The sequence below is a fragment of the Polypterus senegalus genome, chromosome 4 (genome assembly GCF_016835505.1).
Source record: "Polypterus senegalus isolate Bchr_013 chromosome 4, ASM1683550v1, whole genome shotgun sequence".
NCBI lineage: Eukaryota > Metazoa > Chordata > Cladistia > Polypteriformes > Polypteridae > Polypterus > Polypterus senegalus.
The window spans coordinates 30,208,678-30,280,766 of NC_053157.1; the positions used below are offsets into that span (position 1 = coordinate 30,208,678).

General features: G+C 38.1%; 1 protein-coding gene across 1 annotated transcript; it reads right to left on the reverse strand.

Annotated features, from left to right (window-relative positions):
• Nucleotides 1-8,207: 8,207 nt before the first annotated feature.
• On the reverse strand, nucleotides 8,208-37,166 carry LOC120527233 (RNA-binding E3 ubiquitin-protein ligase MEX3C). Its single transcript, XM_039750408.1, has 2 exons — nucleotides 36,411-37,166; nucleotides 8,208-9,609 (listed from the first exon to the last, which is right to left on the reverse strand). Exons 1-2 carry the CDS (start codon nucleotides 36,964-36,966, stop codon nucleotides 8,360-8,362), a joined length of 1,806 nt encoding a protein of 601 aa, XP_039606342.1. The 5' UTR covers nucleotides 36,967-37,166; the 3' UTR covers nucleotides 8,208-8,359.
• Between the last annotated feature and the right edge of the window lie 34,923 nt (nucleotides 37,167-72,089).

Here is a 72,089-nt window from a genome sequence, read left to right on the forward strand (position 1 = left end):
TAGTCCCACCTTTACTACAGGTGCCGGTCATAAAATTAGAATATCGTGACAAAGTTGATTTATTTCAGTAATTCCATTCAAAAAGTGAAACTTGTATATTAGATTCATTCATTACACACAGACTGATGTATTTCAAATGTTTATTTCTTTTAATTTTGATGATTATAACTGACAACTAATGAAAGTCCCAAATTCAGTATTTCATAAAATTAGAATATCAATTAAGACCAATGCAAAAAAAGGATTTTTAAAAATGTTGGCCAACTGAAAGGTATGAACATGAAAAGTATGAGTATGTACAGCACTCAATATTTAGTTGGGGCTCCTTTGGCCTGGATTACTGCAGCAAAGCAGCGTGGCATGGAGTCCATCAGTCTGTGGCACTGCTCAGGTGTTATGAAAGCCCATGTTGCTCTGATAGTGGCCTTCAGCTCTTCTGAATTGTTGGGTCTGGCGTATTGCATCTTCCTCTTCACAATACCCCATAGATTTTCTATGGGGTTAAGGTCAGGCGAGTTTGCTGGCCAATCAAGAACAGGGATACCATGGTCCTTAAACCAGGTACTGGTAGCTTTGGCACTTTGTGCAGGTGCCAGGTCCTGTTGGAAAATGAAATCTGCATCTCCATAAAGTTCGTCAGCAGCAGGAAGTGCTCTAAAACTTCCTGGTAGACGGCTGCGTTGACCTTGGACCTCAGAAAACACAATGGACCAACACCAGCAGATGACATGGCACCCCAAACCATCACTGACTGTGGAAACTTTACACTGGACCTCAAGCAACGTGGATTCTGTGCCTCTCCTCTCTTCCTCCAGACTCTGGGACCTTGATTTCCAAAGGAAATGCAAAATTTACTTTCATCAGAGAACATAACTTTGGACCACTCAGCAGCAGTTTTGTCTTTAGCCCAGGCGAGACGCTTCTGACGCTGTCTCTTGTTCAAGAGTGGCTTGACACAAGGAATGCGACAGCTGAAACCCATGTCTTGCATACGTCTGTCTGTGGTGGTTCTTGAAGCACTGACTCCAGCTGCAGTCCACTCTTTGTGAATCTCCCCACAGTTTTGAATGGGTTTTGTTTCACAATCCTCTCCAGGGTGTGGTTATCCCTATTGCTTGTACACTTTTTCTACCACATCTTGTCCTTTCCTTCGCCTCTCTATTAATGTGCTTGGACACAGAGCTCTGTGAACAGCCAGCCTCTTTAGCAATGACCTTTGTGTCTTGCCCTCCTTGTGCAAGGTGTCAATGGTCATCTTTTGGACAACTGTCAAGTCAGCAGTCTTCCCCATGATTGTGTAGCCTACAGAACTAGACTGAGAGACCATTTAAAGGCTTTTGCAGGTGTTTTGAGTTAATTAGCTGATTAGAGTGTGGCACCAGGTGTCTTCAATATTGAACCTTTTCACAATATTCTAATTTTACGAAATACTGAATTTGGGACTTTCATTAGTTGTCAGTTATAATCATCAAAATTAAAAGAAATAAACATTTGAAATACATCAGTCTGTGTGTAATGAATAAATCTAATATACAAGTTTCACTTTTTGAATGGAATTACTGAAATAAATCAACTTTGTCATGATATTCTAATTTTATGACCGGCACCTGTATGTTTTACTAGCTGCATGTGCTCTTTGGGACAAAAACCAATGTGAAGACTCCCTAGCAGTTTTACTATATTCATGAAGTTGGAGGGGCGGCACGGTGGCGCAGTAGTAGCGCTGCTGCCTCGCAGTTAGGAGACCCGGGTTCGCTTCCCGGGTCCTCCCTGCGTGGAGTTTGCATGTTCTCCCTGTGTCTGCGTGGGTTTCCTCCCACAATCCAAAGACATGCAGGTTAGGTGGATTGGCGATTCTACGTTGGCCCTAGTGTGTGCTTGGTGTGTGGGTGTGTTTGTATGTGTCCTGCGGTGGGTTGGCACCCTGCCCAGGATTGGTTCCTGCCTTGTGCCCTGTGTTGGCTGGGATTGGCTCCAGCAGACCCCCGTGACCCTGTATTCGGATTCAGCGGGTTAGAAAATGGATGGATGGTTGGTTGAAGTTGGAGAGGCGTCAGCTCACTCTTAAGAATTACCCAGTGCGGAGGACGTGGACCCACCTGTGCCTGCTGCCCTACCGGTGAAACCACATCTTAGCCACATCACTAGCATGTAAGTCGTATTAATCTATTTCTTGAGAAAATACCTCCAGATAGACAAAGTTTTCAGTGAACTTAAAGCTTTTGCCCTCCATTGCCATTGCTGTTCTGCTTCGTCATCTACTCTTTGTCTTTTATTTCCGGGCCCGGCGTGGTTGAATCTCTTGGCACAAAGACTGGTCTCGTGAGATGTGAAAGTCTCTCTCTTCAAAAGATTGTATCACGTCTCGTCTCCTTCTAAGATTTTTTTTTTTTATTTATAATAAAGAGACAAGTTCATCTAGGAACTGGAACTTAATTCAGAAATATGGCTAAGAATAACCACCACCGACCGTTTACATGACGTCTGTTACCACGCGAGGTCTCTTTCAACTGAGCAGTGCCTTATGTAATAAATATGGATAATATCCCAGTGACTGGCACAGCTTGAAAAAAACAAATGGAGTTTATGCTTTGATTGCACAAGGCACTAGTGAGCCCTAATGTGGCATATTGTGATTACATCTCGTCTTTTATGTACCTGCTACGCCAAGACCTTGTCAGTTTTAGAAACGAGGGCGATATTAAGTCCATGTGTCAAGTGTTAGTAGCTAGCAGCTAAAGGCCATATCACATTTCACAAGTTTTCAGTTTCAAACTTCATTTACAGTTTACTTTGAGAGTCAGAGGTAGTCGTGTATTCTGATTTTGTTGAGATGAGTTGCAGACGCGTAGATCGGTGGCCACAGGTACGTCAAATGGATGGAAATGTCAAACTGTGCTGAAAGTCATTATGTACTCATCGGTCATGTCTTCTAAGTACAGGTCACATAATCTGGCAGACTTGATAACGGTAGTTGCTGATTTTTTTGACTCAATGCACCACGAAAGCAGCAACAAGCCATGGAATTAAAGGACGAGTTTAATGAACGACAAGAATCAGAGCCTCATTAAGTAACTGGTTGGAGTGAAATTGGTTGGAGTTTGAGGTCCTGACTTAGCTGGTCTTCTGTTGGCTCCCTCACTTCACATTTCATTTGTGTTTGGGTGCCATTTAAGGAAAGAAATGAAGCACCTCAGAGGAACGATGAAGAAATTCTGGGGAACAAATCTTTAAAAAGCAATGATAATTAAAATGAATTCACAAGAAGTTAATTAGCAGCACAAACAGGACACTTATTTAAAAAAGGGGTAGAATGAAAACCTGCAGCCACGGTGGTCCTCTAGGACTGGAGTTGGTGACCCCTGGGATAGATGACTGGAAACTTCAACTGGAGATTATGCAGTAATGTTATTCTCTTCATAATCTTAGAACATCTCTGTGAGGAATCTCATCGGTTACTTTACTCCAAAAATTGTGTGCTTAGCAAGAACACAGACGGAAGTTATACTTTTTAGATGCATTTTTCACAAAATGTGTGGAAGATATTCTTCATAAGACAATAATAGATACAGAGAACATGCTGTCAATTAGTGTAGTAGACCACAGAGCTTTCAGATCTTCCAAAATTACTACAGAACTGCATCAGAGATTTTCAGTTGCATACTTCATTTCTGTGTTAGCAAATCCTGGAGTGTCTCACCATGCACTTGAAGCATCCAGCCATGTTGTGTGACGTCCCCAGCAACTCAGAGACTTGAGTCCGATTCTGACTCAAGTCAAGGGGTGGGCTCCTCAGTGTGTGAGCTGAAAACCAGCGTGTGCTCAGGAAGTAGAACACCACATGCAATATACGGAAAAAAGGAAAATGAACGCTCCGAGTTAAACATACAGAACATCGGCTCCTCTGTCAGAGGTCTCATGTTTGTTGTATTACAGAATAGGGGAAAAAAAATAATGAATGTACAATTCACATAATGCAGTGAGGAGTCATAGGGAATGTACAGTGTTATGAGAAAGTATTTGCCCCTTCCGGATTTCTCTTTTTTTTGTATGTTTGTCACACTTTAATATTGAAATTTGATGATCTGAAACCTTTGACAAAGATAACCCAAATAAACACAAAAATGCAGTTTAAGTGATGATTTATTAAGGGAAAAAAAAAACTATCCAAACCTACATGGTCCTATGTGAAAAAGTAATTGCCCCTACCCCTTGTTAAATCATTGGTAAGCTAGCGACAGCCAGGCGTGATTACTGCCAGACCTGTTGAATCAAGAGATCACTCGAGTAGAACCTGTCAGACAAAGTGAAGTAGGCCAAAAGATCCCAAAAAGGAAGCCATCATGCCACGATCTAAAGAAATTCAGGAAAAGATGAGAAACAAAGTAATTGTCATCTGTTAGTCTGGAAAAGTTACAAAGCCATGTCTAAAGCTTTGGGACTTCAGCAAAGCACACGGAGAGCCATTCTCCTACAAATGGAGAAAACATGGAACAGCGGTGAACCTTCCCAGGAGTGGCCAGCCTACAAAAATTACCCTCAAGAGTGCAGCGACAACACATCCAGGAGGTCACAAAAGAACCCAGAACAACATCTAAAGAACTGCAGGGCTCACTTGCCTGTTATGGCCCGTGTTCATGACTAAACCATAAGAGCGAGACTGGGCAAAAATGACATGCATGGCATGAGTTCCAAGGCAAAAACCACTGCTCACCACAAAAAGAACATAAAGACTTGTCTCACTTTTGCCAAAAAACATCTTGATGATCCCTAAGATTTTTGGGAAAATATTCTGCGGACTGACAAGGTGTGGAAGGTGTGCGTCCCGTTACATCTGGTGTAAAAGTAAAACAGCATTTCACAAAAAGAACATCACACCAACAGTCAAACTTGGTGGTGGTAGTGTGGTGGTCTGCGGCTGCTTTCCTGCTTCAAGACCTGGACGACTTGCTACAACTGACGGAAGCATGAATTCTCTGATCTCTACCAAAAAATCCTGCAGGAGAATGTCTGGCCATCAGTTTGTGACCTCAAGCTGAAGTGCACTTGGGTTCTGCAGCAGGACAATGATCCAAATCACACCAGCAAGTCCACCTCTGAATGACTTAAAAGAAACAAATTGAAGCTTCTGGAGTGGCCTAGTCAAAGTCCGGACTTGAATTCAATGGAGATGCTGCGGCATGACCTTAAAAAAGCGGCTCACGTTGGGAAACCCTCCAAAGTGGCTGAATTGAAACCAGCGGGCCAGAATTCCTCCACAGCGATGTGAAGGACTCGTTGCCAGTTCTTGCAAACACTGAATTGCAGTTATTGCTGCCAAGGGTGGCACAACCAGTTATTAGGTTTAGAGGGCAACTACTTTTTCACCAAGGGACATGTAGGCTTGGACAGTTTTATAGTTTTTCCTTAATAAATAAAATGATCACTTAAAAACTGCATTTTGTGTTTACTTGTGTTATCTTTAATATTTAAATTTGTTTGATGATCTGAAACATTTAAGTGTGACAACATGAAAAAAAATAAATCAGGAAGGGGACAAATACTTTTTCATAGCACTAATGGTTTTGGACCTCAGAAACAGAAGAGAAGCTCGTCCGACTAACGTGTCATGTTTTACGTACCACATCAGCGCACAAAGCGGAGGACATTGTGGTTCTACTCACCATACCTCTTAACCCTTTGTACATTTAAAAAAAAAAAAAAGACTCTCCAGCTTACAGAGATAAAAAAAAAATGAATTCATAAACTTTCAATTTCAGGAAATCGAAAGAATTTTGCTTTAAAGTGCAGCTCTGCTGTCCGACATATCAGAGACATTTCCTACTCTCGAGTTTCAGTCACAAACATAACAAACGTCACTGGCATAGAGAGTTTAAAATGCAAGGTGGGGTATTACTTAATGAAAAGGGGGCTTGGGAGCCATCACAGCGCACACTTGCCTTCTTTGGATGCTTCACAGCAATGCATTAAGAACACAGAAATGGGCAAAATGGTCAACGCCACCTCAACCCAGTCGATCCCAAACCAAAGACAAAGCAACTTTTCTTTTTTAAAGGAAACCGTCTTTATTAAGTAACTTTTAATATCAGAAAAATAAAACTCTTATAATTCTCTTTACAGCAAATATATAATATCAGTGCTTTGGCCATATAAGTTAAAGGCCCTTTATCATAAAATATAGGTTTTTTTTTAACTTTATACTCAATATATTGAATTTATAATCCCTATGATTTCCCTACATATACATAACAAAAGTGTAGTAAAATTAGCAAATACTAAACTATTGGTACAGTTTCGCCATTCTTAAGTTTCTGGTTTACACAGATAGTACACGCACCCAATGTGTTAAATTCCTTGGCTTATTAGTTGCTGTGTACAATGCAATACAATATAAAATACATGCTGTGTGAACATTCGTTCGTATCTACGAGACGGCAGCTAGGATTTCAATACTGACATACTATACTACAAGCAGTTAGCATTAAAGTTATGCATTACATCATAATACGCCATCAAGGCAAGTCTCATACTGGAAATAAAAATAAAAACTGTTATTTGTAAACTTTATATATTTATACGAAATGTAACTTCAAGTGGAAATAAAAATAAACTTTTTCTATATATTTATCAGTTTAATACACACAAAAATATTAATGTTAACTTTGATCAGTTCAATGCAAACCAGTGTTAGGTGGTGTGTTTCCTTGCCCTCCCCGCCAATGCGCGATTCAACATTTCAGGGCAAGACGACACGGGGTCCCCAACTAGTTCGGATTTGTAAGAGGTGATCATGAAGTGTACCTTGTTGAGAAGAGTACTGTAAACAACGCTAGCAGCGGACCCTGGGGGTGGGGGTGGGGGTAGGGGGCTTGCCTGAATGCATTTTCTTTGGACGGGGAGTTTTGACTGATCTTTCTTTCTTTTTTTTTTTTCTTCCGTCTCAGAAGCCCCCCAACTCAATCACTGCAGGTTCACTCGAGAATGACTCGAGATCTGGACCTGCAACATCCTTCAGTGGAGACATTCTGAAATGTAGCCCGTTTTGAAAAGGCGCTCGTAAACTTCCCGTTTCCTACGCATCAGGCTCTTTCTGGAAAGCGGTGGACTTCACGATCCTAAATAAATCAAAAAAAAAAAATGTAACAGGAAAGTACATCCTGCTACTGCTACCATAGTATATTTAAAAAAAAAAAAACAAGTGGACAGGACTGGCCACCTTAAACGAGCACACACACACACAAAAAAAAAAAAATACATACAACACAAACAAAGGTAGGAAGACAAGACTAAAGATGGTTGTCTTGTCACATGAAAAGGTACAACTATGACCAAGGGGAACTGTGCCCTTCTGGTTTTCTGCTCTGTGAAGAGACAGACCTTGGGCTTCAACTGGGTAGGACAAATTAATGGAATGTTTCGATTTCCCCTCGACTTATGTGATCATCAAATAAAATCTCTACAGCCCCGTTTCTTCGTGCAGTAAAGTCCACCTGCTGGTGGCAGAAAGTAGTCAGGAGACAATGTGTGGCTGTAAAACAAAAGATGAGCACAGATTCTGCCACTTGTGTCTAAAGGTTGTAGAAGATCATCAAATATGGTGATTATTTTGTTAACCCCACCCCCTTATTCACAAAATGCTTTTAAAGAAAAAAAAAAAAAATAGTGTTACTGCGGATTTAGGCACAAGTTGTTGTAAACTGCTATGCTATTATGTATCATGGCAGCAATCCAAGAGGCAGTTATGGTATGGCTTTTTAAGACAAAATATTCAATATTGGTATGTAGGTCATAGTTTATACAAAAAAAGTGTGCAAATGCTCCGAAAATTAAACAAATATATTACTATAGTTTGGTAAATATTAAATCTGACAAATAACGGAGGTTTTACAAAAACACTTTCATTTAAAGTATCAGTTTCTATGGTGGATGAAAGAACAAAAAGAATGCAGATCCAGGTTCAAAGTAGTGAGTAACTCAGACACCAGAGATGTGCTGTTGCGGGTAATTCAGGCAGAGATGCCACGCCAGCAACAAATTCTGAATTTAAAACAAAAGTTTGTCTGAAATCAGAAGAAAACCTGACTTATTTGGAACTTGGTTTTTGTTCTGTGTGTCTTACTTTAGCAGCCATTTGGGGGAAAAAAAAAATATATATATTTTTTAAATGACAAGACCAACAACTTTTTTTTAAATGACAAGACCAACAACTTAAGCCCAATCCTTATCCTTGAATTTTAGTCCGACTATCTATAAAATAATAAAAAAAACACTAAATAGGTACCAAGGAGCTCTACCTGCCTTCTCACATTATTTCTTAGCCCACCCTCCAATTTTTAGAGACCACGCAAACATTGCGATTTCACATGTTGTAGATCCGTATAGCCTGTGTAACGGGGGTCTGACACACAGGGCACAGTGGCTCATTTTTTTCGCAGATTCGGTTTGCACATTCCATGCAAAAGAGATTATGGCCACAGGGCACCAAGGCAGCAATAATCTCACTCTCAAAACATTTTATACAGTCCCGTTTACTTCGGCAGAGACCTGCAGAGCTTGCGGAGTCTGGAGGTGAGCTTGAGGTGGTACTGTCACTGGAGGACGAAAAGGCTGGGATGTACATCTGAAGGTCTGGTCCCTGACTACCCATGCTGAGGGGATCGCTTCGCACTCGGCGAGCCAGAGGATGCTCCAGGGCGTCAGGGAAGGTGGGAGACAAGCGGGGCGTAGAGGGTTGGCTGTCTCGGCTATGGCTCTTTCCCTCAAATCCAGAAAAGGTGCTGTTTTGATCATAGGTGCTCCAAATGGCTTGCTGCTGATGAGATGGAAGAGGAGCAGACAGGGAATCGAAACCAGGTGATTCCATCCCTCCCAAATCATCGGAGGTTAAGGGAACAAGAGAATCTCCAAACCAGAAACTATTACTGGTGTTAAAGGGACTTGTGGGGCTGAAGTCAGCCATACGGTTGCCACCAAAAAAAGAATCTGTAGAACCACTTCCCAAAGAGCTGGAACTATCATTCCGGTAGTTGGAAATCATTCGGGCGCTACGGGAGCTAACACCAGGTGGGGCCCGGCTGAAGTTTAGCCAAGCACTTCCTGCAGATCCCGCTTCAAAGCTAACATCTGTGCCATTATAATGAAAGTCATTCTCTTCTCCAGACATCTCCACATAGTTGCCTGTCCTCACAGCAATGTGAGCCTCAATCTCTTCCCGTGCTCTGTCCACATTTTCGGGCATGCCTGTCACTTCAAACACTGGCTCTTTGTCACGGCTTGGCGTTACAATATATGTGTGTGTCTGCTGCTGTATTCGCTTTATGGTGGCGCCTTTTGGGCCAACAACTAACCCTACAACCCTGTAGGGTACTCGTACCTGGATGGTGGTCTGGCCTGGGAGGTTGGGGGCCCCAGGGAGCCCTCCTGTCATAGGGCCATTTTTATTGCGAGAGGCCCGGATCATGGAGAAGTGCTCTGCTGCAGATAGTATTTCCCGCTTTGCCATTGCCACATCTTCCTTTCGACCAGTGACCACAAAGACTGGTTCATCACCACGCACAGGAGTCTTGATGTAAGTGTTTGTCTTGGCCCGCAAAGCCTTAATTTTACAACCTAATTAAAATAAAGAAAGAGAGAGAGAGAGAGAGAAAAAAAAATTAAATACTCCTACTTAAAAATATGTTACAAGAGCCTTCCATTGTTTCATGAATTGGGTGGTGCACAGCAGTTCTGCTAGTAATAACCAAATACCAAAATATGGAGGAACCACCACCGACCAATTACTTCTATATAATAATAATAAAACAAACAAAAAAAAAAAAACCACATGCTTGCTATAGGTTTAACACCATAATTTGACAATGAATTGGATAATGAAAAATCTGAAAATTTTTAAAAATTATGGAGGCAAACAAAAATGTACTATACACGTTTAAACCAGCATGAAGACAGCCAATCATACAGTAGAATAGTGAACAATATTTAAATAAAAACCCGAAGAATTAATCAGTAATCTTAGTGGATTTTTAATGGTTAATTAGCATGGATTTTTACTGATCAGCATCTAAACTCGAAAATTTAAGTACATGCAAACAGGCAATACTACAGGCTTTGCAAAGTTAACCTGCTCCTAAATATGGAGAAATGTGTCTGACAAGATGTAAATATGTAAATAAATGCTTTGAAATGAAAACCGTCATTTCCACCCATAAAAGTTGAAAGGGTGGGCCCTACTGAACGAGGACTGTGTTTTGGTAGATGAAACGTTGGAAGAGCGCACGAATGAACATTTACAAGTACGTGCAAAGGGCCATATTTACAGCAGATACTTTAGTTTAGGACTCCTGGTGATGAAGTAGGTGCTCCTTCAATTAAAGCAGCCACTTCTCACAGCACTTCTGGGCAGTTTTTACATGCTGTCCTGTCCACTGCACGGAGCACGCGCTTCACTAACAATTCACCAAACAAGACACGGTACTCACTAGAGGACACCTTTAACAGGCAACAAAGGCAGTTTTCATTCTAGTCACATTTCATGCTGTGTGCAGTGTCGCTGAAATAAATAAACCATTAAATAAGAAAGAAATAAATAAAAACATATCATTTAACAAGTAGCTATAATTATATCACTATTTATTAATGTATTGTTACATTTGTGTATTTAATGTTGTGCAAAATATTTCTCTATACCTGAAAACCCCTTCATAAAGAGAACTTTCATAACTCAAACATATAATTACCATTAATCTAAATGTAAAAACTAAGTAAGCATTTTCTGGTTCCCAAATAGTCCCCCAATTTCTGTTCAAATAACTAGTATACATTAAATTTGAGCAGAACAACAGTCATCAAAACAAATGCTAATAACATATTGTCCATTCGTAAAGTACTGTATAATGAGGCTTTTTACTCCCACATTTTCACGTTCAGAGGAATGGACTTTTGGCATTTCTTGGGCTTTTGAAACTCTGACACAATCTTCTTTTGGAGTTCCTCTCACAATAATGTTTCGCTTTTGAATCTCCTTACAACACAAGATGACAGGCGCACTGCACTTTAACACCGCAGCGGTGCAAGAGTGACTAAGACTGATTCTGCGGCACAAACATCCAGCCTTGTGCAGACTGCAAAGTTGATCTGGTGCTGGTGACAGCAGTGTACATCTTGAACACCATAAAAATTGTTTTGCAATTCTTAAGATGAAAAAAAAAAGGTATTAAAAGACTTTTCATATTCCTAAATTTTCAGTTTTTTAATTTGGTGGAAGCTTGTATATTAAATCCTACAAGCTTTACTGAATCCATATATATTAAATTGAAACTACATAGCTCCTATATTACAAATATTAAATTTGTGCACACATAAAAAGTCGGAATGTGATGTCAGAGTCTCCGTTTATGATCTACATGTGACAGAAAGCTGCCATGTGGCTCCAGGATCAATGTGCCTGCTTCAAGGTTTGATGAATGGTTCGTTGTGGTGAAGCAAAATGCTGATATACAAATACATTCGTGGTGCTTTTATATTCAAGTGCCGCATATTTCCCAACATAATGACAAGATACATTTTAAAAGTCTCACATACCATCTTTTTTTTTTTTTTTTGCACCTTCACAACAGCATCAGAATGTAAGGTAGCGGTATTTGAGCCACAGAGAAAACTACGGACGTGGTGAAAAGGTCCATTGTGTGATCAAAGTGAAAATTTCAGCACTGACTCCAGCCACAGTCCACTCCTTGTGAATCTCCCTCAGATTCCTGAATGGGCTGTGCTTGATCTCAAGGCTTTGGTTATCCCTCTTGCTTGTCCACCTTTTGCTGCCACGTTTTTTCCTTCCACTCAACTTTCCATTAATATGCTTGGATACAGCACTCTGAACAGCCAGCGTCTCTATCAATAACTTTTTGTGGCTTTCCCTCCTTGTGGATGGTGTCAGTGACTGTCTTCTGGACAGCTGTCAAGTCAGTAGTCTTCCCCATGATTGTGTGGCATACTGAACCAGACTGACAGACTATTTAAAGGCTTTAGGACACCATTGCAGGTGTTTTGGGTTAATTAGCTGAGTGGAGTGTGACACCATGAGTCTACAATATTGAACTTTTTCACAATATTCTAATTTTCCGAGGTACTGAATTTTGGGTTTTCCTTAGCTATAAGCCATAATCCGCAAAATGAAAAGAAAAACATTTGAAGTATATCACTCTTGTGTATAATGAATCGATATAATATACAAGTTTCACTTTTTGAATCGATTTACTGAAATAAATTAACTTTTCAATTATATTCTAATTTATTGAGATGCACCTGTAATAGATGGTAGTTACTATTTGGGGGGCTCATGTTGTTATTGTGTACAGATAAGTCTGTCCACCCAAGGCTGCTTTTCACCTTGCCATTGGTGATGCAGAAAGCAGTGTCAGAAAATAGACATCTGACTGAGAACCACCCAGAACCAGTGACTTGCAAGTTGATAGATAGATGCTGGCACTGTCATGATACAAGTAGTAATTCAGTGAAGCTGGATAAAAACTTTTTATTTTTATTTTTTTCTAATTGGGACTAATTATATTAGGATGCCTTGTGCTGAGGTACTGGAAAGAATACTATGCATGAAACCCTTTTTCAGCCCTTCTAGGTTTGTGCATCACATTGTTTATTGATGAGTTTCCTGCCCTGGGCAAGTTGGCACATCTCTGAGACCTACTTGCTGCATAAGATGCCGTGCCGTTTTGGATGAGTTGTGATGATTGTAGACCTGTATCAGTGAAATGTACTTCATGCTACAGGACTTAGTGATAGTCAACAAAGTGTATAAAGTGCTGTATGATTTCTAAATACATTTTTGTCTATTTATAATTCAGCACTCTAATGTTCAGTCTCCACACTGACATTCGTGATTTTCATATTCTGGTTCTTTTGCTTTTGGTTGAAACTGACTTTTTTTAGGCAGTCTCTGCTTTTCTTGCATAGTGCCTAAGCACAAACTGGCTGACCATGGCCTTTGAATTTAAGGCACTTTCATGTCAAGCTCTACTTTTTAATAGTGAGACTACTTTGAGATTAGTGTAATTGGTTCAAGGCACAATGTAACAAAACAAGAAAAAAGCACTTCTATGGAGAAGAGCAACCAAGTACTTTCCTGAACTGAAGATCATGTCCTTCTGTAATGGGCAGTAGGAGTTGAATATTTTTAGTCGGAAATAGAAAAGGATGTATTTTGAACTAATTTAGGCCATAAAGCATTCGGTGTGTCAAGTAAACAGTTAATACTGGAAGAGTATGTAGTTCCAGAGCAGAAACCAAGGTGTTTTCTGAACACACATGGCTCTTGTAATTTGAAAAGTTCCACAAAAAATGTTTCTGCTGAATGGTCATGTTTGCATTATGACTTTCATTTTTCAGTGGTATAACCAAACTATATACTCTAACCAGATGTTTTTCCATGTTGCTTGGAGCAACAATATTTATTAATACAGTAGAGAACATTTTCATACAAACTATGTAGCTCAAAGTGATTTTACAATCTGAAATAAAAAGGAAGTTAATGTAAAACAAACTATATTAGGCAATAATACAGTATGTAATTGACAAAGGTACTGTAGTGCATTAAAGTATGTAATGGCCAGGACGACAGGGAGGGAAAAAAAAAACTTCCAGTTTGGCTAGAGGGGAAAAAAAAAAAACTATCTGCAGGCGTTCCAAGGCCAAAAGACCACCTACTTCACTAGACATTCTACCAAACATGGATGGTCTAAATCAGGTTTACAAGATTCACATGGAATTTGATGATGATGGTCATGTGGACCTCTGGGACAACCCACTATTCAATCCATAAAAACAAGGGGGCAGCATGGTACCTTGATCAGGTGGTGATGGTGCAGATCCCCATCACATAAGAACCGGAGAAGACAGCAGAGAATAGAACAGATTAGTACAGAATTGCAGAACCCAGAGGAAAATAATTCAATGCACATATAGACTAATGGGAATACAACTAAAATATAGCTGTGAAAAAGCCATTTTAAAATAGGTTTTTTTTTTATTGTTCTACAGTGCTAGGCTGGTGTATTTCTGTTGGTAAACTATTCCAAATTTTAGGTGCATAACAGCACTGCCTCACCACTTCTTTTCGGTTTGGCTCTTGGATATTTAAGCAGACTTTTATTTGAAGACATAAGGTTACAACTTGGAGTGTAAGGCCAGGTTTATACTTCACGCGACGCATGCTCCAACAGACGCTACTGCTACACAAGCGTTTTACTGTTTATACTTGTGCACGTACTTTACGTAAATCTGTAAGCTTCCACCAGTGCTAACAATGCTAGATATCATCATGGTGAGAAAACGTTCAGCTTCGCTGTGTTGTGAATTGCCTGAAACATCCATCCATTAAATTCCAAGGACACCTTGCCACAATATCTCTTAAGAGGATGTTTAATGATTACATCCATCAATCTGGAGATGTGCCTATTCCATCAAGCATCAGGTGTGAGAAAGAAACAAAATCCCTGGACAGGGCATTAGCTCATCGAATGGTGAACACAAGCATACACGTACACTAGTGTCATTTTAGCATCACCAAATCCCTAAAACTTCATGTCTTTGGAAGGAAACCGGAGTACACTGTGGAAACCCACCAGGAGAACATGCAGACTCCAGGCAGGTAACACAAAGGGACGCAATTCCCTGTGAGGGAGCAACGTTACCACTCTGCCACAGTGCCACCACAACATGTGTAATTATTATTAGTATTCATTATTTAAAAGAAGTTAACTACTTATCTGTAAAATGTTACATACATCATGAAACTGATATCAAGTATAAATCTAAGGATTCTAAATGGGCAGAGAGCTGGAATATAATAAATGTAATGTGTTCTGTGTGTGGCAATTTGCTGCTGTCAGTTTAGGAGGAAGCCCCAGAAGCACGTAGCAATTAACAACTGGGTCGGTTTTAAGATGACGTTTACGACGGTCTACTTCATGATAAAGTAAATTACGAGTTTAAAGTGGACGTTTTGAGATTAAAGCTTTAAGATTCACCATACATAGACGTATCCGGGACATGGGCTATAACATTTGCATTCCTTGTGTCAAGCCACTCCTAACCCAGAGACATCAGAAGCATCTTACCTGGGCTAAGGAGAAAACGGACTGGACTGTTGCTCGGTGATCCAAAATTCCCTTTTCATATGAAAGTAAATTTTGCATTTTATTTGACAATAAAAGATCCCAGAGAAAGAGTGGAGAGGCACAGAATCCAAGTTGCTTAAGGTCCATGTGCTGGTGTTGGTCCACTGTGTTTTATCAAGTCCAAAGTTAGCGCAGCTGTCAACCAGGAAATTTTAGAGCACTTCATGCTTCCCTCTGCAGACAAGCTTTATGGAGATGCAGATTTTATTTTCCAGCAGGACTTGGCACCTGCCCACACTGCCAAAAGTGCCAATACCTGGTTTAATGACCATGATATCACTGTGCTTGACTGGCCAGCAAACTCGTATGACCGGTATTGTCAGGAGGAAGATGAGACACCGAAAGCATCCTGGGTTTCCATAACACCTCAGCAGTGCCACAGGCCGAAAGCCTTAATGCCACACTGTATTGATACAGTAATTCATGCAATAGGAGCCCTGACCAAGTTTTGAGTGCGTGCATGGACATACTTTTCAGTAGGCCAACATTTCTGTATTAAAAGTCTTTAATATAAATTTGTCTTATGTAATATTCTAATTTTCTGAGATACTGAATCTTGAGTTTGCATTACCTGAAAGCCAAAATCAGCAAAATGAAAATAAATGCTTGAAATACATAGATTCATTACACACAGAGTGATAAGAATTTTTGAATTGAATTACTGAAATAAAATTAACTTTTCGATGATATTCTAATCTATTTAGATGCACCTATAGATACAATTAGCTTTAAACTGTGCCTTTCACAATACCCTCTAAAGAGCCTTAAAATGAAAAAAAATTTTCATGCTTGAACGTAAAGCAAAAAAAATGACTAAAGCAGCATTTTTTTAAATTGACGCTTTTAAAAACTTAATAAAATGTGATTACAGAATGATTAGTGTTGCACAAAATTATGTGAAGATGTTAATATATACTTTATAACAATCAAACAAAGCAAGCTTTTTTACAAATATTCTGCCATTCGAAAAGTGGCATTTCACATGACCGAGTTAAAAGGTTACACAATTTCCAATTGCTTTGCTTGTGTGTATAAAACAGTCAGAAACTTTGTTACATGTAATGCACCACAACCTTTAAACTTGCCAAATGTCTGCCGTTTGACTGTCTGATTAATCATAGTAGGATGTCTTGGAGTCAATGCAGGTTCTCTTTAATTACATAAATAATGATTAATATGTAACCCTCTAGCACTATGCACATTAAGGGTAACTTTTTAAATATTCGTAAAAACTTGATATTTCAAAAAAAAAAAAAAAAAAAGAAACGTTTGAGAACAGTCTAAGTGGCTCAATAAAGTGATAATTCCGATTTTCAGCAAATGGACAGGTAATCTATCAATCACTGGGCATTGAACAGTGCAATAAAAGGCATCAGACTACTTAAAACTGTGGCAGGCCCAAGAAAATGCAAGCACACATAAGCACTTTTCTGTAATTTCACCGTCAGTCACTGAACATGAAGAAACTTACAAAAAGACATGTTTATCACCTCTGAAATTAAATAGAGTACCAGTTAAGACTGACAGAAATGAGATTTGATAAGGCAGCTGTTACAAAGAATGACACACAATTAAGAACATTAAGCCTGGAACACAGTAGCTACACTGCATTATAAACTTGTCTACATGTAGGCACAAGTGATGCGATTAGGCTCAAAAGCACCTTGTTTCATATTTTCAGATAAATAATAATTTTCATGCACTTTAGATCTTTCTTATTGTGTTCATTACATGTTAAAGAAAAAGGTGCCATGTTACTGTGTTAGAGCAACTAGCATCTCTGGGGTGTTGGCAGATTTTTTCTTGGCCTTTGTCAGTTGTGTGCACATATTTTCAGAGATTTGCTCTTTTCTACCAACCAGCTTGAAACTCCTGTTGATAAATTCTTCGGTTTCATGTGTGTACTGGAAAGATAAATTCACATAGTGCTAAAATGAGGTGGTATTGCTTCCTTTCACACCTCTCCTCTGGATGTATGAAACAGCAACAGAATATGCACTGATTTTAAAACTTTCACTCAAAGCGCAGTCATACTCTTATCAATTGTGATGTTAGTCCTCTTTCAGACTGTTTTATAGCTCACAATTCATAAATGAGGCTTGCCCTAAACTAACAGACAAAAACAAGTGAGTAGAAACTTGTCATTTCCTGCTCAGGGGTGGGGAGTGATTTGGACAGTTTGAAGTGAAACATTTATCATCAAAGTTGTTTAGATATAAATAATGGTTGAAGTGCTTTCTTTTGATAGAGCACTTTAAGTGGAACTTAACACTGGAAAATGTGTTTGCACTTTGTAAGTTAGGCTGTAATATGCTGGCACAAAGCATCAATCAAGAATATTGAACTATGCTATGAATTCACAGTATAGCTCAAAGGGAAATGTTTGCGCAAATTATATGTCTAAATGATGCAGTTCTCTTACACACACAACTTGTTTCTGAACACAACCATTTTCTGGGTTTGGTTTAACTAAAATCATTTATACTATGTTTATATGTGAACCATGTCTCAAACAGCAGATTCAAATCTACACTGTAGAGAAACTGAGACTGACATGGCCTGCCGCTTTTGAATCTTATTGCTTCCAAGGGAATTAAAACTATATGACTAGGAATCATAAGGGGTGGCTAACTATACTATTACTTCAGGACTTTTCAACATGGCCCCAAATCTCATACTGTGCCGCAGAACTTCTAATATGTTGCCTCAGATTGGCAGCCAAAATTCATACAGCACAAGCCATAATCTTGACCTCTTTTTTACCATGTCCACTCTCTCACAGTACAACAAACTGGCTCAGAAGTTTGACATGTCTCTCTTCCATTTGCACGGTCAAAATATGGCATTCCCTTCTTTCCATGCGACTTCTGTGGGTGTTGAACTTGCTCAGAGTCTCACTTGTTGGCAACTTTTACAGAAACAAGATCCCATCCCTACGCCTTACAACGCAGTACAATACAATTCGCATGAAAGTGGTTTGTGGAGAATTCAGTACAGTTGTGGTGAAAAGTTTTGAGAATGACACAAGTATTGGGTTCACAAAGTTTGCTGCTTCAGTGTTTTTAGATCTTTTTGTCAGATGTTTATATGGTATACTGAAGTATAAGTGCAAGAATTTCATAAGTTTCAAAGGCTTTTATTGATAGATACATTAAATTTATGCAAAGAGTCAATGTTTGCAGTGTTGGCCCTTCTTTCAAGACCTCTGCAATTCAACTTCTGGGCCAAATCCTGACTGATGGCAGCCCATTCTTGCATAATCAATGCTTGATGTCTGTCAGAATTTGTGGGCTTTTATTTGTCCACCCGCCTCTTGAGGATTGACCAAGTTCTCAATGAGATTAAGGTCTGGGGAGTTTTCTGGCCATGGATTTCTATGTTTTGCCTTTTGGCACAGTGCTCCTTCATGCTGGAAAAGGCATTGCTCATCACCAAACTGTTCTTGGATGGCTGGGAGAAGTTGCTCTCAGAGGATACTATTCTTTACTCATGGCTGTTTTTCAGGCAAAATTGTGACTGAGCCCACTCCATTGGCCAAGGATCAATCCCACACATGAATGGTCTCAGGATGCTTTACTTTTGGCATAACACAGGACTGATGGTAGCACTCACCTTTTCTTCTTCAATCTTCTTCCAGATGCCCCCAACAATCTGAAAGGGGATTCATCAGAGAAAACTTTACCCAAGTTCTCTGTAGTGCAATCCCTGTAACCCTTTGCAGAATATCAGTCTGTCCCGGTTTTTCTTGGGAGAGAAGTGGCTTCTTTGGTGCCCTTCTTGACACCAGGTCATCCTCCAAAACTCTTCACCTCACTGTGTGTGTAGATGCACTCACACCTGCCTGCTGCCATTCTTGAGCAAGCTCTGCACTGGCAGTGCCCCGATTCCACAGCTGAATCAACTTTAGTAGATGGTCCTGGCACTTGCTGGACTTTCTTGGGTGCCCTGAAGCCTTCTTCACAACAATGAAATCTCTCTATTCTAACTTAATCAGCATAACAAAGTGATCTCCAGCCTTGCCCTCGTCAACAATCTCACCTGTGTTAATGACAGGATCACTGAAATTATGTCAGCAGGTCTAAAATGCAGCGGAAATGTTTTTTTGGGGGATTGAGTTTATTTTCATGGCAAAGAGGGACTTTGCAATTCATCTGATCACTCTTCATAACATTCTGGAGTATATGTAAATTGCCATCATAAAAACTGAGGCAGCGAACTTTATGAAAATTAATATCTGTGTCTTTCTCAAAACTTGGCCACGACTGTATGTCCTTGATGGACAGACAACATGACAGATTTCAGTTTAATTAGTAATCTTTAAAAATTTGCAGATGACACTCAAAATTGGAGAATGGCAGACAATGAGGAAGTACCAAAAACAATTGAAAAAGTGGGACAACTCTCAAAACTGTGCAAAAACTTTGAAAACACAGTTTAACGTAAAAATGTGCAAAGTGGGCAAAAGGTCTGGTCCGGTTGAGAAGCATGCACTGGTATAGCACATTGCTGCACCCACCACATGTCAAAACAGCTGAGGACCCTTGGGACAGAGTGCTGCCGTGCAGCAGGTGACACCTTAGCACCACACCAGTTCTGATTCCCAACAGGCCTGAACACATTGGTTCACCGACAGTTTTGATTCTTCTGGGGATGGGGCTCCTGAGGGCTTTCCCCCATCCCCTTCATAATGAGAACGCAGCAGAAAGGACTCCTGACTGTCGTCTCAGAGCTGCCCCCATGCTTTCCCTGCAATTTGGAGGACCAGTTTAACGTCTATACAAGATGGGAGGGCAGTGTCCTAAAGGAAGCACACTTTGGGGAAAATATTTAAGGGTTTATTGTGACCCAACATTTTCATCATCTATGCAGCAATGTAGAGAAGCAATTAAAAAGGCAAATAAACCGTTAGGCTATATAGTAAGAAATGTTAAATATAAATTGAGGGACATTATGCTTGGATTACTGTGTGCGGTTCTGGTCAATATACTATAAGAAAGATCGGCAATTGAAGCTGTGCAGAGGAGAGCAACCAAGTGCATTCCAGGGATGAAGGACATGTAGTACTCTAATAAACACAGAGTAAAACCTGTTTAGTTTCAAATCTGAGGAAACTCCAATGGACTGAATACCGGGTTTCAAAATTCTCAAAGGCTTTGATAAAGTAGTTTCAGCAGAATTCTTTCAACCTGAGGGTGAAACATGTTCTCAACAACAACAACAGTGGAAATTAAGGGGAAGTGGATTTACGACTGAAGCCAGGAAGCACTGCTTTAGACCAAAAGTTGTGGGAATTGGTACAAACTACAAAAACATTCTGTTGAAGCCTCTGGAAGACCTATTGCGGCAGCTTAGCTATTACCTAAACAAAAGTGCTTAATGGTTTCCTATTGCTTGTCAATTTCTTTTGTACATAAGAGCATAAATGTATATTTAGCTGAACAAACCAGTTGATATGAGGGTCTCTACAATAATGAATAAACAGTTTAATCAGTATATTAGATTAGGAGAATAAGTAAAGAAAACTAGTTATGTCAGTGACTATGTAGTCCTACAGTGGACACGGATATTTGTCAAATTATAAAAATATATAGTGTATGGTATTAAATTGATTTTAGTTGGACTGCCAAAACTCCCACAGTATACAGTAAGTGTTACCTTTACAGTATAGCTATGCAAAAGTTTTAACTAATTGAATAGAACTACCTGTGTATATGATACCCACAAATTCTGGGTGGTCTTTCTATTCTTTGAAAAATACTGCAAGAGACTTTGATTTTTTTTTTACAATTTTTTGACCATTTTTACCATCTGTGAAGAAATCCAAACATGGGTAAAGCACCACCACAGGCATCAACCAACTGTTTGTTGGTTGGTTACCTTGAAGGCCAACCGTGTAGAGGAAAGCAGCAGTGATCCACCGAACAACCAAACAGCATGTGCATTTTTATTGTATGAATTTTGAAAAGTCCACAGACAGTTTTGAATTTTCTTTGCTTATATAATTTTGTAGTAGCAGCAGTGGTGACAGCAAATTTAATTTTCTATGTGTGAGGAAAAACTGTGAATGGTATATGCTGCAAATGCCTACATTTCTATTTATCTATTTTACTGTGATTTTTCTTAAGATTATGCAAAAGGATACAAGTGAAAACAGTTTACAAAATGTGTGTTCCTATTAGGACAGTATCACACTACAAACACCCAATATTTGACTTACAGGATAGCCATAAATTGGTCTTGCACTGCATTAGGTATTGGTTAAGGAAGTAGATGAACATGATGTTAAATTAATAACTTTTGAAGTATGAATTTTCTGAAAGTCAGTAATCGTCAGAGCACAGGATTCTTGATACCAAGCAATAAAAAAACCAAAACACTGCAACGCTGGCATTTGTCCCAGCAGCATCAGGCCCTAGCCAAGAAACAACCCCAGGCAGGACAAGAACAAAGTCACAATCATATACAAGCCTTTTGGATACAAGAAAAGCAGACTACCCAGTGAAAAGCCCAATCATGCCCCAGCTCACCATCTTTCTAAGGGAATTGGTTATTTATAATTTTGTTACTTTCCCTTAAAAAAAAAAACTAATGATGTTATCCAGAAACATCTACAAATGGGCTGAATGTGCCTCATTGCCTGTTGAAAATACAGGCAATCAGATGGTCCAAGCCGATTTTCACACAAAGCATTCTTTTTCTGCCAGTTTTTATCCTGTCAAGATGTTGTCATGTTTTAAATTGTCCATCTATCCACAGGGCACATGGGTGTGATCTGGGGTAACAGACAAGTTCGAGGCAGAACACTGATGCCTTTAAAATATTTTAAACAAAGCCTGTTAAAGCCGAAGGCACGTAAACTCGTATTGAATGACCTGACAGACTTGTTTACCGTAGCTGTTTAACTCTAATACACGACACACATATGCACTTCCTTTTTTGAAATTATAAACAGTAATTCGTCTACAAACTAGGGCTATGACTCATTTGTTTTGTCACTTAAACAGTCAAGTTTATTTTGAGTTAGTCACATTGTGACTCATATCAGCATGCAGTGTGGGACTTTTAAAGGCCAGTTTTGTTAATAAATTAACAGCACTATATGGTTTACTTTTAAATAAGACTGACAGGTGTGTGTACCACTGTCAAGTCTAAATTTGTCATAATATTTATAAACTCAGTTTTAAAAAAATGTGTACAAATAATTAGTAAAAGTAGAGGTTTCTCTGTTAACAACCTGAATATCAAAAAAGTCAGAAACAGCCACTTCATTCTCTCCTAAACAAATAAAGCTACCTGCATTTTTAAGTGTCTCATGTGTCCTTACACTATTCAAAAGCACATTTCCACTGTTTTATAAAAGTCCTAAAAATACAATTCTTAACAGACCAAACTCTGTAGCCTTATTGCTTGATCTACGTTACTGATATCCTATTTCCCAAAATTAAGGTATATTGCTATTTTAATATGAATGCACATATTTCAACATAATTGTTAAGTGTGCTAAACATACACATGTACTACATGTACTTTTACAAGTTTCAGAATATTTTTTACTTTGTTGGTTGTGGTGCATCTGCTAAACATACCACTTGTGCACAGTTGTTTAAAAGCAGCAGGTCATAACTAAAAAAGGTGTTTAAAAGAAGTAGGTGAGTAAATACAAATTATCATCAATATACCAATAACCCAATTGTTGATCAATCACTTAGAATATGGAACCAATGCAGGAAGCACTTTAAGACATAGAAGTTATTATCTTTTGCATCTTTACATAATCACCATTTTCTATTCTCTCAAACCTACACATTACTTATTGTCGTGAAAACATCAGGTATTAAAACACTCAAGATAATTGTATGTAGATAATGTCTTTGCATCTTATGAACAATTACACTTCAAACTTCCCATCAACACAATTTTTCCACTACTTTCAAACCAGAGTGGTGGCTCTGAGGCTAGGGATCTGCGCTAGTCATTGGAAAGTTACCGGTTCAAATCCCATAATGCCAGAAGTGACTGTACTCCATTGTGCAAGGCCCTTAACCTGCAATTGCTTCATCCTGGGTATGTCATTAACCTGCATCCAGCCCTGCAAACAGGTCCTCCAACTTATAGGGAAAACTTGGAGGATGGTTACAGGATTGGCACTCCAGCCATCGTGTGTGTATGTGTGTATGTATGTGTGTATATATATATATATAAAAAACAAAAAACACCTCATACTGCTTCAGTGTGGTGCTGAGGCGTCACCTGCTAGACTTGTGTCCCAATCCAGGTGGTTCGTCTTGTGGTGGGTGCAGCAACACGCTATCAGCTCATGCTCCTAACCTCCTCCTTTCAAGCCAGAAACTTTTCTAAAAGGAATCTACTCAATTTTCCACATCTCCCACCATTCTTCTATTCCAGAAGAAATACTGATTAGTCTTGAAGACTCAGACAACATCTTAATAATGTATAAAAACATTTTAAAGTCCCTTCCTTTCAAAGATCCTAGGGCAGGGATCGGCAACCTTTCAGCGGTGTCATGCCAAACCCATGTTACAATGTTATCCCGTGTGTCAACATAATTCTAACAATTTTGTTAATATATAGTATCAAAATTGGTCTGGTTATAATGGGCATACTTTTGAAGCCCATTATAACCGGATCTTATATTATTGGTCATTCAATATTTTAAAATACATAGGGTCATATGTGAAAAGAACATTTTGTGAAATTTTAATTTAACACATTTATTAAAAATTGTATTACAAATTATAAATTCCAAATTTTTTCAACACAAAATCCATAGTTTGAATAAGAAAAAATGATCAAGAATTATAATATGATTAATCATTCTGTATTAATAATCAGAGCTATTAATTAATGCGATGCAATTGTATAATTATATATGGTGGCTTTATTCCATCCATCCTCTTCTGCTTATCCGAGATCTGGTAGCGGGGGCAGCAGCTTAAGCAGAGATTTTTGTTCCAATTATTTGACTTAAATAAGTAGTTTGTTTCTTAAAGTCAGAAACAGCCCTTTTAATAGCGTCACTTTTCTCATCAGAGTTTTTAAACGTGGACTAATGTTTAGTTTGATAATGTCTTTGTACACTTGATGTACGACACACAACACTTTCACAGCATACAGCACACACAGTATGATCCCTTTGTTGTACAAATCCATATTCATTCGTCCAAGTATCTCAAAGAGAAAACATACAGTTTTTGTCTTTTATGAGTCATTTTAGGGCAGTATATTATGTAATAATAAAAAGAGCTTTGTTTTAACGTACCGTAGCCTGCACTGAACACATTGTTTCCCTTTACATTTGAGTCACATGTGCAAAACGTAGGTGACGCCGCAAATGCATGCGCTGTAATTAAAATATAATTTTTACTATATTTCAATTCAATCAGAGTGCCATTGAAAATTGTTCTGCATACCAAAGGTTGCCGACCCCTGTCCTAGGGTATGGTAGAGGAAAGGATCTTTCACTTACAGAAGTATCTGTAATTAATTGACTGACTGACTGACTAACGCAGCCAACCTGTGGGAGCCACAATTCTGGCTGGGTTGTAGGGGATCAAATACTTATTTCACTCAATGACATACATATCAATTTATAACTTTTATGTAATGCGTTTGTTTTTTTTAATTTGTGGTTGATATTCATTCTGTCTGTCTCTCCATTAAAATGAAACTACCACAAAAACTAGAGACTTCATTTCTTTTTACAAATTCAGCAGGGGATCAAATAATTATTTCCCCCACTGTAACATATCAGAAAAGGAGTAGAAGGGAGCCAGCCATGCATAGAATACACTCTAGATTCATATATGCAAAGAATTCAATCTTTCTTTAAATCTTTCTTAAATTTCTTAAAATCTTTTAATGATCACATTTATCATTTAAAATTCTCCAAAATCTATCTAGGCCAAGATTCAACCTGTGAACGTAATCTAGCATCAGTTTCCCTGGCCCAAGTTTTGGGTGTGCACCAAATTAACATAATTCCAGACAAAATTACTATGACTGCCTCTCAGACAGTCTTGGTGTCACAACCAACCATAACCCATTAACAGCCATGTTTTTGTACTCCTAGATGGGCTGAAAGCGGAGAAGGACAAAGTGATTATAATTGCCTATACCACACTACTGGAATGTAGGCTTCTCTTGATTAACTGGAAGAATCCCAGCCCACCTTTTATAAGTCAGTGGGTAACTAATGTTTTATACCATTTAAAACTGGAAAAAAAATCAAAATTTCACTTAGAGGATCTGTTCAAAATTTTAAAGTGTCAGGATTTAATTAATTTTAGAATAAGCATTTATAACTGCAAAAAGAACATTCTCTCTTTTTGTTTGTTTTTAAAAGATCAATTCTGGTTTGCTTTGCTTGATTTCATTGTATGTAAGTTATTTTCTTAAGTGCGTTACTTAGACCTGATCATATGTAATTTTATTCAAATAAAACCAATTGCAAACATAAGCGAGTGAAAAATGTGACACGGCCTTTTTACAAAACATAGGATTTTTATAACAATTAAAAAGATAGTGTGATAAAATGCACAAAACACACACGATTGTTTGGGATAGCTCAAACATATTAAATTTCACTCAACCAATTCTTTTCCTAGCAGTCATAACAAAGGCCATTTCATGGACAATAGATTTGCTGTTCCAGACTGACCTTGATATTTTGCAGTATGGAATGCCAGTTAAATGGTACAGGTAAGAGCAGTCAAGGAATAAACTCGTGCTTCCTTTTTCTTCTTGCTTAACAGTAAAAATATAGCAAATGATCTTTATAATTATTTTGTCATTATTACTATTTTTGGAATCGACAGTTAACAATTTGTATGCACATATTAATCTATTACTTGACATTGAATATTTAATATTATTTTGCATCCATTGTTCTTTGATCTTTTTCTGTGGTTTTATTCATTTTATACCCTTCCAGATGTTTGTGAAGTACTTTCAGCCTGAAAAAGGTGTAATATAAATAAAATGCATTCTCACCCACTATCTAAAATCACTGCCATACTACTACTGCTGCTGAAGACTTATTCAGCAATTTTCAATTGTAGAATTTAGGTTACATAATCTTGAATGAGACAGTTGTGGTGCTTGTGTAGTCTGACATCCTCAGCCAATTTAATCATAATGGTCTGAGTTTTACCCTGGCAAAATTAAATAGATTTGATGTGGCCTAAAATTGCAGAAGCAGGCTTATATATGTATGACACAGCGGACAACCAATTCGCTCTTACAGAAGAAATGGAGGAAAGTGGGCGATTTGCACCACTAAACCAAAACAAGCGCTTTCCAATCTAATGAACTGTGCTTTTTGTATCACAACAGAATGGAGCAATGACAGAGAATGGGGCAGAAAACCCAGCGAATCTGCAATACCTGGAAATCATTTGTTCAGGTACTGGTGCTGTCCGGCGGCATTTTAACTGTCTATCAGAATATGTAGTACTAGGGTGTTGTACCGTGTTAGCCATTATGTAGAGAAAAGCCAAGCAAAATGACACCTTTTATTGGCTAACTAAAAAGATTACAATATTTAAGCTTTCGAGGCAACTCGGGCCCATTCTTTAGGCAAGATTACTCTTGCCTGAAGAAGGGGCCCAAGTTGCCTCAAAACTTGCCTGAAGGGGCCCGAGTTGCCTCAAAACTTGCCTGAAGGGGCCCTGAGTTGCTTTGAAAGCTTGCATATTGTAATCTTTTTAGTTAGCCAATAAAAGGTGTCATTTTGCATGGCTTAGCAGAATATGGAAAGCTTGAAATACTTTGAAAATTGTGCTGAAAAGTCATGAAAGTTATGTAATCCGTTGTCCCCTCTGACTCCTTGTTGAGTAATCTGATAAGTAAACCATTCAAAAATATAAATAGGCACGGGCAGAACAGATTCTGGAGATGATATGCAAAAAGAGGTATGTAAAATACTGCACATTGTGTGAGGATTGAATTTCTAAACTAGAGCAAATCAAAGTTTTTTTTTTTTTTAAATACATTTCAATTCTGTCAATAGTGGCAATCAATATGACTGTCCTATTTCACGTGCTATGGCTAGTTTTGGAGATGACATTTTTTTGCATTCATATCACCTGTTGACAATTTTGTGACAAATTCAAAAGTTCACTCTTGGCATGCTACTTAATCACCACAAAAAACAAGAAAAAACATTTTGGTTTTTGACATTCATCTTGCCTGGTCAATATTTTATGTAACTGAATGTAGAAAAATTACATGACAACTGTGTTAATTCAGGTTGTGTTGTCGTCTCTCTAATGTGTCCCACTAAGAACTAACCTATGAAAGAACATTTTAGTGTCCTAATTGTGAACTTCCTATTTCCTGGCTGTTCCATAGTATAATAAACTAATAGTAATAAAAGTCCTGTTGGAGATTCCCTGAAATACTTAAGATTTATTGCCATTCATTCATTCCTTATAAAACAGCAGTAAAGAAAAACAACCTAGAAAATAAAATTTGACTAAAGTCCCATTTTCACCTGACACAGCTAATCAAGCGTAAGAGTTCTTGCTCTTTGGACAAAAAGTTTTAAAGTCTCTGCACTTGACTTCAAATTACTAAGAGGATACATTTTCAAATTTAGGCTAGTTTTTGCTTCCATACTGAAAGCATGGAAAAGGTTTAAGTGGTAATTTTGTTTGATTATCCGAGTGAAACACTCTTAGCTATAATCATCATCATCATCCCCAATAACTCATTCAAGTCCACAACTGTAATATCTAGAACTGTAAACAGATTAGCACGGTAAGGTAAGGGAAAGACGAGACAGGTGTCCCATTACCTCACAGGTATTTTATTTATATGATTATTTTACACTGGACTGGCCACTCAAAAAATAAATAAATAAATAGGTGTATAAATACGTGTATCTGTTCTTCTACAAAGACCAAATGTTACATTTCTGATATAAACGTTAAAAAACAGGGTTAATCAGGGTTGACTTTCCAGATTATATTCAAGATTAGACACAGAAAATTGTTAAGAATTTTACTGTTTAACAATAATGACCCTATAAATATTCCACAACAGCTTGCCAACTCACTTTGTTTTCTTCATTCAAAGTCAGTGATAACAGTTATTTACATGTACAATGCTGAAAACTCTTAAACCTAGATGAAATTATCTAATTAGTAGCAGATAGTTGGTAATGTATCATCTAAAACAGTACAGCAGCATACAGAGAGGAAACATGAGTCACTAACAATTCACTAGAGCTGCACCAGAGGTTTTTAAAAGTCACCTTTGAATGTCTAGAAACAAAATTTGTCCAATATATTAACCAACCTACAAAAGGGCTAATAGGTTGTGTGACTTCAGAGTACACAAATTCATTTTCTAGTCTATTATGACACGTCACAAAGTAGATGTGCTAACATACTTCATCTTACTGTATAAACTCTGAATAGATCAAAAGCACAAAGTACCAAAAAAAAAAAATCTATTGTTATATTTGACTAATTATAAGGAGGTCACACCAGAGAATATGCCAAATAATGGACTTTACGAGTCACATTTTAAAAGAAATGATCCCGAAATAAATACGTTAAGAACTACACAGCCTACATTATACAAGAAAACACTCAAATTTCACAATATTTAGAAAAAATTCAAAATTAACAATCATGAACTAAAGCTCAATTATGTGTAGTGTAATGGTGTGGCACTTTGTGTTACTCTCTCTGGGATGAACCTGGCACTTATAAGGAGCTTGCATATGCTCCCCTGTAACAAGAAGCACGAATGGATGGGCTGGTGTTGTTTTTCCCCAATCTAAAAATAAAATAAAATATAGGACACTTTCAGAGAACCATTACTCTGGGTGACAGTATCTGTTAGGCAATGCTACACTCCAATGTGTGGAAAATGTAATTGTTATGGGCAACCCTGCTGAGGTGCCCCAGGGCAACCAGAGGAAGAAATTAGAAGGATGCTCCCATGTAATTCTGAGGATCCTTCGGACTTGGATGCATTTCCCAGGTAAAATTCTGACAAAGCTGGAAGTATTTCTAGTTCCAGAACGACAAGAAGCTTTTCACGTTCAGCCAGTTGAGTCAGTGCTGGGAGCACAGAAACAACAATAATACTTTGCTGCCTTATGTATAAATGGTATGCATGCACAAAAAAATGTTGCATAAGCCTGTTTCCACACTTACATCAAGATGTACAAAAATTAAACTTGTTGTAACGGTACACACATTTTCGCTGAAGTCTCAGACTATGTATATGCATGTTTCTGCTCAGCTTTGAAAATGGGCAGCACCTAGTGTAAAAGCAGTGCTACTGTTTTGGTGTCGTTTGCCTCTCTTTTTCATATCTGCAACAATCGCTTGAGCTTTATCAAATACACTGAAATTAACTGCATACAGTTCACAAATTTTAGGCACTTGACTGTAATCAATCTGTAACTATACAATGGTGCATGGAATGGCCAAACTATTCCAACAACAATGGCTTCTTTAGTGTTGTCAGACATCACAAATAGAAGTGTGTGTATTTGGAGATCATACTGGTTTCTTGTCCCATAATGATGACAGGCTTCCAAGTTGATACAGACGAAGAGCTATCCTCTTAGAGCTGTGTGCTGAACTGGTACCAGCTTTACAAAGGCAGTTTTGGAAGAATTATGATCTCTCTGCTCCTTTGTAAGTTCTGTCCAGCCTCAGGTTTTCAGCCACAGGAACTTTCAAGGTGAACTGGCTGAGTGATCGGGTATTTCTCAGTCATCACTGAGTCATGCCATGCCAGCTGTATGGGTTGGTATTTTCCACAATTCATCCAGAAATACAAGATGTCCTTACACTGTGGTTGAACAGGCAAAGATCAAAGTGCAATTTACAGCAATATCCAGTTTTCCTAATGCATTCGGAGCGGTCGACTGCAAATACATTGCTATGAAGGTGCCTTCAGAGAATGAATGTGCTCATGTAAATAAAAAGCATTTCCACTATATTAATGTGCAAATTATCTGTGATGTGAAAATGTGTCTCATTAATGTTGTGGCGAGATGGCCTGGCTTAACTCATGATTATTCACTCATTCCGAGAAATAATAGTGTTGGAAATAAACTTGAAAATGGCGTGGTGTGTGATGGCTGGCCTCTCAGTAAGGCAAGACATTTAATATTACCCCTTTGGTCAAAATTGTAAGATGTAATCTGTAGAACGTAACCATATAACACAATTACTTAGGTGAAAGAGTGTACCTGCTGAAGACACGGCTTCTCACACTAATCACCAACAAACTGAATGAACAGCGACCTTATAATGACCTCCACTCTCAGGCCATGGTAGAACATACCGTAGGGCATCTTAAGTGCATTTGCTGCTGCCTGGATAAGACTGGTGGAATGCAGTTCTGAAGTCCACAGAACACATGTCACATTGTGCAAACATGTAGTGTGCTGCATAATGTGGCACACAATAGTGTTTTGCTCGTACCTGAAGAGATGTAGTATAATGAACCCGACACACCAAATGATCAGACAGTGTTAAAACTTTATTTGAATGTATATACCAGAATGTAAAATGCAAGTGATAAATAAAATGTTGGATACAAGTGTCTCGCCAATAATCACCATCACTGAGCAGGTCCTCCATTTCGCATTCGCTAAAATTCTACTTTACTAGTGATTTTGCCATTGTCTTTTAACACTAAATGGAAGGGGCTATTTATAATGATTTGCATATTTGAATAGAAAAAAAATTCTGGGAGGTGTCAGGGTGAGGCTGTAGGTTTGTGGATGTGCGTTAAAATTCCCATTGATTGGGACTTGTAAATAACATTTGGAAGTTCTATGCAAGGCATTATACATGAGGCCCCTGGTGAGGAGCAAAGGGAGGACAGGAGTAGAGTATACCGTTGTTTAGTGTTTAGACATGTAAACGTCTTCTGGTGTGTTTTGGAAAATTTATTATAAACCAACAAACATTCTCTGGTTCCACAACCTCAAGGACAAAGGCATTACAAAAGGTGCCTATATAGTTAGAACTCTGTAAAAGATATAAAGGGACATGCAACATCTCTGAGAGTGAAAGCCTTCATAGAACAGGAGGGCAGCAAAATGATTTTAATGTTTTGTCTGTTTATATTTCAGGTGTCCTTGGCTAAACAGTGGGTCACCCTGGAATTAGGACTAGGGTGTGTCTTTATGCTTATGAATACACCCACACACTCTCCTACTACTGTATGTCAATGTAGAATCTTCAATTACCCTATCTGCAGCTCTTTGGGATGTGGAAGAAGGGAAAAAAAAATAAATAAATAAATAAATAAAAGACACAAACACACAGAGAAACACAAATTTAAACATGGGCAGAACACAAACTGTAGCAATACGCCTGCCTTTAAAGCAATAGTCAATTGTCATTAATTTTACAAGAATCAAAATGTCACTGAGTGAAACAATTTTTCAATGGAAGCCGTGTATTTGAGAACAAATATACTACTAACATAATATCTGGTGATGAATAAGAAAAGAAAAAAAAAAAAAAAAAAAAAAAAAAAAACACACACAATATAGGGCAGCATTTTACACAACAAAAAAATAGAAAAAAAAATGCATAATGAATTCAGCAAATAATTTTCAAAATATTTAGGATTTAGTAATGTTAATTAAAATTTTAAAAACATCATTAGCAACAAACACTAGTAGAGAAGAAGACCTTCTACCTGAGTAGAACTGTCCGGGCAGAACTGACAGTGAACCATTATTTACATTAGTGGCATTAATTCTCAATGTTTTAACATAAAGAATCATAAACTACTATTGCTAAGAATTAGACTTGTAACAGAGTTCTTTTGTAACTGTGGTGAAAATGCACCTGAACACAGATACAACAAAAAAAAGCAGGACAACCAAAATTCAAAGTTACATTTTCAGTTGTATATTATACCTCAATAAATAAGAGTTGAACATAGGCAAAAAGCAGCTTTAAATGTAAAATCGGTATCCTGTCTACTCAATACACAGGAAACAAAATAGGAAGTGAACTAATAATACACAGGATTTAGCCTCTTCTTCAGTTCAGTACATAAAACAAGTAGTGCACAAGAGGAAACCAAATAAATAAAATTTTTTATATATCTTGTTAGGTTAATAAGCCAGTGGTTGCTAAATTTCATCCAGCAGCCTCATGCTGGTGGCAGGTTTTTGTTTCAACCAACTTCGGTTTATAATTGGACACCTAGCATAATTTAAGCAAGCTGTTATTTCCCAGTCTCTAGGTTACTGGAATCTATGTAGAAACTTAAAAAATAGTTTGGATTCATTTTATTAGAATTATTTGGGCATTTATAGGGGTTACAAGGGTACAACTGACTTTTGATTTTTGAGATTTGACACTTTTCAATCTGATCTTTTCCTCATTTGTTCTTGTTATTTAATCCATTATCAATTAATGAGCATGCCATTGAAGTAGCTGCAATATTTCAGCATTCAGTGTTGCTTGCCTAGGTGTGTGCTCTGTCCCCTGCTTGCTTAGCTCGCCAATCCCGCGGCAGGTGTTATTCGCTAGCCACTTCGTGAATCTGCCACTCACGTATGAGGAAGCAGATGTACAATTTAAATAAATTGTTATTTTCATGTGAATTGTTACATATGCATAACAGAACTTACTATTTTACATTACAGCGAGTAATTAACCAGAGGGGGGAAAAAAAAAAGGTAAAAGTGAAAGAAAATTATATTTCATGTTGTGTTAAACGTTTTCGTTCTGTTTGGCTTTCAAATTAATAAACAAATACTTTTTAAACTTACACTTTTACTATAAAACTTCAGTTTTTTTTTTATTAACTTTCCATCAATATTGCATTGAATTTTGATCCCGTGTTTGGACTTACATCGTGACAACTCAATGTATAACTGCCCGTGAGTGAAGATTGTTTCTCTCTCTCCAATAAATAAACCAACTTTTTCTAATGTTTGTCCCTGTGATTTGTTAATTGTCATAGCAAAGCTATTGTAACGGGAAACTGTAAACGTTTTAATATGAATGGCATATCAAGATTTCCTTTGGTATCTAATGTTATCAGTGAAAGATGTACATAATACGTCTTCTTTTATTGGGAACTTAAAGTGAGGAAAACAAAAATTTGTAAGAGCTGAGAGCACAGGAACTGTCTGACAAAAGCATTCATACGAATGAGAGGCGAGGGCGACCGCTGGCATGTTTGAAAATGGTTGAGAGGAGGGCTGGACTTGAAAAAAGTCTCTTATCAATAGTCTTCTCTCAAGATTTTCTTTTATAATCGAATGTAGAGAAAAGCCAAGCAAAATGACACCTTTTATTGGCTAACTAAAAAGATTACAATATGCAAGCTTTCGAGGCAACTCAGGCCCCTTCTTCAGGCAAGATGTAATCGAGAAATACAATTAAGCGAGGAAACTAAACAGAAAAGAGCAAATTAGTAGGAAAACAACAAATGGGAGTTAAACATTTAAAACTGTAGAAATATTTTCTGATGTTGCTAAATGTCTTACAAATATAAAAATTACCCTGTTGTGCTTTTCTGAATTCTGAATAAGAGAAAAAATGACCAGCTAACTGATGAAATCAGTTAAGTAAAATGAGATACTGAGTGTGAAACAGGTAGGAACAAAAACCTGCAGGCACAGGGGTCACGAGGGCCGAGTTTGAAAATGGCTGGGTTATACAGCTAAGCAACCCCAGTACCCAATTTATAAAATATAAAATAAAAATTGTCGGGGTTTCCACTTCAACTATATATTTGATTCTGGATTCCTACAATCCCTTGTGTAAAAGAACTGCTTCCCATTTTCATTCTTATTAGTGTCCCTGACTGTGTTTGATTTATTAAACTAAAATTAATCTGGATAAAATTCATAAAGGCCTTTACTAATTTTAAAGAACTACATTAGGTCCCTACATAATCAAGTTTGTTCACACAGAACTTTGACATAACAGGTTCACAGTGAAACTCATCACAGACCATGCCAATACCATTACTGTTTATATTTGCTCCCTGGGATTTGTGTGTGTCTGTGTGTGTGTGTCTGTGTGTGGTTTGAGATCAAAAGGCACCCTATCCAGTACTGGACTGGTTCTTGCCTTTCACTTGATGTGGAATGGGCAGGCTTTATTCCAAAATGACCCTGAACTAGGAGGCGGCTTTGGAATGTTACGACTGCATGGTCCTTCGCAAATGCTCAAAGTGATGTAAAATTGTTAGGGGGAAAAAATGTACCAAAAGCCTGCATCTGTAAAATATTAACCATTTAAAAAATAAATTAAAACACTGTGCCAGCAAAAGTTTACCTTTCAGTGGATATCATTCATCTCATATTTTGTAGTCTCTATATTACAAAAACACAATATAGGATTTAATTTTGTAACAGTAGAAATTAAAAAAAAATAAAAATAACTTTACAAAATGAATTTGACAGACTGTAAAAAAAATATAGCAGTCATTTTCACAATGAATGTGGGGTAGGAACTTTGGCTTATTAAAATATGCTTTTACAACAACCACAGAAATATCAGCTTTATCCCTGGACAGAAGATAATTAGTTTAAATGGGTGAACTTCCTCTGTAACATTAAAAAGAAGGAAAAATGATTCCAATCGCCATATGACTGTGCAAGATCACCTAAGTTATGTGTTGGTTTGGTAACCTTTGTATTAAGAATATAAACTGTTAATGTATCAGATTAGCAGTGAAATGAATGGCTTGCAGCAGACCTCGGTCACTAAGCTGTATCACAAAAGGCTGGAGAGAAGGCCAACTCAATTCTTTCACACAGTATTCATCCTCTTTTTTTTCTAAATTTCAACTGTTGCCATTTGGCTTCAGGTTTTAGATTCCCATTGGTAAAGAGCAACAGGCTGAAGAACTCTTACTGTGTTCCTAGTGCTTTAAGCACTTTGAATTAAGTTGTAGTAAATTAGCTAAATTATTAATTATTTTATATACTGTTAAAGATAGTTATTCTTCACACTAATCTTGAGAGTATGTACTAAACACTAGTTTTCATTTGTTGCGCCTTTGTTTTTTCTCTTGTATCTGCGTAACAGTGCCTTATGCTTTGTACTTAGCTACTGCATGTAAATTTCCCTCTGGAATAAGAAAGTCTACCTAACCTAATTCCACTACAGTACATCAAAACAGACCACCATAAAGGTCATATGAACTTATTAAAAATAAAAAAAAAACTCGAAGCTAATCTATAATCGTACATAGGTGTATTTTTTGCTTTTAAAAAATTAAACGACTAGCCCATCAGTTATGATTCTAGCGGAACTAATGTTGACAGATAAGGCATGTTGCAATTCAGCGTACAAAGTTCATCAATTCTGAAAACACTGAACGGCCGCTTAAGGTTCATATATAAAAGTGGCCTTTGGGTGGATTTACAGCCCATTAGCAACTTTCTTCACTAATCTTCTCGAGATTTCCCATTTTCGGTTACTTGTTTACTTAAACCTTGCTGTTCCACACGTCCCAACCCCCAACTTTAGCCATGTGGCCATGTCTTACCTTCGCTGTACTTTGGTTATTATTACACGTACACCAAAGATAAAGAGGCGTGCCCCACATTATGACTGCTTAAAAGTAAAAATCTTTATATCGCTCAATAATTCGGTAAGGAAAAGGACGAAAATAAGCTACTCTGTGCAACTAATGTAGTCTAATAAAATCGTTCAACTTCTTTATGATGTTTACTGTCACCTGATTACTTCCACTGTTGTCCCACCCTTAGCTTTGGACTAGGGGGGTGCGCTATAAAGCAGGCCACGAGAAAACAAAGGTAACTGGAAACAAAATCGAAGTTGTTTATTTCGCCAATGCAACCCATGAATGCCTCCAATTACTTAGGAATTCTTCTTAAAAGCTAGCATTGATAATTCCCTCTTGGTAAACAGGCACAGCACGGCGTCTATGCACCATCCGCCTCCCCTGTGCCTTTCCTTTCGAAGTGGGTGAATCGGCCCAATACAACATGCACAGCAGAAAAGTCTATATCATCTGGACACTACTGACATTTGTTCAAAGTGCCTCACTATAGTCTAAATAACATATGTAATAGCTATACTGTCTGGCAACATAAAATTTGTGTAGTGCGTATACAGTTAAGTTTAAAAAAAGGAAAAGCAAAATCAATAACTTTAAAGTTTTCTTTTCCATTCCTTCACACCCTCTTAAACAGTAATTAACAACCTTGCCTCGACTCACCTTGTCTGCCCACGATCTCCGCGACGTGTTCGGAGCTGGGAACTCCTACACATTCGGTGGTGTTAACGCTCTTCCTCCGTTGCAAAGACGGCGGATCGCCCTCAAAGACGGACTCTGTGTAACCGGTGTTCAATGCCATAATCATGCTGGCAACTTGCTGCGGATGATCATCCACAACTCCATTATACAACATTACGGGCTCCGAGGCCTCCAGTTCCGAAAACATCATCGAGCCTAAACCGTGGATCCTGGCCTGCGTGTCGTCGTCTTCCAGTGCGTCTCCTTCTCTTTCGTCACAGTCTTCTTCGTCTTCGTGCTGCTGCTGCAGCTCTTCCTGTTGATGTCGGATCATCGGTGGTCGATCCAGCATTGATTCAAGCACCCCAAACCGGGATGAATGTTGCCGGTGCGCCGAAGCGAGTAACGCGTCCCGCGGCTCCTGGTGATTCTTCGGGCCGTGGTCATCGAGGCCTAAGTCGGCAAGCCTTTCTACCACCAGCGGCGGGAGCTCAGGCTCTGTCTCCTCGGCAACCAGCAATGATGTGCTACTGGGCATGTTTTTAGTTTAAAAATGTAAAAAAATATATTAAAATAAATGTTAAAAATAATATGTATATATACAGACTTTTTTACAATAATAAAAAAATAAAAGCGCCCGCGCCGGTTGAAATATGGGAATCAATGTGTTCCGGGAGGCTTGCTATCTTTATTGTTTCTTTTGTTTCATCGCCCAGCCGCAAACTGCTACGCCCGGTTTAAACTAAAGATGTCAGCCATTGGCTCTTGCTACTACAGCTCCCGGATATTGCTCCATTCGATTGCTCCACTGGTAATGATTGACGTCTAGTTTCTGCTTGTGATAGGATGACGTCGGTAACAATTATCTTTTTCGTTCAGTCCCGCCCTACTGTGGGCAAAGCGAAGCCTATCGTATGTTCGGTCGATCCAAATCAAGTGGGTGGGTTTCTCCAGGAATGACCGAAAAAGTGTGCTTGTATCAGCCCCTGGAGCCGATTGGTGTGTTTTAGGCTAGTCCAATTAAAAAGGGAAGTTATATGTATGACGCTTGGGGTTTTAAGATTAAAAAGTAGGTCAGTCTTTGCACATCATTCTGCGTGAGTGTTGCTCTTTATGCAAAATAAATTACGGTGATGGAGTAATGGACAGACTTTAGAGTGGTACGCGTGGGACTTTTTAAAGATTTTCTGCTCCGTACGTGCATCTGCATTCGTATCCTGAAGGGTTCGAGTGAAAAGGGAGCTAAAAGCCTTTGTTTTACATTACACAGAAGCCACGCAGAGTACGGATGATCAATCGGGTCTCAACACGGGCGTTTTAAAATCGCGAAAATATTCCGGCATTAAAAATAAAACTTTCACCGGTGGAGGTGGGCAGTGGGCCAGATTAAGATTCTTTGGTGACCCAGAGCATCAGTATCTCCTGTGTCCCCCGTATTCGCGCACAGAGAATGCAATGTATTTTATAATTAGGTCATTATGTACAATGATGTATATAAGTAATTTATAATATTAATTTATAATGCAATTTATTAAAAACATTTATTCAGACAATATTAAAAGCAAACATGCTTTCAAAGGACAGACCCTTTGGACCCAGTATTATTATTCTTCAACGTTATATAAGTGTTAGACTCAAGTGTTATCAATCATGATTGGTAATGAATCACAATCTTCTTGTTCTAGTGGTTTTTTTTTTTAAAAAAAACACGTATAACGTTGTGCAGTTCTTTTTGTCCCAAAATAGAACCAAACAAACAAAATAAAACCTGGGCAGTTATACTTCATGCACTAAAAGGGAATGCAGGAGAAGAAGTTAGATGTGGCAGAAATGAGAATGCTAAGAAGGATGTGTGGATTTACAAAAATGGAGAGAATAAGAAATGAGAGAGTCAGAGGTAAAACAAACGTGGGAGAGATATCTAAGAAAGTATGGGAAAAATCCATTGCAGTGGTAATGGCATGTGATGAGGAGGGGCAATGAATATGTGGGCAAAAGAGGGATGGGAATAGAAGTACGGAGTGGTGGGGTTTGGTTTGGTTTGGAGAGATGAAATAAAAGATCCAAAGTTTAAGGGTCTGACTGAGGATTAGGTGCAGGACCAAGCTGTAGGGAGGAGGTTGATTCAGAACTCAGAAATGGGAGTAGATGAAGGGGAAATAGAAAACGAGCATGGAAATAATACTGAATAATAATGAATAATGAATAATAATGAACAAAATGCTGCACAACAAATCAGGGTGTTAAATAGAAAATCAATCTATACTAATAAAAGGCAAAGTCCTCACTGACTCACTCATCACTAATTCTCCAACTTCCCGTGTAGGTAGAAGGCTGAAATTTGGCAGGCTCATTCCTTACAGGATACTTACAAAAGTTAAGCAGGTTTCATTTCAAAATTCTACACATAACGGTCATAATTGAATCCTACTTACGTACATATATACGTCCATAGCCTGCAGCTCGGTCGCCGTGTGAGGCGGCGTTGCGTCCCCCATCCCCACGCCTCCCACGTAATTGACTGCCTGCCCATATAAGGTCGTCCTTCGCTCCGGTCTCTTCATTCCTTTCTATGGTTCGCCACGGTATTCACATATCACTGCTGATAACTGCAGCCTTTTTATTTAATCCACAGCTTCTCCGCTGTTTTATTGTTCGTTTATTATGATTATAGTTATTGTGTAGGTATTTTAGACTTAGTTCACATTGTTCAGGTACCCATTTCTTCTACCGTTCCAACCATACCCCCATTAACATGTCTATCGAGGTGATCACCATCGATCAAAGAACTGTCACTTACCGAGTGGTTTCAATGCCCGGAGATGTTGCCTGCCTTTTTCATTATCTGTGTTACATATTGCACGGACATATCAGGCTCACTCTTGATATCCGGAGGAACATTGTGTCTTATGTATTGAATGACTGGGACAGGTTCAAGGTGTGGACTGATGACGGTACAGGAGAAAATTATATTACACAGGAGCACTAGAAGAGTGAAATGCTTAAGCCCTTCACCTATGCTTCTGCATGTGAGTTGATGGCTGCCGCTGAATTGTTCCGTTGTTGCTTTCCAGTGTACCGAAATGGCCAAATATTTTACACCTTTGAAGAACTGCCAATGCCTCTTAAACATCTTAGATTCACAGCTGACGATTTGAGTAGTGGACACTTTGATGTTTATGAATGTTTTAACTCTCAAAAGCTGGATGCAAAGTTATCGATGAAGTCGGTTGAATGCTTACAATGCTTGACAGATGCTGAATGTCACTTCAACACAAGTCCTGCAAATACTAACGTAATTGAAACAAACCATGAAACTCAAACCGATGATGACAGCAGCAATCCAAGCTGTGAGAAAACAGTAAAAAGGAGGCGTGCCAGACGTCGTGGTACATTTTCTGATGCAGCTAGACGAAAACAACTTTGTGACACTGCCGGCAAATACTCGCAGAAAAATCAACAACTTAATAGACACGCTGTCGCTAAATACTCGCAGGCAAATCCACAAGTTAATACCGGGAATGCCTGTTAAACATCTTACATTCACGAGTAGTGATTTGGGTAGTGAACACTTCGAAAAATTAAACCTGTCATCTTTACAACGGTTGACAAACACGGAATGTAACTTGAACACAACATGTACTCCAAACACAAACCTGATTGAAAGAAATAATGATAATCAAATCCTTGATGACAGCAACACTCATAACAGTGACAAAACAATTACATTGACAATCATGTTACATTATTTTTAAAATGTTTCCTTTTCTTTTTCATAACTTCTTTAACACACTACTTCTCTGCTGCGAAGCGCGGGTATTTTGCTAGTTATTGCTATAATATTCAGTCTTTGCAGGTCAGATTATAATAAATCAACAAAATAAGGCAAAGCACAATGCCTATCAGAGATGTGTACAAAAGCAGGGCAATCTAGAAGTCTAAACATACACGGTGGTCCAGATCTAATTATGCAGATCCAGATTGTCTGGATGACTTTGATTTATGCAGGGACGATTCCAGTTCAGCGTGAAGGCAATTCTTCATGTCATCAGTTTGCACACTTCTCGATGGTTCGGGATTTTTCGGGTGATTTTCTATGTAATAAACGTAATCAGTTATAACGTAATGAAAGTTGCATAACTAGATCTGGACCACCCTATAGTGTGGGACAAAAAAATACTAAATAGGTAAAGGACAAAATGTTTTTTTTTCTTTTCTAAAATAAAGACCCTTGCCTAATGCTATTTCCTTTACTTGCTATGTGCAGATTCTACCTACCGATCATCAGGCTGGGCTTGGGTTCCATCATCTTCCGTTACACTAATGTTCACCTTTTGCTTATGGGCAGTTGTATCACTTCGACTTAAAATAAAACATTAGGCGCTCTCTCAGACCTGGTCAAGCTAATGTTAGCATCATCACTACTAATGCTAAATCCCAAAAGAATGTGAGGCTTTGTATTTTCTAAGAAAAAAAAATCTAGTAATTTCTTTTAGCATACCCACTAATCTGGGTGTTCTGGACCTTCTGGATTCTTCTCTCAGATCCTCTCAAGCTCAGACAGGTTGGATGAATATTGTCAGGGGACAGCTATTTTCAGGTCTCTTCAAAGGTGTTTGAGTGCATTTCCAAGCAGTGTCTGGGCCATACAAAGATAATCTCAGAGTTGACCCTAGGCCATTCTTGTTGTGTCTTTACTGTGTGCTTAGTGTTATTTAGGGTCATTGTCCCATTGGAAGGTGAACATTTGGCCCAGTCTGCAGTCCAGAGTGCTTTGAAGCTGGTTTTTGTTAAGGATATCTCTGAACTTTGTTCTGTTCAGCTTTCCCTTAACTCCTTCTACTCTCCCAGTCCCTGCTACAGAAAAACAATCACACAGCATGATGCTGCCACCATTAGGCTTCACTATTGGAATGATATTGCTACAGGTGATGAATGTTGCCTGGTTTCCTCCTGACATTAATCTTGGTTTCACCAGACCAGAGAATGTTGTTTCTTACAGTTGTGAGAGTCCTTTAGGTGCCTTTTTGCAAACTCCAAACAGGCTTCCATGTGTCTTTATCAGAGTAGAGGCTTCTGTCTGGCCACCATGTCATAAAGGTCAGACTGGTGGAGTCTTGTAGTGATTGATGATTGTCCTTCTGGAAGTTTCTCTCTTCTCGACACAATTTCTCTGGAGCTCAGCTAGAGTCATCATCATGTTTTGGTTAGCTCTGTTACCATGGGCCTGTTCAAACAATTGCTCAGTTTGGATGTGCATCCAGCTCTAGGATGACTTTTGGTTGTTTCAGACTTCTCCCATTTAAGGTTTATGGAGGCCACTTTGCTCCTGGGAACTTTCAGTGCTGCTCAGTTTTTTTGGAGCCTTCCCCAAATCTGTGCCTCAAGACAATCTTGTCTCTAAGCTCTGCAGGCAATTCCTTTGACCTCATGGTTTGGTTTTTGCTCAACTGTGGGGCCTTCAATAGAATGGCGTGTGGCCTTTCCCAATCATGTGCTGTCAATTGAATTACCACAAGGTGTAGAAACACCTTAACAATGATGAATAAAATGAGATCAGTGAATCACCAATATGACCAACTCTTTACCAAATGGAATGATAACGTATATGAAATCAAAATAAAGATTTATACTTATTTTGAAGCACAACATATGGCACTTTCCTTTGATGCACCAGTCATCCAGAGAGACTTGTCTTGTATTATAATTTTCTAAACAGGACCATTAAAAAGGTAAAAAAACACCAAAGCAGCTACACGAGTTGGTAATTGATCGCACATTCTCAAAACCCTGGTGGATCAGCTACCCCTGTATTTGTGGATAACTCTCCCTCTTTCTGTGGTGGGTGCTGCAACGTGCTATCAGCGTATACTCCCAACCTCCTCTTTCTCTCTCTCTCTTCTCCTCTCTCTCTGTCCCTCTAATTGTTTTTTGTTTCCCAAAAGCACACAAATAATAGAATCCAAATCAGATGAACTTTTATTTGCCTGCATTTAATGTGCTGGAATTTTGTTTGGTAGCTTTAGAGCTGATTATAACAGAACACACCATCATGTGCAAATAACATAAATTAAACGACACACATTATCAACAGTTAACAACAGAATAGTGCAAGTATAAAGGAGATGTACAAATGATGTGTAAATGAAAGCATGTGTGTGTACAGTGTACACACACACAGACTCACGCTCATGCATATAGACACAAACCTATAAGAATAAATGAGGAAGACAGGCTAAAAGTACAGGATTGTGAGGGCTGTGGCTCTGTTAAAAAATGGTTTGGGTTTCTGTTAGTTTCTGTTCTACTTGACCTAAAGAGTTTATTAGAAGGGAGTTTTAGGAACAAGTGATGCTGTGGGTGAGATGAGTCAGTAGTTAATCTTTTGACATGGTTTATGGCACTAGATGCATACAGGTCCATGACAGTTGGAAGAGCACAGCCAATTATTATCTCAGCAGACCCACAGCATACTGTAATTTATTTTTTGAGTGGACCGTTGCTGAATCAAACCAGACAACAATGGAGAATGTGATCATACCTTCAATTATGCCTTGGTAGAATTGCCCTACAATGGGCTGGGAAATATTTAATTTCTTTAGTTGGCATAAAAAAACATCAGTTGCTGAGTTACTTTCCACCTTCCCAGTGCCACTAATGTTTGTGGCCATGAAAGTTTAGCAGTGGCTCACACTGACAGCTCTACTTAATGAATTCCAGATTAATTTAATTTTGAGTATTCCTTTAAAAGGTTAGTAATATAAGTAATGTAATCTTTCTGCTGTTACACATTGCCCTTGGGCTCAGTGTTAATTTTGACAAGACATTTTGATTTAATTTTAGTCTTAGTCTTGCGACTAAATTGCATTTTAGTTTTAGTAGCATTTTAGTCATTTTATTATTGTTAATTTTAGTCTAGTTTTAGTCAGCAAAAAGAAAATCTGTTTTAGTCAACTAAATCTAAAAGTAAATTACTCAAACAGTCAAAATCAGATGGATATCTTGTTTAACATATGAGTAGGCACAGAATATACTATACCTCTAAACTATTATACTAACATGTACACTAATGAGCCAAACCCCATGTAGTGATTACTGAACATAAAATGAAGAGTAGGTGTGGAAAGGATTTACTCCAAAACATTTTGGTCATATAATGGCAGCTCTGGTGTGTCATCACAGTTTTCTGGCCTTCAACATGCCTTAGTTATGCTGCTATAAGATTTTACCAAAAAAGGCCAGACCAAGCAGCACACATTTAATCTTCTCCACAGAAAAAAGAACCTTTCAGCAAATATGATTTAACCATTTTTAATGTTAAGTGCATCTTTCATACAGCAAAAAGCTATGGCAGTAAATGCTTTTCTCTTTCAAAAACAATGACAATGAGAACACAAGAACTGTTTTAAACACTAAACATAACAGCAGATTTAAAATAGTGGTATATCCGTCAAGTAGTTGCCCAACTGTCAGTTAAGTAAACTAGTATTGGTGGTCATAAATATCAAAATACAATGCAGGACTTGAATTTTAATGTGTGATAGTCATAGAGATCCCCCTAGTATAACAATAAATAGGGTGATGTTATAATCTTGGGGGGCATTTCAGCATAGGGTTAATAAAGAATGAGATCATCATGGACTATCTAATTTATCTGACCATGTGCACATTTTAAATTTATTCTCTGATATTTTTTCTTTGGCAACTGAAAAATACTGCTTAAAATGCAAAAAATAAAAACTAAAACATTATTACATCTGTACTGTTGAATAGAGAATTCCAAAATAATTTGGGATACTTACATTTAAACAAACCTCTAAAAGCTGTTTTTGTAACAAAATACTTTAAAAATCTGGTTTGTCAGAGAATCACTCTGTTAGGTTTGCAACATTTGCTATTGTAAGATTTATATTTAACGGATGAGTCAGTTTTTTTACATGAATCCAATGTTTCAGAACTCTTGTAAAAAAGACCCTATGCTGTTTTGCTGTGCTCATTCCAAAATGTGGCACATGAGTGATCAAACTTTATTATTGCTTAGCCTGTGTGCAAATCCAGCATTACAAAAGTTACCTGTAATCAATTAACCGTAACTGTTGCCATACTGTTCATTTGCATATCACATTAATTGGGAGATGCACTACGTTTTATGTTAGTATAAATAAATGGAGAAGCTCATTTCATCGATGTTGTCGACAAGCCAAATAGCCACTTTGTTTGAAACTTTCCTTGATTTTTAACTGTTACGACTATTGTCGTTACTGCCACCGTGTCCATAAGTGGATGTGTGCGAGTTGGTTTCACCTGCAACCCTGAAATCTATTCACCAGTTAGAAAATGGATGGATGCACGAACGAACATGTGTAAATGTGTTTATTACAATCAAATAACGAATATGAAGCTTCCGTTCCTTTATTGGGACCTTGTAGGACACTGTATTAAAAGCGATTAATGTCCCCGTCATTTCATCTGCTGTAATAAATACGTGACACTACAACCTGAACAGTTACAACTCACATTTGAGGCCGAGCGCATCTGATTGAGCTCTCAAACTGCACAAATCTGTTTCTTAAGTAACTTGTAAAGGGAATGAAAAATATCAAAATGGCAATAACAAAATCCTGTGTGTGTCTGTATGTTGGCATCAGTTACTGTACTAGCAGCACACCTAAAATAAACCAAAGTATTTGGCGCATTAGTACTAGCAGGGTAAACGAGAGCCAGATATAACAGTATTGGCATCAGGCAAGTCGCCATCTAGATAACGTTACATACCTTGACATAAATCTCGGGTTGGTGCGCCTCTAGATGCCTCTTCAGGTTTTTGGTGTTCTTCCCAGTGAGCTCCATTACACATGGCTTAGACTTAGTTATATTTTCGTAAGTATTATAATTAAAGTTAGTCCATATTTCAGACTCTTTTTTTTCGCTGACATAGCGGAGAGGTATGGAGCAGGATTCTGGATGACACGATGATTTCCCAATGGTGCCCAAAGTATTGTTATCCAATTACAAGCGTTCATAAAACTTTTTAAAATTTCACAACTGCATTCATGCTTGCTATTTGTTGGTGGACCATGTCATGTGTACTAGAGATTCGAAAAAAGCTTCACTTCACTCATTGTCCGCATGTCTCTTTGTAACTTTTTCCTTTTCTTTAGCTTTCATCAACAATGATTTTAATAGCATTTGTCTTAGTTTTCGTCATTAAAGGCACATTTTTATTTAGTTTTCGTTGCATTTTTGTCACAGTAAAAATGTCATTGACGAGTATTTTTATCATAATGAACACTGTTTGGGCTTGACGTGCAAGGCACATTTCTTAGGATGCTGCCTATCTATAAAGTGGAACCTTGGTTCACGAACGTCTCAGAACATGTACAAATCAGTTTACGACCAAAAACCTGATTCATACCATACTAAGAGAATAGTGTTTTTGTTGGCTTGCCCGCCTGACCGCCCGAATGTTACCAGCATTCACCGCAATGTACTGGAGTGTAAAACTATCGCAGCTGCTACCTTACAAACTGTCCCTATTCCCCGGATTTCCCTGACCCCATCAGATTCAAATTTGCCTTTTACTTTTACATGCAGACAATTTCCTGTTAGATTAGCCTTTGCAATGACAATTAATAAGGCACGGGGCCAAACTTTTAAAAAAGATATGCCTGTATCTGCCAAAACCAGTTTTTAGTCACAGACAATTGTATGTTGCTGTCTCCAGAGTTCCATCTTTTCATTCACTCACAGTCGTATCCTCAAACCCATCCCATTTGGACAATTGTGTCTTTCAGGAAGTGTTCACCCATCGATAAATAATTATGAGGCGTATGCTATGCCGCGGGTTGGCTAGTGATGAAATAGTTCTCTTCGCTGGTTTCAAAATTTAACAGTCTGGGCCTCTATAACTCAGTCTCCTGGATTTCAGACCTCAGGTACTGTGGGAAAGACAGACAATATGTACACACGTAATCCACACTGATTTTAAACATGAGAATGCCTTAAGGCAGCTGGCTTGGCTTCAGACTGCACAATCAATGCCCAGGACTGCCCTCCTCTCTATAATACCCGAGGGTCTCCCACAGTTCCCGGTGGTTCATTTCAAATGTGCCTGGAAGTGGTAAGTCTACTTGTATTTAGTTGATTTATTAGAGTTCTAGATTTTTGGCACTACAGGCAACTCCTTTTTTGCTTATATGTAGCTTCATTAAAAGCAGTTTTGTAAAGAATAAATTTTTTTATTTATAAAGACTCTGTATTTGCTCTATTACTAGCTCAAGTTTCACAATGATATCCCCCTCTAGTGGTCATTTTTGAAGTGGCTTTGGGACCATGTGCTTTGGGACTCCTATTCCATGACACCTTTTTCACTCTTGGCTTTTGTTTTTCTCTTTTTTTTGTGCTTTCTAATGTACCAGTTGTTGAGCACATATTTAACATGGTGTTGTGGGGTACAAAATCTGTACATTTTGGTTTATTTTTCCATTATATTTTGTTCAAGACAAGACACCAGATGAACTACATTCAGGACAAATTAAAGCATGTCTTCTTCCCAGTTATATCTCACTTTTAAAACAGCTGTTCCAACAAAGAAAGGAAGGCATGCTGGTGACTCAGACTATCAATTACTTTATAACCTGAGAAAGGATGGACATCTAATTATTTTACACTCTGGGAAAGGAAAACCTACCGATACCTCAGAGAACATCAAAAAAATTTTATTGTTTAGGAAAACAATTGATAGCCGGCCAATCAGAATATCTAACAATCACATCTTGCAAAACCCCCCGGTAAAATTTTAGAATAAATATGCCTTGTGTGAGGAGCAATATAAGAAGGAGGGAGGAAGAAGAAGGGACAAATATGTCAGAAGAGAATAGAGCAACGGCAACATGCGGCCATTTCCATCTGATCGTCAGAAAAGTATCTAATGAATAACTATGAGTGTTAGATCACAAGCTGCCTGCAACATTCATTCTTGTCATCTTTAACTTTTTGTAAGCTTTTGTCTAAAGACTATATATATCCAGACTTTACTGTCATTCCTGTTTTCTATTATTCTTTGTTCCACTGGTATTATTATTATTATTCCTGTAATAAATACCATGCTGCTCTTAACTTTCTATGCTTTGTCTTAATGTCTAGAGTGATTGAAATAATAAGGTAGATTTCTTTGAGCACTTGGTGCAGCCGGAGGTTTGCCATTACCTATGTGCTGCGAGGTTTATAATATATATATATATATATATATATATATATATATATATATATATATATACTGTATATAGTTATAGTAGTACGTAAAGTAAGGCATTCTTGGCTGATAAATGGCCTATTAGTCAAGAGTGCTGAGCCTTTGTATGTTTAAATGTATTCTTGTCAACCAAAAGTAATATTTAGGTCTGAGATATCATTAAAACATTTTATGTTGTTCATGCCAATAATAAATAAATCTCTTGAAGTGTTGAGAGAGTGACAGGCTGTGTTATTCCTAAGGCATTTGTATGGTTCAAAGTGCTAGAGATTAACTGTCATTCATAGGACACTGTTGACTTTCTGTGTGTATGCGTAGAGCTACTGTATGTATGTGTGTGTTAATCTTTAAGGGCAACAGTAGACCAACCCGGTAACAAACTTGACAAGTACACTTTCCCTTGAAGAAAACAGGTAAAGGGTAAGTAGAAGGAAATACTATGATAATACACATGGATTCTGAAATTATGAACCCTGAGGAATGTGAATTTTGTCTTTTTAAGAGTTTTTTAAGAGTTACAACAGTTAATAAGTTTTATGTTTTATCAGGATGCCATTTTGATATTTATTAAATGCCAGTGTTTTGTTGAGTTAGTGTTGGTTGCTGCTATCACAACAATCCCCGGGAGTGTGCGGTGGGTGGCATCATTCTGAGCATTTGGCATAAATGCCAACTCAAAGGTTTCCTAAGCATCCAAATTTAGATTTTCTATTTGATTTCACAGTTATTTTCTCTGACTGACTCACCATTCCTGCTTTGCACCCTTTGCTAGTTGGGATAGGCTCCAGCACTCCCTGCAACCCTGATCAGGACAAAACAGGTTAGACAATAACTGACTGGCTTACTAGATCTGTACTGGCTTTAGACTATGACTTTGGGGTTAGCGTTCTTGGTTTTTTTGACAATTGGTCAGCAGTCCTTTTGGTATTGACCACTGCCTGTTTTTTGACAATGTCTTCTGTAGATCCCATTCGCAAATTTTTCACTGTCTCACCTTGAGACAGTACCGAATATTGAATAGTAAAATATGGGATCCTAATATGAAACAAATCTGCTAAAGTTGAACAACGACCACAGGGGAATTGATTGAATGAACTAGCTTCAGGGCTTTACAGCAACCTGTTTGATGTAACAGTATCCCTAGCTTGAAAAATTTAAATCTTAAAAGAAAGGGTTTTGGGGAAATACAGTCATATGAAAAAGTTTGGGAACCCCTCTCAGCCTGCATAATAATTTACTCTACTTTCAACAAAAAAGATAACTGTGGTATTTTTTCATTTCCTAGGACCTTCTGAGTACTGGGGTGTTTTCCGAACAAAGATTTTTAGTGAAGCAGTATTTAGTTGTATGAAATTAAATCAAATTTGAAAAACTGGCTGTGCAAAAATTTGGGTACCGTTGTAATTTTGCTGATTTGAATGCATGTAACTTCTCAATGCTGATTACTTGCAACACCAAAATGGTTGGATTAGCTTGTTAAGCCTTGAACTTCACAGACAGGTGTGTCCAATCATGAGTGGTAAAAGGTATTTAAGGTGGTCAGTTGCAAGTTGTGCTTCCCTTTGACTCTCCTCTGAAGAGTGACAGACAGCATGGGATCCTCAAAGCAACCCTCAAAAGATCTGAAAACAAAGATTGTTCAGTATCATGGTTTAGGGGAAGGCCACAAAAAGCTATGTCAGAGGTTTAAATTGTCAGTTTCAACTGTAAGGAATGGAATCAGGAAATGGAAGGCCACAGGCACAGTTGTTGTTTAACCCAGCAGGTTTGACAGGCCAAGAAAAATACTGGAGCGACATATGCACAGGATTGTGAGAATGGTTACAGACAACCCACAGATCACCTCCAAAGACCTGCAAGAACATTTTGCTGCAGATGGTGCATCTGTATGTCAGAAGTGGACCTTGTTTTTCAATTTCCAGGATAATCCAGTTACTGATTGTGTCATGGCTGTCTGCAGGATGTAGGTATTGCTGTCTGGCAAAGGAGTTACCGCTTTGAAGTCTGGCTGGTTGAGTATACAAACAATACAAAGTTGTGATAATAGATCTGCTCCTCCCTAGATTTCTAATCAGCATATCTGTATTTATTCATGATTGGTAACAATACATTTTGTTAACTTGTGTTTCATTAATTGTTAAACCCAGGAAATGTAGAGGTGCCATTGTTTAATCTGGTTGTCCAGAACTGATAATTGCAGGGATTGAAGGGGATTTAAGCTCTGGCCAGGAGAAGGCAAAGGGGAGGAACAGTCCACTGAGAACGCTGTCAAGACTCGCAGAGAGCACAGTGGCTCACTGGCAGACTGGGGTACGTGGCTGGTACGACGTGAGGCACAAGGACGGCAATACTTCCAGGGAGGAAGAGACAGCTCCACAAGGAGACGCCGGTTGTGGGTCCAGTGAGAGAGGGAAGCCGCATGAAAGGACCAAACAAAGCTGGCAGACGAGAAATAAGGCATGCCTAGGTCACAGCAACACAAGGAGCCCAGAGTGGAAAAAAAGGGAACGACGAAGAGACACTGGCAGGGATTCAACAATTTGACACAACTTCTGTTGGGAAATGAGTGTCCAGTGAAAGGAGTGCATCCATGGACAGTTGAATGATTAAGTGCTGGGATAACACAGTGTGCAAACTGGACTCTGCACCACTCAAGGTTGTATCTTCCAATTCAGTTTTTAACAGACTTTTAGAGTGTGGACTGTGTGTTTTCCTTTTAAAAAAAAGGAAATTCGTTCTTGATATTGTTATGTTACTGATTTAGGCCGTGTACTCCTCTGAAACCCTAAAATAATAATCAGCTGGTTCAGAAAATAGAGATTTTACACATTTAAATTCAAACTGGAAGCCCGTCTTTTCTCCATTGCATTAAAACATTGTTATGTTCATATTTAATCCATGGCACTCAATTTCTGTTTGTCTGACCTGTATCTCTCCCTCACAGTTCATCGCTCTCTTTTTACTCTGCTACCTCCATTGACTCCTTTCAATGTACTTATGTAGAGTATGGTTAGATATTTTAAAATCTGAATACTGTGTATTTCTTGCAAAATGTTATATTCCTTACTAAAGGAACTTTATAAGATAAAGTTGGATTAATTCATTACTAACAAGTCATTTGAAGGATTTATTCCATGAGAAAGTAATTTTCTTAACAGCAGTTAATTTAGAATGTGTGCCATGTTCTTAAAGTCTTAACATGGAATTGTGTAACGCCGAAAATTAGGCTTTCATTTTCAGCAAGAAACACAATTGTTTTGATCTCCCTTGAGGCTAAACAGCTGTAATCTGCAATCGGCTTTTGTTTTATGAAGCAGAGAGAAACAATGTGCTTTGTTATAATGATCTCTTTGTGTAGTTGACTGTTTATCTCTAAAATGAATGTCTTTCAATTCTTAGGCAGCTGGTTGCTTTGAAGTTTTTTTCTTTTGAATTTCCATAACAAAATTATCTACTTAATCCTTTACCAGAAATTTGAATGAAATACTGTCCTTCTTAAACAGAGGTAAAACTCCATCAACTTGCAGATTTGGTTCAAAGCAGAAAAAGTTTTTAACCTGAATAAGAGAAGTACTTAAAAGCGTTTTATGTTTAGTTTCACTTATGTGACAAATGCTGTCCAATACCAGTTTAGTAAGTTGTGTCGAGTCTTAGTCCTGCACATCTTTCCCCAGCTGTTGGCTTTCACTGAAATTAATTGAAAAGGAAGTCAATGTTTGATCCTTTCTGAGTAGCTTTTATAGTGGATAACTCATTTTCTGAGTTTCTTTTACAGTAGATTACTAATCTTATAATAAGCTTTTACTGTTTTATACGAAAAGTCTGTATACGAGGTGAGACACAAAAATAACAGGACTGGGCTTGGGGCCTTCCTAGAAAACTGTCTGGTGGTTGGCTGGACGTGAATCATAAGATTATATGCCATCCTACATGCCCTCTTAAACCACCGACTGGCTAGGTATATCCTGTGAATAGCCTGGACAGTATTTGCACAACAATCGCTACACGAGTTCAAGTGACAATATCGCGTGTAAAAAAAGTGAACAGCCAGACAAGACAAGACAACGTGTACCGTGTACAGTGCTTTTTCCATAAAGCAGTATTTGACTGACAAAAACATTCCTGTCCTCAATGATCCTCCCTATTCGCTCAATTTAGCTCCCTGTGATTTTTACTTGTTCCTGAAAATCAAAAGTGACCTGAAGGGAACACATTTTTCTTTGATGGATGAAGTGAAGACAGAAACGGTAAGCCCGTTGAAGAGCCTCAAGCAAGAAGACTTCCAGCTCTGTTTCAATCAATGGAAGATATGTATGTAGCGGTTTAGAGATCGGGAGGGGGAATATAGAAGGTGGCAATGCTTAGAATGCTGTAATTCATCAATAATTTATTTATTTTTTTACCAGTATTTTTGTGTATCACCTCATATGATGTAACAAGACTTGAAAACAATTATAAATGTTTGGGAATATTTACCCCATATACTTGAAAATCTGGTTCAAAACAATACACTAAAGGTCTTTGCAGACTTGAGTTCAATATGAACTGAATAGGAGAATCAAGATGGTAGATTTAAGAAACAGGAAGAGGAGGGATCTTGTGGGACCGGAACCAGAAGGAATATCATCGGGCTGCAATGTCTTGAGAGATGGAAGTGATATTATTAGGAGTTTGACTCTTCTGATGGTCTGCAGAGGGAGAAAAAGGGTAAAGCATCAGAGGACAGAGTCTACCACTGGCTCAGCTGAGGAACACTTATATTTGAGCACATAAACCGCCTCCCATGTGCACGTGTATGACAATAAGTACTGTATTAAAAAAAATTCTCAAGGCTCACTCAGGAGTACAAGGTCAATTAAAATTCTAATTAAAATGGGTGTTTCCAAAGAGATTAAGATTTGAAAATGTAAACAGTTTGGATCCAAAGATTAATATATATGACATAGCCTGCTTCATTTTTTGCATACATTTTGTAAGACTGAAATGCAGTGGATTAAGAAAGGATTCAGAACCCTTCTTTACACTTTATTGTGATTTAAATTTAAATTTGCCTTTCTTGCCCATCAATTTAGAGAGACATGTTTTCACAAACATGAATATCAAAAACTGAAACCTCTCATGTATATTTAACTGTTCATACCCTCTGCTGTGGCACTCCAAATTGTGCCCACATCACAGTGGCAGAAAGGGAAAACCAACCTGCTTTGCATGTACAGTATGTGTCAGTGTGTGTATTTCATGACTGCTGAATTACGGGGGAGTCCTTAACAACCAATTTCTTTGATTTTTTTTTCAGTTAGATCTCAGTATGAAAAATGTTCAAATTCACACTTCCATAAGCACAGACGAATCTACCATCAGAGTAAGTTGGACCTGGTTCCTAAAGGTGCGTTGGCATATGAAAGAAAAAAAAAACTAAGTCTAACAGAAAGAAAAGTCCACAGTGTCACCAACAATACAAGATACTCACCCCAAACCCACTTTGATCCTCACAATTATAAACCTATCAAATCACTCTGAAATAAAAAGCTTTTAAAAGAAAGACATGAGTTCTGGTTGGCTCATATGGCGGGGGCGTGATCAGAGCATCTGTCTAAAGGTCACTTTTATAAGATCATATTTTTGAGACCCTGAAAATCCCCAACTGCGATGTGCGCCGAAATTCTGTTAACACAGACAGGTATTTGTTGTCTGCCGCCGACGGTTGAGGCAGGGAACATTTAAAACTGGCCACAGATCTGACCTTACACTCACTTTCTGTCTCCTCTCTTGTACTGGAGGCTGTCTGTTCTTTTGATCTGAGAAGGGAGCGAATGCAGGAAGTCATCGTCACCGCTTGCATACTACGTGTTTAAGTGACAGCTCCTGTTTGAATAAATGATTTGATAAATACGATTTTTGGAAACCTGGACTTCAGTCTTGTGCAACTCTCTCGCCTACACATCTGTTTTTTTTTTTTTTTACAATGCCTCAAAAAGAGAAAAATGTGACTGACCTTACAAACAGGTCTAGGAAAGGTTAACAACTCTGAATTAATGTAAGCCGTCCTAATTTGTGGGGTGTTCATAAGAAATGTAATGATTTATTTCATGAGGTAGAAAGACATAATAAATAATAGTTGTATCATATGTTTGAATAAATTAAAATGTGCGATTCTATATAAATGAGGTGCAGTGAGATAAGGAGGATCTTAATGATCTTTAACACCCTGGTTTCTGTGGGGGGTCTTAATTCAGCTTTGTCATGAGCTTGATTGCAGTTGTGTCTTATGGGCCACAATGGCTTCAGTCTTTATTTCCCACTAGTTTTCTAATTTGATATCGATATTGTTGTTAATTGAACTGTTCATGCAGTTTTCTGTCCACTGTCTCAGAAATTAATTGACTTTTATTTACTTTTAGTTATCTTTGAAATCCAAAAAATGCTTAACGCCACAATGACTTTCAGTGCACTGAAATTTAATTTCCTACCTTCATTTTAGTTCACTTGCTAAACAAACATTTTTTCTTTATTTTTTACTTAATATCAACAAGAAGGTAATTAGCCATAAGTAACTCAGTAAACAACAGCTAATCAGCTAAATTCAGGGATCTCAAACTCCAGTCCTGGAGACCCCGTAGTGGCTGCAGGTTTTCATTCTAACCTGTTTCTTACTTAGTGACCTGTTTTTGCTGCTAATTAACTTCTTTTGAATTAATTTTAACTGACTTGCTTTTGAAGACTCAGGCCCAATAATTGTTTCTTTTTCCTTAATTAGCAGTCAAACAATAATGAGATACAAAACGAGCCAAAACAACTGGTGTCCATCATACAAGATTTGAAAATAAAGAAATGTGAAGGTCCCAGGAATGCTGATCTGCTTAGGTCCCCAAATATTTTACCAGTGTTCTTAGAATAGACAAATTTAACAATTTCAGATGTGTATGCTATTGAACACTGAGAGCAACAACAAGCAATGGAATTAAAGAACGGGTTTAATTAATGACAAGAATCACAGCCTAATTAAGCAACTGGTTGGAGTGAAATTGGTTGGATTTTGAGGCCCTGACTTCTGCTGGTCTTCTGTTGGCTCACTCACTTCACATTTCATTTCTGTTTGGGTGCCATCTAAGGAAAGAAATGAAGCAATTACAGAGGAACGACAAAGAAATTCTGGGGAACAAATCTTAAAAAACAAGTCAATTAAAATTAATTCACAAGAGGTTAGTCAGCAGCACAAACAGATCACTAATTAAGAAAAGGGTTAGAATGAAAACCTGCAGCCACTGTGGCCCCCCAGGACTGGAGTTTGAGCTCCCTGAGCTAAATTGGTACCATTTTCTCCTGTATGCTTTTCAGCAATGGGTAACCACTTTCAATAATGTATTTTAAAAAAAAAAACAGAAAAAATTGAAAATCTTGAAGGAGGATTCTAATTTTTTCCAGTTCATTCTATTTAATATCTTATAAAATTAAATATAGGCAGGAAGGACTTTCTGACATGACAGAATGATAACAGATACAAGGAGCAGAAAATCTTTTTAAGTGACATATTTCATAGAACAAAGCAATGGTTTTCTAATTAAGAAATCAGATCTCTGCAACCTTTGTGCATGGAGTTCAGGACCAGGACTGTGCTGGGATAGAGCAATGTCAATGGCATTGACACAGCCTTGTCCTCACAAACTGCAGTTTGCTGGACAGATAGTCCTTTATCCAGGACACCATAGTCCACCTGCATATCCCTTAGTTTACTCCTAAACAGGGCTGGATGGCATTGAAGGCACCTGAGAAATCAAAAACATAGTCCTCACAGTGCTGGTCTTGAGGATCAGATAACCGCTTATTCCACTCCAATCTTTGTCTTTGTCAGATCTCTGCAACCTTTGTGCATGGCGTTCAGGACCAGGACTATGCTGGGATAGAGCAATGTCATAGAAAGGGGACAATGAATATAATAAGGCACAAATCAGCTTAGGCCATGTGACATTTGATGACTTTTCTAGCAGTTTTCGGTCATAGCCTACATTTACATAATGTTAGCGAGTTGGAGGCAGTCATCGGCCTGCTCCCATGAGTGCAGTTGCATAATGTGACATACTCAACTATTCACTTCTATTAGTCTGCAACTTTCTTGATTTTGTTATTAGTGGGAGCAGTGGGCTGTGTGTGTCAATGAGAGCCAATGACTGGTCATACAGAAATACGTTGTTTAGAACAGGCATGTCAAACTCACTACCATTGGAGGGCCGCTTCGACTGCCATACGTGTGTTAGCGGGCCGCACGAACTGAAATCGCGAAAACGCTCACTGAATTCATTGCTCAGTAATACAAGTTGGAAAACAATTCCTTCAAAAATCAATTTTTACTTTACTAAGTTTACTTCAAGGTTTAAAATAAGCCGATATGCAAAAAGCCCCCTGACCTACACTAATTATACAAACTCAAAATCACAAAAATCTGTTAATAAACAACTCACCAACCTCTCGTGTCCACTTCAGATCTTCAGCTATAGTCTGCACTAACTGTTCGTTACAATACTAGCACAAAATTACATAAAACTAGAGCAAAAAGACGTGAAAATATGCGAGCTATTACTACTCGTGATGGTCAGTTGTGCCCAGTGGCCACTCTCAGCAGCCCAGCCAGTAGTGTAGCCCAATGGTTTGCAACCTGTTTGACACCAAGGACCGCTTTACTAGAAGCAAGTTTTTCCAGGGACCGGTGGGTTGTTGGAGGTTGGAGTTTATGGGGTGGTTATGGGCGAGTTCGTAGGGCAGTTTTATACACAATTTACATTACATTTCTATTATTATTAAGTTATAATTTAGTAATAGAAATTATACAGCTTACCATAATGCAGAGCCAGTGAGAGCCCTGAGCTTGTTTTCCTGCAACCAGGCGATCCCATCTGGGGAGAATGGAAGACAGTGATACGTGAAGTGTGTTGCTTATGTTCAGTCTACTCCATAATCTCGTTTTGGTTGCTGTCACTGCAGTAAACGTGCATCACAAAGATAGGATGTTGGAAATGGAAGCAGCTTCAATAGTTTCTTTCGCGTTATTTTAATCGTCTCCTGTCTACAAGTTATGCTGACGAGATTTTTTCACAGCATTTCCATGGGAGGATACATTTTCAGGGTGTGAATGATGCCCAAATCCAATGGCTGAAGCACTGCCGTGCAATTGGGTGGGAAGAATTTAACGTAAACATTATCTAAATGCGGAAGCATGTTGTGGTTAGCACCGTTATCAATCAGAAGCCAAATTATCCTTTTCGTCTTCTTCATATTGTGAGGTTTCTGAACTATTTTGGGATTTGGGATCCCCCCACCCAACGGGAACGACACGCTGAAGTGCATCCCGAAGTGCTATTGCCACGTGTGAGATTGTTTGTTCGGGTCCCAAGATAGTTTAAAAACCTCATATATTTTTGAATGAGTGCCGCATTAACATGAATGTTTCTTAAACAAGCATCAGTGCAACCACATAAAAACGTTTTTTTCGGCGTCTTGCAGCAGCAATTCGCATACGTTTGCAACCCGAGATTTTTCTGCATTTTTGCATATTACAAGTATGCTGTTTCTATACAAGGGTGATAATCAGTTAAATTCTAATGGATGTTTTTCAAATGTTGACGAGCAATAAGGAAAATGTATCACTTAAAACCACACAAAACAAAAACAGAAAAAAAACAGTACGAGGAAAGTTCGAAGAAAGAACATTTTTTTACAGTGTTTCTGTTTGGGGATCGTTGTGCAAATGTCCACAACTGAGCTGTGACCGCAGAACTAACTGCTCTGTGGATGATTCATTCAAGCATTTCAAGGTCACTTCGTTGTAATGAAAGTATCTGCTGCTGAATGTACTTCGTAGTAACGAGATTTCTGTGGACTCGTGTCATATGGGGAAACTGTCAGAAACATAAAAATACTTTGTTGTAATACTCTCTCACCGCGGTCTCTCTTCTGTTTCTGCGCCGCTGCAAAGCCCCGCCCACCTAACGTTCTGAAAAGTGTCCTGAGTGAAGGGGGCAGCCTTTTTGCTGTAGCCCTTCACTGAGTGAGTGTCCATTGCTGGCAGTTCTCTCGCAGCCCGGTAGTGTGCCGCGGACCGCAGCCTAGCACTTCAGTTGCGACTTCGCGGCTGCAACTATACTAGCAGATGACGTTTCCGGTATCGTAATGCCATGGGAAAACGTGCTTTTGTCAGAAGGCAGAAGTAAGAAAAGTCAATAAGTAATGATTCAATCACAAACGATAGTAATCATTTTGTACAAGTTTAGTGCTAACTAGGATCGGGGGCCACGTGTTTGACATGCCTGGTTTAGAAGGAATCAATGAGGAATAAGGACCATAAGTGTTCTGGACCTTACAGAAGCTCGTTTGTGTGATGTTTCAGGTAGTATGTACCACAACAGAATGGAAAAAATTAAAAGGACAGATAGAACTTTCTGTACCTGTTAGCCCTTCATACACCACTGGCTTCTTCAAGCAACATGCTATTGGCTGTCACAAAAATGGGGTGAGAAGGACTGGATTGGAAGGTAGACATATATGGAGCAAATGTGACATGGCCAGTGATTTTCAGTCATGCAAACTGACATTGTCAAGTAACAAGATCCGCAACTTCAGTTGACATGTCTGACATGCCTCACAAATGTCGTATAATGTGACATCGGGTTTAGAATGCAATGTACTCATGTGTTTTTACAGTAATGTTTGCAAGGTCCAGAAGCCTGTTGAATGGGTGCAAGTCAATGACCAATCGTAAAAGTAGTGCCAGTCCATTGCAGATAGACAGATAGATAGATAGATAGATAGATAGATAGATACTTTATTAATCCCCAAGGGGAAATTCACATACTCCAACAGCAGCATACTGATAAAAACAATATTATTTAAAAAGTGATAAAAATGCAGTTCAAGTTAAAAAATGCAAGGTGGAGAGTTCAAGGCAGGTATAACAGTCAATAACATTGTATAATGTTAACATTTACACCCCAGGGGTGGAATTGAAGAGTCGCATAGTTTGGGGGAGGAACGACCACCTCAGTCTGTCAGTGGAGCAGGACGGTGACAGTCTGTCGCTGAAGCTGCTGCTCTGTCTGGAGGTGATACTGTTCAGTGGATGCAAAGCAGTGTAAGGCAGGCTCATACATACTGTATAAACACATTGGGTCAATGTAACCAATCACTGGATCAGTCATGTTTCTGCACTACAGGAGGTGACCAGTGCCTTTATAGTTGATTCGAGCCATTTTTAAAATTGTTCTGTATCTTTTACAGTATGTTTTCATATTGTTGTATTTGAAAGCTGAGGAACAAATTAAAGAAAAACTGACTGTAAGTACTGTACTCCAAAAACAAAGAAGAAAGAGCTATCCATTACTTTTTGTTATATAATGTTTAATTCACTTTTTCCAAAAATGTTGGGACGCTGTGTAAAATGCAAATAAAAATAGAATGCAATGATTTTTAAATCATGTAAATCCTGTATTTAATTGAAAATAGTACAACAACAACACAAATATTGAAACTGAGAAACTGTTTTAGAAACAGGGTTAGTTATAGTCAGAGTTGTACAGGATGAAAAGAAAAGGAGATAGGACACATCAGGGACACAGCCCTTGCCCTCACAAACTGCAGTTTGCTGGACAGATAGTCCTTTATCCAGGACACCATAGACCACCTGCATATCCCTTAGCTTACCCCAAAACAGGGCTGGATGGTATTGAAGGCACTCGAGAAATCAAAAACGTAGTCCTCACAGTGCTGCCAGTTTTGTCCAGGTAGGAGTAAGTCTCGAGGATCAGATAACCGCATGTTCCACTCCAATCTTTGTCTTATAGTCAGTGCAGTGGGTCCCAAGAGAACTCAAATTCTTCAGGACCAGCCTCTCGAAGGTCTTCGTGATGAGGGATGAAAGGGCTATTAGTATGTAGTCATTAGGTGAAGAGGCAACTCCCTTCTTTGGAACTGGAATAAAACACAAATGTTTTCCATAGCAACAGTACTTTCAGAAGCCCAACAGGTAACAGAAGACATCACAAAGTTGGTCAGCACAGGCCTTTAAGAATGAATGAATAAAGTTCATCTCTGACATTATCATTGAAGTATTTGGGAATTTTGCTTGAAAATTTACCCAAGTTTTCCTTCAAAAATAGAGACAAATAATTCAAAGGTTATGGAAATATAGTACTGCGGTGGGTTGGCACCCTGCCCAGGATTAGTTCCTGCCTTGTGCCCTGTGTTGGCTGGGATTGGCTCCAGCAGACCCCCGTGACCCTGTATTCGGATTCAGCGGGTTAGAAAATGGATGGATGGATGAATATTTAAGCTTGCTCCTGCTCTACAAGAAGAATTAAATATCAATAAAACATATCAGTGGTATAGACATTCACATTAACCCTTAACTACTCACAACATTTTTCATCTCATAAGCACTTGCACAGTGTACTTTATACACCAGTGTTAAAATGACTATTTATATGCACACTTGAGGTTGTAATATAAAATATAGCAATAATTTAAAATTTTACTTTTTTTAATGTAATTTAATATCATATTACTGAATAGTATGACACAGTTTAGAACTATCTGATAATAAACCTAATCCACTTCTCCAGTGCTCATTCGACACTGGTCACACTTTCATCCACTGCAGGATTTGCACATCTATCACATTTCACATCAGTTGTTGAATGTTCTTTGCAGACAAAGTCGTTGCAAGAAGAACATCTCATCATTTGTCATACATACGTAAGTACCTGCACGGTGTACCACATGCAGCATATGGAACTTGTGACTGTGCATCCACTCATAAAACCAGCTCTGGGCACACTGGAGGGAAACCATTGCGACTCTGTACTTGAAGTGAATCAAGCAGAGGATAAACGGTGGATGCTGCCTGTGGGTTCAAGGGAAAGGACATTGAACAAAAATATCGGAGATTGATGTATTGTACAAATTACACCAGTGCAAGTAGTTAAGGATTATTATCTGCAATTCTTATTCCAACATTTAGTGTTTCCTGTATTTATCTGAATTTAGTGTTTCATGTTTCATGCTAATACACTGTTGTTTATTTGATCTTTTTTTCTGCCTTGTCCATGTTGTTCATATCTCGAGTTTCAGCGAAGCACTTTGACCATGGGAATGTACTATATGAATAAAATGTATAATTTATTATTATGACTATTATTATTATTATTATTATTAAAGTGCCTGGGGATAGTCCTCACTATAAAAAGAAACTCAAACTTATGCTTATCATAAGCACTTTGACCATGGGGAATGCACTATATGAATAAAATGTATAATGTTTTATTATTATTATTATTATTATTAAAGTGCCTTGGGATAGTACTCACTATAAAAAGACACCACAATGAAAAACATTGGGGTACGCAGTATTTGCTTCAAGTCATGAGTTTGGTAACGGCCATGAAAGGTGCTATATCTTAGGAATAGCAGGGGGTCACTTATTACACAAACCAGTATTGTATTTATATACCATCTTTCATTTTGCACATTATAGCAAAGTCCTTGAAGTATAACTACAGTTTGTTCAGATACAAAAGTGCTAGCAAGCAAAGGCAAATTATAGGACAGACTTGCTAAAAGTCTGACACAGCGACGAAGTTTTGCGGTATCTATGTAAACTTGTAGTTTCCCGATTGCTTCTCCTCTACATAGCTCATTCCCTGTTTGTATGTGAACATTTCCACTCATGGGGTGCAGTGCCAGCAATGTTGTACCATCTGTTAGTCTGGTTAGTTGCTGCCAGTGCCATAGGTGCTGTTCTGCAGATATAGAGTTACTTTGAACCCTGAATAGGACAAGCTCTCTCTAGTTCATTAGTCTTTTCTTAAAGGCTTCTTGGAGGTTAGGCAGACTTGGCTTCCTTGTCAAGTGTTTTGGTGGAATAGGTTTTTGCATACAAATGTGTTTTGGTGCTGGTTGGTGTAGAATTTTTATTTAGGTAAATAAATATTTTTTCAAGTGTTCCTTAGGGGTTATGCAAGAATTTGTTTGTAGTTTCAGTCAGTAATTATTTGAAGTAGTGCCTTTTATGTCTAGCAATGTAATAGAGTCTTTACAGCATCTTTCAGGGTTTCAACACTGCACATTATCAAAAACACAACATAGAGGACTGTGCACACACATTCAAGGCTGCCATGGCTGCCAAAGGTGCATCTAGTAAATTCCACCTTGAAGGGGACATCTTACCTGAAGAGGGGGCCTGAGTTGCCTTGAAAGCTTACATATTGTAATCTTTTTAGTTAGCCAATAAAAGGTGTCATTTTGCTTGACTTCTCACTACCTTGAAAGGGGTAAATACTTATATGAACAATTATTTTGCATTTTATATCTGTAATTAATTTACATCACTTGGCAGAGAACTGTTTTCACTTTGATATGAAAGTGTCTTTTTCTCTTGATCAGTGTCAAAAAAGCCAAATTAAATTCACAGTGATTCAATATTATATAATGATAACATTACCCAAGGTATCCAGACAAAGCAGTTTAAATGACTACAGGCCAGTGGTGCTCACTTCTACTCCAATGAAATGCTTTGAGCATATCATAAAAAAATAAATAAATAAATAACGACAGAGACTAAGTCCTTTCCAGATACTGTAGCTGCCAATTTGCTTACTGTGCCAACAGAAGCGTAATGATGCTTGCTGCTTATCCTACTCCATGTCTACTCTTTTCTTGATAAGCCATAGCACTACCTCTGGATTTTTCTTCTGCATTCAATGTAATTGAGCCTCACAGCACTGAAAAATTGAACACTATGAATATTAACCCTTTTTTTTACTTTATGGATTCAGAACTTTCTTATATACAGGGTGAGTCAAACTTATGTTAACACTAATGGATTATTTTTGTCTCGACCACACCTTTCTAGGTCGATGGATAGATTGTGGCGGATCATTGCCATGGCCTCCACGCTCCCCTGATTTGACACCCTGTGATTTCTGGTTATGGGGTGTGATGAAGGAGTTTGTGTATTGCCGGAAAGTTTGTGATATCAATGACCTGAAGGACAGAATATGGACTGTGGTATCAGCTATTCCTTGTGATATGTTTGTCCGGGTTTTAAATGGTACTGTTGCTTGTTAGTTTTTGTTTGTTGAACACGATGGCAAACAGGTTGAAACATTCCTGTAAATCATCTTGCATATATGAAGTATGTTTTGTGAATAAATTGTTTCCACCATTCAAACATAATTCAACATAATTTTGACTCACCCTCTATTATTCACAGACAGTCAAAGTGCTTGACACAGTTTGAGAGGTCATCCTGTCAAATGCAGGGGCTCCTCAAGGCTGTGTTCTGTCTCCATTACTATACACTGTACACAAGTGACCTGAGAGAGGACAATGACCACTGTTCCATGGTCAAGAATACTGATGACACTATGCTGGGGAAGATGAAAGCCATTACTTTAACCAAGTGGACTGTTTAGGAAATTGGTGCCATAAGGGGGTGCTTACCTTGTGATCTGAATGTGGGTGCCAGTACAGTGATGAGCGCACGGTGCTGTAAAAATGGTGCCGCCCTTTGGATCAGACACAAAACCGAGGTCTTGACTGTCTGTGGTTATTAAAGATTCCTGGGTATTCTTTGAAAAGAGTGGGCTTTATCCCGATGTCCTGGCTAAACTGGCTATCATGGCCTTGTCCGTTCATCCCCTCTCTCTCACTGGCTACAACAACAACAACATTTATTTATATAGCACATTTTCATACAAAAAAGTAGCTCAAAGTGCTTTACATAATGAAGAAAAATAAAAGACAAAATAAGAAATTAAAATAAGACAACATTAGTTAACATAGAAAAAGAGTAAGGCCAGGGAGGACAGAAAAAACAAAATAAAACTCCAGACGGCTGGAGAAAAAAATAAAATCTGCAGGGGTTCCAGGCCACGAGACCACCCAGTCCCCTCTGGGCATTCTACCTAACATAAATGAAACAGTCCTCTTTGTAGTTACGGTTCTCACGGACGGACTTGATGATGATGGTCATGCAGACTTCTGGCTTTTAATCCATCACTGTTGGAACATCATGGTGCTTTGAGTAGATGGTGGTGGCACAAGCCACCACCAAAAGGACACCAGAAAAAGAAGCAGAAGAGAGAGTAGGGGTTAGTACAGATTTTAGAGCCACCATGAATAGTTATAATAGTGAATTGGATATACAGAGTATCAGGATTAAATTACAGTTAAATTATGAAAAGGCCATGTTAAAGTAATGTGTTTTCAGCAGTTTTTTGAAGTGCTCCACTGTATTTGCCTGACAAATTCCTATTGGCAGGCTATTCCTGATTTTAGGTGCATAACAGCAGAAGGCCGCCTCACCATTTCTTTTAAGTTTTGCTCTTGGAATTCTAAGGAGACGCTCATTTGAGGATCTGAGGTTACGATTTGGAATATAGGGTGTCAGACATTCTGATATATAAGATGGGGCGAGATTATTTAAGGCTTTATAAACCACTAGCAAAATACCAGCGCTTCGCAGCGGAGAAGTAGTGTGTTAAAGAAGTAATGAAAAAGAAAAGGAAACATTTTGAAAATAACGTAACATGATTGTCAATGTAATTGTTTTGTCACTGTTGTGAGTGATGAGTGTTGCTGTCATATATATATATATACACACACACATATAAACATATATATATACATATCCATACATATATACATATACACATATATATACACACACACATATATACATACATATATATATATATATATATACACATACATTCACATATATATACATATATACTGTATATATATATACATAAACACACACACACACACATATATATATATATATATATTTATATATATATATATACACTCTTTGGGGTGCGAGCAACTGTTGCTGGGGTGGCAGAATCCATCAAGGAAGAAAAATGAAAAACATTATTTGTACAAAATCTTAATTTATTTATCCATTCCTAAATAATTAAATGGGCAGGCTATTTCGTATCAGTGCAATACGCTGCTTGTTAAAACGGATGACTCCCGCTCTTACGTGCAAGTCTGCGTGGATATTATGAAGTATCGTATCTGTTCAAGTTCTATTTAAATTTTAAATAGAAGGAATTTTTATTTAGGCGACAGAAATATCTTTGGTAGGAATGGAAGTTAAATGTAGGCATCATTGCATAAATTTTTCTTCACCATACAAATACAAAGAGTAAATTAGCCTTACATTCCAACCAAAGATATGTCGACTAAATCAGGGGTGTCAAACTCAATTGCACAGGGGGCCAAAATCCAAGACACACTTTAGGTCGCGGGCCGAACAGGATAAACATTTATTGAACACACTAAAACTAAACTTTTAAAACTTTAAAACTTTTAAAACTTTACTTTTTTGAACATAAATATGAATAAAAACAGATAGGAATATTATTCCGGAATTAATCAACTCAAACCTTAAATAACTTATATTTTGCTGTCCGTAAAAATATATCCTGTCTGAATTATACAAGTTAGAAATAAAGTAAACGTTAAAAGAACAAACATTCAAATTTCTTTACTCTTATGTAATTTTATATAAAAAATAAACTTAAATTTTAAATATCCCAAAAGATTTTGCTCTCCATAAAAATATATCCTGTCAAAATTATACAAATTCAAATATGAACATGGTGCATAACAAAACCTGGAAATATAAATAAAATTTGTTCTTTTCAGCAATAACAAATCAAATCATTCAGTTGTCTTTGCTCATATGTCATTTTATCAGAGCTGGACGCCTGGCATCTTTTTTTGGCAACAAGTTCGTTTCTGTTTGGTGTGAGGTTCTGTGTTGTGGAGATTCTCAGGATGGACTGCAGGTGCTCATCAGTGAGGCGACTCCTGTGTGCTGTTTTGTTAGTCTTCATCACTGAAAAGAGCTTCTCACACAGATATGTGCTACCAAACATGCACAAGGTTCGAGCCGCATGTAGACGGAGCTTTGTAAGTAGTGCCTGGAGGATTCAGTGTGGAGAAACTAGAGACAGTGTGTGTATTAACTTGTGGATTTTTCTGTGAGTATTTGGTGGCATCGTCACAAAGTCGCTTCCGTAACACTGTGTGCGTTAGCTGCGGAGCTCAGCTCAGAGCGAAATGAGGTAAATGGGAGGGGAGATGATGACGTGACTCCCCCACCCGCCTTAACTGTCAATCCCCCACAAACACAGTCTCTCGGAATTTGCATAAGCACAGCCCTTCACGTGCAATTTTAACTTAGTTACAAAGTGATCAAAACTCTCGTTTATATATCCTGCATCCTCTCATTAAACTTGTATCCCGCATTACCCGTGGGCATGACAAATGCCAGCGGCAGCCTGTCTATGATCTTAATTTAAACTTTAGGTTTACACCTTGCTTTGTTTCCGAAGTAGCAGCACTCATGAATATGGTTGTATATGTCACTCGCTCGCTTTTTATTGTTTCGCTGCCTTCTCGATTATATAATGCATGTCTTCTTCAGCGCTTTTTGGAGCTCTTCCTGGTTTTCTACGCACTGCGTTGACAGTCAGTTCACGTGATTATGTGGGAGGCGTGATGATGTCACACGAAAGTCCGCCCCCACTGCTTTCGAGCTCAACTCCATTACAATAAATGGAGAAAAATAGCTTCCAGTTATGACCATTATGCATAGAATTTTGAAATGAAACCTGCCCAACTTTTGTAAGGAAGCTGCAAAGAATGAGCCTGCCAAATTTCAGCCTTCTACCTACACGGGAACTTGGAGAATTAGTGATGAGTCAGTCAGTGAGTGAGTGAGTGAGTCAGTCAGTCAGTCAGTCAGTGAGGGCTTTGCCTTTTATTAGTATAGATAAGCAGAATTTTAAAGTCAATCCTGAAAGACACAGGTAACCAGTGTAGTGACATCAAAACGAGAAATGTGCTCGGATTTTCTTTTTCTAGTTAGGATTCTAGCAGCTGCATTCTGCACTAGTTGCAAACAATTTATGTTTTTTTGGGTATTCCTGAGAGGATTGCGTTACAGTAATCTAGTCGTCTGAAAACAAACACGTGAACTAATTTCTCAGCATCTTTCAATGATATAAGAGGTCTAACTTTAGCTATGTTTCTTAAGTGAAAAAATGTTGTCCTAGTGAACTGATTAATATGCGATTTAAAATTCAGATTACAGTCAACAGTTACCCCTAAGCTTTTTACCTCCGTCTTGACTTTTAATCCTAATGTATCCAGTTTATTTCTAATAGCCTCATTGTATCCGTTATTGCCAATCACTAAGATTTCAGTTTTCTCTTTATTTAGCTTGAGAAAGTTACTATTCGTCCATTCAGAAATACAAGTAAGACATTGTGTTAGTGAATCAAGAGAATCGGGGTCATCAGGTGCTATTGATAAATACAGCTGTGTGTCATCAGCTTAGCTGTGGTAGCTCACGTTGTGCCCCAAGATAATCTGACCTAACGGAAGCATGTAGATTGAGAAGAGCAGCAGACCCAGGACAGAGCCTTGTGGAACACCATATTGGATATCATGTGTCTTTGAGTTGTAATTTCCACAACTAACAAAGAAATTTCTCCCTGTCAGGTAGGATTCAAACCAATTTAAGACACTGCCAGAGAGAAACGCCTCTGTCTGCATTTACCCACAAGTCATTTACTACTTTAACGAGTGCAGTTTCTGTGCTGTGATTTGCTCTAAAACCTGACTGAAATTTATCAAGAATAGCATGTTTATTTAGGTGGTCATTTAACTGCATAATGACTGCCTTCTCTAGAATTTTACTTAAGAAAGGCAGGTTAGAGATGGGTCTAAAATTTTCAAAAGCAAAGGGGTCAAGATTATTTTTCTTAAGTAGGGGTTTAACTACAGCAGTCTTAAGACAGTCTGGGAAGACTCCCGTATCTAATGACGAATTTACTATGTCAAGAATATTATCAATTAGCACGCCCGATACTTCTTTGAAAAAATTTGTTGGTATTGGGTCAAGGATGCAGGTGGAGGGTTTCAGTTGAGAAATAATTTTATGTAAATCAGGTAAATCTATCCTAGAGAAAGAGTTTAATTTGTTTATAACGGAGTACTGGGGTTTAAGAGGATCCTTAGTGTTGGGGAGATATACTATGTTATTTCTAATATCATTAATTTTCCTATTGAAAAATACAGCAATAGCCTCACAGGTTTTACTGGAAGTAATTAGGAGGCATTCCTTTGAGTTACCTGGCTTTAGCAGATGATCATTCGTCAAGAATAAGACTCTGGGATTACTAGCATTGTTATTTATAATCTTAGAGAAATAGCAGCGCCTCTCAAGACAGACAGTGTTATAATATTCTGTTATTTTGACTTTTAATATTTCATAGTGGATAGTTAGTTTAGTCTTCCTCCATTTACACTCAGCTCTACGGCATGTTCTCTTTAAATCCGACACTCTTTGGGTCTTCCATGGTATAACAATGTTAGAAGATTTTTTAACTGTCTTTTCAGGTGCAACTCTGTCAACAGCAGCTCTCACTTTAGTATTAAATCTTTCCACCTTATTATTTACATTATCCTCACTATTATAGTTGGCACTATAAACGGACTGATTGCTTAGAATGTTTGTAAGTTTTAAAGCTGCTGATGAGTCAAAGAAGCGTTTTTTAACAATATGCTTCTCATGGGTGTTTTCTATCATTATTTCTATACTAAAAAGTAAAAGAAAATGGTCTGATAGACCCGTATCAATGACCTGCTTTATATCAACTTTTAGTCCTTTAGTAATTACTAAGTCTAACGTATGACCTGCTTTATGTGTAGGCTGATAAACGAGCTGTCTCAAATCAAAAGAGTCCAGGAGGTTCATGAATTATTTTAATTTCTGGTCACACTGATTATCTATATGAAAATTAAAGTCACCGACTATTAAGAGTGTGTCATAGTTCGTAATTAAAACTGACATTAGGCTAACTATCTGTCACCCCTTCACCAGCTAACAGTCAATGTGTGGTGATCATTCTGGTGCAATAATGGCTGCCGTCCCATCATCCTGGTGGATGCCGCACATTACTGGTGGATGAAGTGGCTTACCACTCACTATGTAATGCTCTTTGAGTAGTCAGAAAAGTGCTACATAAATGTTAATAATTATTATTAGTAGTAGAAGTATTCATTACCTGATTTAGAGGTGTGACAAGTCAAAAGTTAAAAAAGCTTCAGCAGGTTACCAAGCACTCAACTAAAGGTATTGGGGCTGATGAAAATGATTTGATATTTGTGTGTCAGAGGGCAATGCTGAAAAAACTGGAAATCATCTCAAATGGAAAAAGACGCCATGCAACACTTAACTTCAGTAAATCAGGGAGGAGAGTTGCTTTAAATGCACACAGATACCACTGTAGAAATTCTCCCAGTGTCAAAAAAATAAAAGATAATAAAAATTAAACGAGTGTGGAGTTTTTCATATGTATCTTGTAACTGTTTTAGGTAGAAATGCATTATTAAACTGCTAGAACTAGTTAGCAAAAAAAAGTTTTCACATGGTGCAGGTACTCTATTTTAAAATTTCTTTGTAGATTTAGCCTGTTTTGTCTGTATTTGTTTTTTTCTGTCTGTTATTGGGTGCATTGTTAAAAAGGCAAAACTGAGAATACAAATTTCATGTTATCTTGTACCTCGAACTTTGAAATGTGAAAATGTCTAAGGCGGTGAATACTTTTTAAAGGCACTGTAGATGCAGAACTTGATTTGGTTCAAAGTGTTGTGGGAGAGCATAAAGGTAATGCAGCACTCATTATTGAAGATTCAGGTAAAACATCCTAGTGGGAAATTCAAATCTAGATGTATGGGTGCTCTGCAATTGGCCAGATTAAACATAGAAAATAAAGGATTATGGTGCAAAGAACTTTTTTGGACTTTGTTGATCAAATAAAGAATGTGCTGGAGTCAATGCTGAGGCTGCTCCTTTTAATTTGATTAAATGATTTAGACTGAAATGTATAGAGCAGTTAGATAAATTTACAAATGACACTAAATTAAGTAGGAGCTATCTTGGGTACTGCTATAGAGTTCTGGTTTGAAATGTAGGTCTGAAAATTCCCATTGCATAGTTTACACCATCTTGCCAGGTACAAGTAGGTTTTGTTTCCACTCCAAAAGATGTGCAAGCTAAAGGTACTTGGCAGCTCTAAAAAGTCTGTGTGAAAGTCTGTGATTGACTGGCGTCCTTTCTACTGTTTATATGAAAAGCACCGGCTACCTGCAAACTGAACTGAATAAGAGAGTTAGACAATAAATCTATGGGTGGTCTAAATCAGTCGGATTGACTGCATACACTTGCTGTCACTATAGTCAGTAAAATACTTTGTAGCTGGGCTTCTTTTCACATTTGCAATCATAGACACCAAATGATGGATATAACAGAAATGAAAAGTTTATTTAGTAATACACAACTGAGAGGAATGAAAAGGGAAAACAGTAATGCAGAATAATCACCTAGGCCTTCCTATACTGTACAGATGTCCAGTCTGGTGTGTTAGTTTATCCATTTCTGAGCACCTCCAAGCACTCTGTTTTCAAACCTGCCATCACTTTGACTTTTTGCCCTGCCTCCTGGGGCTACTTCTGGGCTAAACCTTAGAATATTCTGTTATACTAGTTATACTCTGTAGAAGGAAGTAGCAATATTCAAATGTAGCCATGTAAATAGCAAATGAAGTTTAAATGTAAAATGTAAAAATATTGATTATAATTATACAATAGAAGCAGTAGTATTGTAATGTGTATAGAGTACAGTGAAATTGTCACTTCCACAACTTCCTCATTCACAAGAGCATTTTCCAGAAGTGGTTTATTTAACAGTAGTTTACTACAAATATGTGTGTTTGGGAAATTGTGAATGTATAACTGGATAACTTCACGTGTGGATTATGTGACATGTATAGCATGAGATTTTTTCATAGATATATTGTTTGCTGTTGTCTGGCATTTATCACCATAGACCGTTGTTATATCAGAAATTTTATCTGTTTTCTGCATGAAAATATGAAATAAAATTTTTTTCTTGGCCATCTCTACAAACTACATTAGATACATCTCTATATATAATCTTCATTTGGATCTTGATCTTTGTTTGTCCGAGAATGAATTAGAAGAAGAAGCACTAGATGGCAGTAGAGAGACAGCTAAAACATAGGCATTGCATTAAGAATCTCCTCCAGGCTTATACTACTGAAGACTGTAGTACTCCAGTCACACCTCAAAACACAGACATTCAAACTAAACAAATTGTTGTGCTTTAAATTAACTAAAGAGATCTTCATTTAGATCTTGATCTTTGTTTGTCCACGAATTACACGCATGCGTAGACCACCTTCCAGTTTAGTACGTTGTTGTTACTCACAGATGTCAACAATGTGCCGGAATAACGAAAGGGGTGGTGGACAGTGTTACGCTGGTTAGCTCCCGAGGCCTGGTTAGAGAATGAGATTGCCGAAGATAAAAGGTACGTGCCTACGTAACATATGAATGAAAGAAAGACAGTGGGTAAAATGAATGACAACGTAACAGCACATTCCGGAAATTATTATTGTTACGTTGTAGCCAAGTGCTGCGCGTCTCACAGTTGTACCGTGGCTTGCTCACATGTCAGTGAAGTGATCCCTATTTATGCTTTAAAGAGCCTGGATACCAATGTGTCCCCCTTTTGTAACCATTGCTCCGTGTATATTGCCTTACTCTTTGGATTGCCACAAAACAACCTGCGAGATTGGAGAAAGGTTGAGAAGACATCGTGAGAGGAAATGATAGCGTCGTGAAAACGAGATGGACTGTGAACGGACAGAAGCAGAAATGCTCCTACACCACCACATAATTACTATTGGACAGTGATTCCGAGTAGGCCGTTCCTATCGAATCAATGTCCAAGGGTTTTCTTTTGTAATTTTGTTTCCCTTATAAAAAATCATAATGCTGTGCGACGAAGGGCCCAGTTCACGACTGGCAGCCGCATTTAAACAGGGAGCCCTTCACAGACAACTTTAACACACGCGACGTAGTTCGGCGTACGTGGCTAGTAAAATATATAAATAACAATTTGAGTGAACTGGACCACGTGTTTGCCTGGGGGGTTGCCAACCGGGATTCTGAGTTGTTTCATCTTGTAGTGGGTGCGGCAACACACTGTACCAGTGCAGGCCCCCCAACTTGACTTGACTTGACTTAAGATGTCTCATCCAGGTACTTAAAGGTTTTTAAAGTTTCTGCTCCAACTACATGAATTTGTAGTTTGCTCTTGATGTTCACAACTGTTGGTGTAAAGAAGTGCTTCATGGATCTAGTCCTAAATTCACTTCCCCCATAACTTCCACCGGTGTCCTTGAATATGTGATCCACTCTGAAGCTGAAAGAATTCTGCTGGATTCAATTTAGCAATGATTTGAGTATTTTGAGGA

Coding starts and splice junctions, on each gene's coding strand:
- LOC120527233 (XM_039750408.1), bottom strand. CDS start 36,966: ATGCCCAGTAGCACATCATTGCTGGTTGCCGAGGAGACAGAGCCTGAG. Junction 9,610..36,410: donor GGAGATCGTGGGCAGACAAG/GTGAGTCGAGGC, acceptor TATTTTAATTAG/GTTGTAAAATTAAGGCTTTG.